The 63699-nt window shown below is 42.4% G+C and overlaps 3 protein-coding genes across 7 annotated transcripts; 2 read left to right on the top strand and 1 right to left on the bottom strand.

The window, feature by feature from the left end:
* The first annotated feature begins 3212 nt into the window (after nucleotides 1-3212).
* Nucleotides 3213-6708, top strand: LOC311030775 (uncharacterized protein). The gene is made up of 10 exons (XM_084036754.1): nucleotides 3213-3455; nucleotides 3560-3724; nucleotides 3950-4012; nucleotides 4135-4268; nucleotides 4491-4539; nucleotides 4692-4901; nucleotides 5091-5176; nucleotides 5355-5400; nucleotides 5628-5721; nucleotides 5809-6708. The coding sequence occupies exons 2-10, from the start codon at nucleotides 3568-3570 to the stop codon at nucleotides 5978-5980; spliced, it is 1011 nt and encodes a 336-aa protein (XP_083892880.1). The 5' UTR covers nucleotides 3213-3455; nucleotides 3560-3567; the 3' UTR covers nucleotides 5981-6708.
* A 1731-nt stretch (nucleotides 6709-8439) lies between these two features.
* ccdc97 (coiled-coil domain containing 97) lies at nucleotides 8440-10794 on the bottom strand. Its single transcript, XM_084036195.1, has 7 exons — nucleotides 10440-10794; nucleotides 10163-10339; nucleotides 9816-9975; nucleotides 9388-9476; nucleotides 9101-9281; nucleotides 8879-9002; nucleotides 8440-8657 (listed from the first exon to the last, which is right to left on the bottom strand). The coding sequence occupies exons 1-7, from the start codon at nucleotides 10587-10589 to the stop codon at nucleotides 8510-8512; spliced, it is 1029 nt and encodes a 342-aa protein (XP_083892321.1). The 5' UTR covers nucleotides 10590-10794; the 3' UTR covers nucleotides 8440-8509.
* Nucleotides 10795-10929: 135 nt separating this feature from the next.
* Nucleotides 10930-41084, top strand: LOC311030440 (myocardin-related transcription factor A-like). Of its 5 annotated transcripts, XM_084036190.1 has the most exons (22): nucleotides 10930-11597; nucleotides 12148-12610; nucleotides 14147-14320; nucleotides 24041-24106; nucleotides 27926-27973; nucleotides 28686-28741; nucleotides 29209-29284; nucleotides 29376-29537; nucleotides 32243-32409; nucleotides 32717-32827; nucleotides 33132-33191; nucleotides 33356-33540; nucleotides 33663-33843; nucleotides 34170-34428; nucleotides 34583-34686; nucleotides 35004-36044; nucleotides 36263-36460; nucleotides 36586-36702; nucleotides 37237-37386; nucleotides 37520-37603; nucleotides 37869-37917; nucleotides 38317-41084. In XM_084036190.1, exons 3-22 carry the CDS (start codon nucleotides 14182-14184, stop codon nucleotides 38871-38873), a joined length of 3810 nt encoding a protein of 1269 aa, XP_083892316.1. In that variant the 5' UTR covers nucleotides 10930-11597; nucleotides 12148-12610; nucleotides 14147-14181; the 3' UTR covers nucleotides 38874-41084. The 5 variants fall into 5 exon arrangements, with proteins under 5 accessions (XP_083892316.1, XP_083892318.1, XP_083892317.1 ...); XM_084036192.1 differs by lacking the exon at nucleotides 27926-27973; XM_084036191.1 differs by lacking the exons at nucleotides 10930-11597; nucleotides 12148-12610; nucleotides 14147-14320 and adding an exon at nucleotides 19908-20188.
* The last annotated feature ends 22615 nt before the right edge of the window (nucleotides 41085-63699 follow it).

Here is a 63699-nt window from a genome sequence, read left to right as displayed (position 1 = left end):
TTCCCTTTCCCCTTTTTCTCCTTTTTTCCTCTCTTTTTTTCTCCCTTTTCTTCTTCCCCCCTTCTTCCCCCCTTCTTCCCCTTTTTCCTCCTTCTTCCCCCCCCTTAAAAGACTATTGTTCCCCAGCTTTGGCGCAGTAGGCAGCGCGTCAGTCTCATAATCTGAAGGTCGTGAGTTCGAGCCTCACACGGGGCAGAGTGCTTTTTTTCCCGTCGCTGCCTGAATTATCTGCATTCACACACACAACTGTTTGGTTGTCTGCTGAATGCAACCTGAGGTCCGACTCCGCCCTCATCAATTAAGCAGTGCACCAGGTATAAGGCCTTTGTCCACCTGCTCTTCCCCTTTTCTTCCCTCCTGTCCTGACATTTAACATGTGCTCAAGTCTTTTCTTTCAATCGTCATTCCATCAAAATACGTCTACTCCGTCGTTGTCCCAGTGTTGCCCTTGTTGGAGATGAGACGATCCACCACAAGGCAATCTTGGCAATCCACACGATCGTCTTGTAATAAATACCTGGAGAGACACATCAGATGATGATGGAGGTACATCTGACACCCGAGCAGATGCGAGGCTCACTGCATTTCCTGGGTAAGTGAACAGCATGTAAATGGCTGAGCTTGAAGAACCAGCTGTTCTCGTTGTGATGTGGTATAGTGGTTGTTAAGTTAAGGCTGTCATGTGAGCAGTGTTGGTTTGCACATGGTTCTGGTGCTGGAGACAAGGGTCCGACTCCCTTCCAATGCAACACCCCTCTGTAACAATCATTCCATCCAAGCCTGTATTGTTGTTCGGAATCAGCAAAACTTGAGTATATTTGTGTGAATGCCAACTCAGTTTTGACATAGTGAGGCATTTAAAAAAAAAATAACCATTCATAATTAGAAAAAAAAAACATATTTGGGGATTTTATAACGGATTATTAATGACTCATACGATAGATTATGTTTTGAATATCAGTCAGTGTTTTACCATTAGTCAATGTTAAATATATAAATACTGGTGTATTCAAGTAGTTATGCTGTGGATATCGTGGTTATATTGTTGTGTGCATTGTAAATGTGATGTGATGCCCTCTGGCGGTGGCTGTAACACAGCACCACTGCTTGGTCACCGACGATCAAATTATGTTTCTGTTTCACATTTTTTTTTTGCCGCGTTTTCTTTTGCGGGGAATCAGACATTTTAATCACATGGCTCGACGTTGCATCGAAACAAGTTTCCTCCCGACACTATTTTGCTGCCGCACCACGGCGGCTTCCGAAGCTTAGCACCGCCCACGACCATTGTGATTGGTTGAAAGAAATACAAACGAGCCGCAGAGTTTTCTATGGAAAGGTCTGTCAAAGAATGCTGTCAAGTGAGCCGTCATTCTTTTTTCGAAGTCAAGCCAGCCGCCCGTATATATGTAGTGCGCCCGTATTGTGATAATTACGGTCAATTCACTGAAACTGCTCAGAGGCAGGCATTTTCAGAATAAAGTGTTGCACAACCAGGCTCATATACAGGATAAATACGGAAATAAGATTAATTGCATAATATTCACGTAACTTTTCACTGTGGAATATCAGAATAAATGCCTTAACACATGCCTTTCCTGTGCAGTAAATTATTACATTATCTTAAAAAAATTATTAAAATTAAACTGTCTTTTTCCAATGACTAATTTCACTACAGGTGCATTCTAGATGACCCCAGGTATCTTCTCCAAATATTACAGAATTTTTCACTGTGGAATATTTGAATAAAAAGCCCTTGGATATTTCTTATACAGGAAAATATGACATCAAGTTAAAAAAATCATTAAAATTAAAATGCCTGTTTCCAATGACTAATTCCACTCCAGATACATTCTAGATGACCCCAGGTATCTTCTCACAAACGTACAGAACTTTTCACTGTGGAATTTCCGAATAAAACGTCTTTTCTTATACAATAAAATATGACATCAAGTTAAAAATTAATTAAAATTAAACCGTCTGTTTCCAATGACGAATTCCACTTCAGGTACATTCTAGATGACCGCAGGTCTCTTCTCACAAACTTACACATTTTTAACTTGATGTCATATTTTACTGTATAAGAAATATCGAAGGGCTTTTTATTCAAATATTCCACAGTGAAACATTCTGTAAATTTGTGAGAGGATACCTGAGGTCATCTAGAATGCATCTGAAGTGAAATTAGTCATTGGAAACAGACGGTCTAATTTTAATTACTTTTTAACTTGATGTCATATTTTATTGTATAAGAATTATCCAAAGACGTTTTATTCGGAAATTCCACAGTGAAAAGTTCTGTAAGTTTGTGAGAAGATACCTGGGGTCATCTAGAATGCATCTGAAGCGGAAACAGGCGGTTTAATTTTAATTCTTTTTTTCAGATAATGTAATTTTTTACTGCACAGGAAATATGCAAAGGCATTCCTTCTGATATTCCAGAGTGAAAAGTTATGTGAATATTATGCAATTAATCTTATTTCCGTATGTATCCTGTATATGAGTCTGGTTGTGCAACACTTGATTCAGAAAACTTCCTTCATGTCAGCTCTTCTGAGCAGTTTTATTTATTTATTTATTTTTTATTTCGAACATGTGAAAGAAATAACAACATAAATAGAAATAATGTAAAGAAAAACAACAACAAAAAAACAAAAACAAACAAACAACAAACAAGAATAATAACAAAATCAGAGTAACATTTTTTTTTTTTTTTTTTTACCAGTAATAAAACACAAAATATTTAAACATTTTACCATGTCCGAAAAGGAGTAGTAAGAAGAATAACTTATTTAATACTACCCCTTCTCCATTTTCAAACTTTATCACATTGATTTTCAATGAATTTACCGTAATTATCACAATACGGGCGCACTACAAATATACGGGTGGCTGGTTTGACTTCGGAAAAACGAATGACGGCTCAATTGACAGCAGTTGGCACAGCGTAACTGGCGCTCAACGTTTCAGTTTCATTTCCTCGGTTGAGCGACGTAGGTAAGACACTGTTTTCTGATGTTATCAATTATTATTTTTAGTCATTATTCTGGTGTCATTCACTGCAGTATTGTGAACACAGCAATCTTAAGCGAAACGTTACAATATATTCGTTTATGAGATACAATTAGGAGGCTCCAGTTAGAGTCACATAAAGGCTAATGCAGAACAACAAACAAAGCATGTAATATGAGCATTGCACAGAGATGAGCACACTGTTACATACATTTACATTGATGTGGTGTTTGTGTGTGACCTGTCCATGAGTTGCAGTTGATCTACGTGGACTTCAATTCCCCCCAAATACATCCTTCTCCATTTTTTCTCCCCCGTCCAATTTGTAATGTCCATAGGAGGTCCAAGCAGTTTGTCACTGCCAGCCTTGGTCTTGAACGTAGACTAGTGTTCCTCATCTTCACTTAAATAACGTTTCTCCAGGTAAAAAGGTATTTCAACAGGTATGCACAGAAAAAAGTATGAATGAAACAACTTAACTAAAGGTGGCAGCGGTCTTAGAATTCAACTGGGGTTATTTTGTGTGTTTTTTTTTTTATCTGGAAAGAAGGCAGAATGGAGCGTAAATTAACTAGATCAAGGTCACGTTTTGAAGAAGAAGAATCAGAAGAAGACATGGACAGGAGAAGTAGCACAAGGATTAATAAGGGAGACAATGAGCAGCCAGGAACATCCACCCCGAACAGCCACAACCAGAGAGCACAAGAACAAAGTGAGTAAAGCTGTGTGATTGAGCATCCATTTATTATTATTTCGGTTGACAACATATTCATCAATGAAGGTTGAAAATGCCTTACCATCGTAAGGCCTTATTTCAAAGTTCACTGAATTCTTTACACAATGTCATGTAGAAATACACATTTGCTTGTCCTGCGACTGAATATGCTGAATGTCGAATGTGTTTGCATCACATTTATGTCTCCTTATGCAAATCTAGGATGCTGGCATGTATCCTGTGGAAACAAAAAGGGCATCCTGCATATTAAAAAGTTGATAAGGGGTGAGCTGAAACAAATACAATTGTCCGTTTATGGCACAATTGATAAAGTAGTAGTAATAAAGCAGTTCTTATTTCCTAAATGTGTCCTTTTCCCTTTTTGCCTTATGGGCTGCTATGTTTAGGTAAGGCATGCATCAACAGCGAGGACCGCTGGTTTGAACCCCGCAACTTTGAGGTCTTCGGGGGTAAAGCCTCCAACAAAAAATGGAAATACAGTATTTGCCGTAAAAAAAAGCCTCTGCAGTTTTGGTTAGAGGTAAGATTCTTGTTGTTCTTAAATGCAGAGTACAGTTTTCTTTATTCAAGGAAATCAGGACAAACACTAAATTACTTCTCACTACAGCAAGCTTCCATTACCATCAAGGTTAAAGGGAGAAGGACTGGGACCATGAAGGTAATTTAACATCAGATACAATGGGGTACAAATTCATGTTGACAATGATGCAGAGTCTTGTATTGTTTGTCTTTATTCCCTCAGCAAAAGAAAATCCTGTCACCTTATGACATATCAGAGAGCTTGTCTGAAGGTTTGTACTGTAACTTAACCAAGAGATTGTAATAAAACAACAATAAGCGGCGTGCATGACAAATTAATATGGATTATTATATATATTCAGTGTTTAGACATACCAAGTAATTGATAATGACTTAAAGTGAACGTATCATATCAAATGTTCAGAAATACAGTCAGCAGAAGAAACTGAGAAAGAAGAGGATAAGGATGAAGACTGGCTTCCAGGCAGTGAAGAATTTGCACCGGAAACGGAGGAAGAGGAGGAAACAACGGGCGCTAGAAATGGAGAAGAGGTTGACGATTCAGGAGTTGACGAGAGTAAAGAGGGGGAAGATGAAATGGAAGAGGAGGATATGTCTGCTGCTGATGACGAAGGTGAGGTGTCAGAGGAGGATATGTCTGCTGCTGATGACGAAGGTGAGGTGTCAGAGGAGGATATGTCTGCTGCTGATGACGAAGGTGAGGTGTCCTACAGGAATCATCATCTATAGACATGATTGAAATGAATGTTAGCATGTAAGGCTAAGTGTTTACCTGTGTATAAATGAACCCTTCTTCTTTCAGAAAGGGAGACAGAAGTGATAATTTCAAGATCTGCGAATGGTGCATTGCAGAAGAAATTAAAAGTTGCCATCGAAAGGCTCCCAGAGGTAAGATGGAGACGAGCTGTGGAGTTCTTCCTTTGCATCATCGTCTGTCATTCTGAAAACACGTCAGAAGGTTTTACACAGAGGAACTGTAATACTCTTCAGTCTGACCTCTGCTGGTGATGATGCACTTTGTACCACTGAATATGCTCTGAAGATGTTGTATGTCCACTCATTTCAGGCCACAAGAGATTGTCAGACTAACAGCATGGAGCATCAACTAGAAGGTTTGAAAGTATTCATTTGATAATTGTCCTACAGAAGAAAACATATTGGATCAGGAAGACATTGGATCCACCAGCGATTTAAAAAAAAAAAAAAAAAAAAAATACCAGCAAAGAAGAAAGCATAACGAAACCCGATTTGAATGAATTGACGTTGATGTTTTGGTTTAAAACTACAAGTACAAAATGTAAATCCTGTTTTCTACTGACAGTCCACTCTCCCACTGAAGCCCAGAGTGTGGTTGACTGTAAATATGCGAACAACGATGCTGCCGTCTCTGACCATGATGCAGCACAATTACAAGCGATGATGTTGGAGACAAGGTAAGGTCTAGCAAGCATGGTGTTTGGATAAACAAAGCTGCTTCATTTATATGCAAGGACATAAAAGCATTTTTCTTTCTTCCACAGGGCGACCCAGACATGTCGACCCTCAGAGAGCCCTCAGCCCTCCAACAAGGTGGAGGATCTGGATACTATGGACCTTGACATGCTCAAGAGAGAGAAAATAAAAATGAAACTAAAAGTCTTAAAGTTGAAAGACCAATACTACACTCTGAAAATAAAGGAAATTCAAAAATGAAATTATTACAGCAGACTTGCATGCTAAGTCTCGATCCACATATAAAGGTTGGGAAATAGGAAGGCAATCACTCAGGTATGTGTTTCTGTGTTTTGGTACCTCGTGTCTTTTCCACTGTGTCTGAGTATTTTATATTTTGTATTTGTCCAACATCTAATGTCAAGTGTACCCAAAAAAGGCTAAAGTCGTATGAATTATTGTTGTTATTATTAACATGTGAAGCTTATTGACACTCTACAGGAACTTGGTGTTAGAACATCACTCTGTTAATGGATTTTCAACTTTCTATATAATAGGAAGCAGGTGGGTAAAATGGGTGACCATGTCTCACAGCCTAAGTTTCTGAACACTGGCGCCCCTCAGGGCTGCGTCCTCTCCCCACTTCTGTACTCTTTACACACAATTCTGTCAATCACACACTAGTTCAGTCTTGCTGTTTAAGTTTGCAGACGATACCTCTGTTGTTGGTCTCATTACTAACGGAGATGAGTCAGGGAAGTGGAGGGGCTGGTGAAATGGTGAAAGCTTTAATTTAAATACTCAACATCTCAAAAACCAAAGAACTGGTAGTGGATTTTAGAAGGTCCCCCAGTCCCCTCTCTATGCTCTCCATTAATGGGGAGGAGGTGAAGAGGGTCACTTCCTTCCAGTTCCTTGGGACCACAATCCATGAATCTCTATCATGGGAGCTCAACACTAATATTAAGATCAGTAAAGCCCACCAGCGACTCCACTTTCTGCGGCAGCTCAAAAAGTTTAGAGTCAGCCGAGTTGCCCTGACCCACTTTTATAGGTCTACTATTGAAAGCGTGCTCACTTTTTCCATGCTTGTCTGGTTCGGTCACACAACCTCTCAGGACAAAACTAGGCTGGAAAGAGTACACAGAGCATCAAAAATCATAGGCTGTAGTCTCCCTTCACTTTCCTCACTCTTCTCCACCAGAATAATTAGGAAGATCACTCTCACCCTGCTCACCACCTCTTTAACCTTCTCCCATCAGGAAGAAGATACAGGGGCATTAAGACCTCCACATCACGGTTCAGAGACAGCACTTACCCTCTGGCTATCAGAAATCTGAACTTGCACTGAAAGATATGTTAATAGCACTTTAACAACTGTATGCACTGTGCACTTTCTCCGTCTACTGTTTTACTATTGGGTATAGTCTATTGTTCTACTGTCTGCTTGGTATTGTTTATTGTCTGTTGTTTGTTGTACATTGTCTGTTCTCATAAGCTGTTCTCTGTACTTATGAGTCGTACCAAGACAAATTCCTATCAACTTGTTGACATGGCAATAAATGTATTGAATTGAATTGAAAGTTTGTAAAATATGGGTCAACTGCATCATGTCTTACTGCTATACACTTAGAACAACCACTTGGGAACTGAAATCATGGTGGCAAGTTTTGAAGGACTTGGACGGTGACATCGTGCTTTTTTGAAAATTTGAAAACTAAAAAAACTAATAAAAAAACACCCAGGCAAGTGGTGCGTCTCTTAGCAACTATGTTAAGGCGCTATTGGCCGGGTCAGGTCGGTCATGCAGAGAGATTTGCAAATAAAGGTTAGATAAAACTATCAGGTTACGTCTCCTGTTCTCCCAAAATACAGCTGGATGTCGTAATTTACCTCATTCGATGAAAAAATGCCTTTTCTCCTTTTGTTAAAAGTGAGTCCATCTCAGGATTCTGGGCCAGTTTAATTCTCACGATGAATATGGACCCAGATGGTCACTGGAAACTTAACCTCTGGATGTGAATATGGTACATGATCAAAGAAGTACACTTCAGGCTATTTCCTCCTTTTATTAATTGTAAAGCTGTATGTTTTGCAGTCAAATACATATTGATGCCTTTTATTTGTGTATTGTACTCATGGTCCATATCTTGGTGGCTGTGGAAGAACACATGTTGTCCTAGTAGTAGTTTGTATTAGTAAGGCCTATAATAATTATAATAATACTTATTTTGTCTGTAGAAGAGACATCCTAAAAATGAGATGAAGTCAAATGACTGATGATTTATTAGACTGTTATCAGTTTCCATTTGAACACTCTTCTGCATGCATTCACTTCAAGAAACATGGAAATGTGGTGACATGTCTGATACTTTTGTAATTGATGGCTGTGGCACTTTCCTGGTTGTACGTCTATTTGTGTGGACGTCTTGTGTTCAGCTTTTGGAGAGGAAATGTATCTCACACACACTAAAGATAAATGCAGTGAATTTATGACGTCTATTATTTTAATGATTATATGTGTCTGTGCCAAAACTTATTTGTAGTTTGATAAATACATTCTAGTCGTGCAGATTATAAATAGGGTGACTGGATAACTAAAGGGCACAAATGTAGATCCCTGTGGTTTGAAGGGCTCCAAAACCAATATTTATTCCCAGCTAGTTTTGCTAGTTTGTTAGTTGAACGTATATCATTAAATAGTAAGAATACACAACCTTATTTTTGTTGCAATTTTTTTATATTTACATATCAATGAAAGCAGTGAGAGTTAAACAGTTTTTACAGACATTATTCTGTCATATTTTCCTCCTCTTCATCATTTTCTTCCTCCTCCTCCTCCTCCTCTTCATCATCATCATCTTCATCAAAGTATTTTTCCTCCGCATCTCTGTTGACTATGTCCAAGTTGTCGTAGTCTGGGTTCTCGTCCACCTCGCTGTAATGGACAGACACACACACACACAAGACAAAAAACGTCAGGGCATCTGGAGAGAACTTTAACATTGTCATGAATTCACAAATTTTTATTTATTATTTTTTAAAGCCCCAAATATCTTGATCAGGACTCGGTAGATATTTGTATTGATACACATGTCTGTGTAGCACAAACGCAGCCCTCCATGGAGTTAATGGCCGTTACGTGGTGCTGTGACTGACCTGTAGTTGAAATCCTTGTCTTTGCCATCTAGGAATCGCTGGTGCATCTGACTGATGAACTCCTCCCTGAGCAGAGCCTTCTCCTCCAGCGTGGGCTGCCCTTCGTTCTGCTGGACACTTTCATCTACAGGAGGAAACCAGAGAGAGACACATGCTGACTGACAACACAGAGGGGAGCAGCCAAGTAAGATGAGGGGGGGTCACTGTCTCAGCCTCTCTCACCATCATCTTCGTCCTCCTCACGTGCACCGTCCTCTCTATCCTGCTCCTCCTGCAGGCGGTTCTGGATGAGACGCTCCTGGTAGGAGTCGAGGAGGAGGTGGGCGAGCCCCCCTGTGGCTGCTGCCGGTGCTCCTGGTCCCCCCTGTGTTTCCAGCATGGCCTCCTGGGAGCGCTCCAGCACCTTAAACATTAGTCATCCAGATATTACTAAAAACACAAATGGTGTTTTAAGAAACTGTTGAGTAGGAAATAAAACGATGACAGCCCCGGCACAGCATCACTCTCACCTCGTCATCTGTCAGGTACTGGCCGATATATTGCTCGTACAGCAGCGGCTCCCTCAACCGCATCTGCTCCTCACTGAAATACTCGCCCTCTAGAAGAGGAGGCAGGGCAGAGGAAGAGTGGGATGTTACACAGGGTATTTTACAGAAAGAACAGCGGATTGTTTTTCTTTATAAAAAGGTACGTTTGATTTGTTGTGCATATATTGTTAAATAGCTGCAGATTATGACCAGGGATGTGATGTAAAAGGGTTTTAAAAAGGCATCTTTTAGTTTGTCTCCATGTTGACAATGATTTAGGGTCATTTTAACATGATTTCACAAAGCAGAGCCAGTCTTATTGAGAGAGTCTTGACAGTTCTTGTACTAAAGAAGTCTAACTGGTTTTAATCAATATATGCTTTGTTTTAGTTGACAAAAAAAGCCCCTACCGCTCTGCAGGGCCCTGAGGGCAGCATAGCGCTTGTTCCGAACCCTCGTCCTGTTGGTGAATGCTGCAGCTCGTCTCTGGATCACATTGCTGTAGTGGAGAAGCCGTGGATCTGAGCTGATGTGGGCAAACGCTGACAGGTTCTGGGGCTTGAGGCAGGCCTGATGGGGGGAGGTTAGCACACAAAACATGTGTCTCAGTGTGCTAAATACCTTTTGCCAAATGGTGACTGTCCAAATTGTGATTCATTAAATGTACTTGACTTGTATTTATATCATACTATATCAATGAACACATGAAAGACTGATAATATCCTCTAAAAACACACAGAGAGCTGTGAACACGTACATGGTACCTCTCCAGGAACACCAGTGGTCTGCTCCTATACTGACGCAGCAGCTCCTCTCTGCGCTGCTCCAGGGTCAGTTCAGCGTCTCCTTTCTGCTGGCTCTTCACGGAGCTTGCACTCATGGCGATGGCGTCCACCATGTCATTTACACAAACGGTCTCTGCCTTGCTCAACAGCTGCGGGATAAGCAGACACACGGTCAGCGGAGCGCCACGGCGAGGTGGCGTGCAGATGTTCGCCCTGTACACAACACTGATGTGGTTGCTAGGTGCTCACCGGTGGGTCTGCGGGTTCCTGGGGGTCGCTGCGCGGCTGGAAGTCGCATATCCGGGGCCATGTCACCGGTTCTTCTGGTAGCTCGCTCTCGTCTTCTCTCTCAATAAAACTCGGTTGTGTTTTAACTGGAGGATCGATTTCGCCCCACATAATTAACCCTTGCTAAGGTTTTACGAGTGGATCTAAATGGAAAGAAAAGTCAACTCGCGACAAACTAGCTTACGTTTATGTGCGTTGTCAGATTTCCTTGACCTTAACGTAACTAAATATGTTATAATAGACACCTTAGCGGGCTGGTGCACATAGAAACAAAGTTACATGGAAACAAACGCATTACAGGTTAATTACACGATCGTACATCCTGAGCTGTGTTTTGGTCGCCATGTTGGTCCGTCACAATTATAAACCTCCTTTTCTGCGACCGAAAGAAAGGTTCCGCCCGCCGCCGACTGGCTTGTTGACTTTGTCGCTCTCTGGTGGTAGCTTTGTGAGCAAAGAACGGGAGTACTATTTAAATAAATAAATACATAAAAAACACACATAGCTACGTGTTTTAATCCAAATGTGCAACAGATCATGCTCTAGTTACCCGCCAAATACCTACCAATATTTTATGATTAATTCTTAAAAAAAAATAAAAATAGTAGTAGTGCTAAATATATATGTATAAATAAATGTTGCAAAGGTGCTTCCTCTGTTCTCAGGACAGGTGAGTGTCACGTGAACGTTTCACTGTCGAGCCGAGAAGCGCGCGGCAGCGAAGAGGTGCCACTCCTACAAAAATAACAGGGACTAAAACTTTATACGTACGCGGGCGCAGACAGACAAACTAACGACAAGTGAGACTTTGGGGGTTTCGTCACGGTTCCGCGTGCCGGAGGAAGTCTTTCAAGATGCGGCGAGAAAATACCGGAGGTTAAGAAGCGCTCCTTTCAAAACAATTGTCAGCTTTATCTTAAAGTTTTCCTTCCTCATTCGCTAAACAATAAGAGTTGTATTTTGAAAGTTTGAACAGGAAATAATATTTTTCCCATCCTGGATGACTTCACGATTTGTGTCGCACACACACTTGTCAGCCTCTCCAGGGACGGGCCAGAAACTCTGCTAGTCGTTTGTTTGTAACACGGACACTTTTACCGGAACAAACATGGTACCGAGGTACGTATCTAAACGCGTGCTGCGTCACGGCCTCCTTGTCCACAGTCTGCGGTGACACCAGAGCACCGACGCATGCTCGTGTTGTGTGCGGACTGTCAAGCCCACACTGACAGCTACTGCTCAGTTACTCGTTTAAAACATGCCGTTTTTCTCTCCAAGGCTCAGTAAGACTATCAGTCAACAAAAACTACATATTGCTTTATCAACTACTTTGAACATCTCGTCTTTTTTAAACGTACACAGTGCTGTATTGGCCAAATATTGTAATACATAACTGAGCATAGTGTTGGTTGTAACAACTCGACTGTACATCTACTTCTGAAAACTGTACAGAGAAAAGTTTTATTTTGAAATGTTTAATGGTTATAGCAGGGGGGGGGGGTTAAAGTGTCCAACTCACCTGAGCTTCCTCTCTCTGGTGTGTGGGAGGAAACTGAAGCATTTAGAGGAAGCAGGCAGACGGATGGATCCCCCACTCCCTTTTCCTCCTCAAACTGAGGAAGTGGCGTGGTTTCTGAGCTCCTCCTTGTTTGTTTTCCTCCTCCTTTAGAAGGAGTAGGAGGCTCTTCTCCTCCTGGTCTGTCAGCTCTTCCTTCAGCTTGGCAGTTTCAGCCTGGAGGACCTGACTCACCTCTTCCTCAGCCTGGAGCTTGGTGGCGAGCTACCTTCGGGTCCTCCAAGTGCTGCTCCATCATCTGACGGAGGGCCTCCTACTCGGCCTGGAGTCTTCATCTCTGTCTCCGGTTGTTGCTGATGGCCGGCTCTCTCTTCCTTTGTATGATCGCTGAGCGTCAGCTTCTCTGCCCTCCACATACTTAAATACTACTCCAGATCAGCATTGTCAACTGACATAATGGATGTTTTGTTAATGCTGCGTTGTATGCATAACAAGACAACTGTATCTATTTCTCTAGTTTTGTGTTTATTTATTTTCTCCCTCTTTGTTTCTAGTGTGAGTGGACCCAGTGAGATGGAAACGCCCGGTTGCTTGTTTGACAGGAAATAAAGAGCAGGTATGTACATCTCAGCTTTCTGATAGTCTGTCTTCACATCTACTTCATTAATCCCACATGTGTTTCCACTTCACTCTTAGTAGGAGACACAATGGAGGCAACATTGGCTTCTGAATGCAGCTCCAGATTATCCTGGTGTGATTGTGTTGGAATGTAAACAATTTATTGGGTGTAGATTATTCAAACAGGTAACTCACCTGAAAGATGGTTTTCTACAGCGTCGTCAGTGGCAACGCAAACACCTCACATGTTCCCCGCATCTTTAAATTACTTTAAAGAGGTCATCATCTGCCATGAAATGAGACACGTGGCTGTCACGAAAATAACGGCGGCACCGTTTTAATGAGGCTGTGTTTTTTCACGTGCTAGATTTTGAAGAAATGTTGTAGGCAGACAATAATTCCCTGGCCTAATGAGCCGAGACAAGCCTTTAAATCCAAACTTTAATTGCAAGTCAGAAAATGTAAAAAAAGTAACTCTAAAATGAGCATAACTCCAGACAGTCTTTGTGTTTATGATCATTGAGTGCAATATCTTCTTTTTTTATGGACCGTTTGGGATAACTAGTGTCACGTTTGTGAGTGATGTAACAGACTCATTCACCGCTCGTTTCACGGTAAAGTTGAGTTAAAGTTGTCATTTAATCAACAATATCCACGTTTACGAGCTAAGAATGAGAGGCCTTTGATTTGAAAATGTGAAACAAGAAAAAAGGCTCATCTGCAGTTAAGGGCCAATGTGTATGATTTATACTGCTTATGATGATATCGAGCAAGAACTCAAGTTGCTATTCCATGTTTTACATTCGTGGTATATTGAGGGTTTTCATGAGATATAGTGATGTTGGAGTGTTCTGTTTTAGTTAGCTTATTGTTGCACTGAGCAGAACAAATTTGTCATTTATGTCATTTATTTGACAAAAGAAGTGTGATTGTTTTAAACTTTCCCTAAATAAATGGAGTCGTTGGCGTGTTTGTGAATCCTAGTGGGATGTAGACGTACATTAACTCGGATACTGGTGCAGTGCTCGGTCTGGAGCCCGATTTTGAAGGTTATTCAATTTAATACCAAACAAAGTAAATTAGTGACGTGGGTGATGTTGTCCAATACACTCGGTTAGTATTTAGACATAGAAGAGTGTGGTCATCAAGGGTTATCGTTCCTCCCAGAGGGGCCAGATGCTGATTATGTAACACGTTGCCATGGAGAGTTTTTTACTCAGCAACTCATGGGCCCCTCCGTTCCAGCAACTCTCCCAGTTTATGGGGAGTTGCCATAACCACAGAGTGGCCGTCCCGTCGTCAACGCAGGGTGTGTGTTACCTCTGTTCTGTCCTCACTGTAAACTACAGGCTCGTATAACTAGAAATGAGTCATCGAGGCAGAGAGTGAGAGAGTTGGAGGGAAAAGATGAAGTTGATCAGGAGAGTACTGGATACAGAGACGGAGCGAATGCATTAAGAGAAGCTCGGTTATTTATGGGTGTTTTTGGTACCCGTGGCTCTGAAACTCATTCATGTGTTTCTCCACTTCCAAGGTCTTTGTACAAGCCTCTCTCAATCCCTGGTAACCATGGAGACGAAGTTGGGAAAGAGACCAAATGCAGGTGTGTTCATCCCCATCCCTCAGAGTGAAGCTGTGGCCAATGAGCTGCAGGAGTTGTCCCTGCAGCCCGCCCCCAATGTGCTGCCAGCCAGAGAGAAGAAGGACGGTAAGTTTTTACACTCCAAATGAAACGGCTTCTACTTGTGCAAAGACATGTTTGGTAAAAGTTTTCATCATGTGGCTTTAAGGGGCTGATGACATGACTGAAGCAGAGAAGCAGGAAGACTCGATGCATGGTCTCATTTGATGGCATTTAAACAGATAGTTTCTTTGTGTTCAACTGTTTAAAAAGCAAATGTTCCTGGAGGGAGAGGGTGTTTGGGTGCCGTGTTTCTTTTTTTTCCCAGCATCTGTGGAGCTGCTAGCTGCTGCTAGAGTTTACATTTCAGACATACTAGGTCTCCCTTCCCATTACCTCATTGTAAACAGCAAGTGCTGTCTTCCAAGTGTGCTCACTCTCAAGGGTGAGCCTGCTTATACACACACACACACACACACACACACACACACACACACACACACACTCACACAGACTAAAAAAAACGAATGTTTACATAATGTGTTTCAGTGAAGTGCACTTCTTGAAATGAGCGTTAAACAACAAAGTTGATCTTGAACTTGACTCAAACACAAAGTATACAGGAACAACACCACTTATTAGGTGAGGTTCTTAAAGGTACATCTCATGTGATGATACTCAGCTCCGGCTGTGTCTTCAAGGCAGACGGCAGAGAACCTCGTTGAATTTGAATGCTGGTCCGGATGTTAGGACTAGCCCATTTCAACCCGGTGTTGAAGGTAACGTGGAGTTATGCTGCTAGTAACGCTTTGGAGAAATGTGGTTAGTGCATGATTCCAATTGTTCAGTGGATTTTTTCGTTGCGATTGTAGTCACACTGTTCAGATTGCATTCACACCCGGCTGAGATCCAATCATGATGTGGAACCTCCAAATGTGGTGGGATCGCATCTTCATTAGTACTGAGTGCAAAGCATAAACATACGTTTTTCCTTACAGTTATACAGATAGAGATTGCATTAATGCCGGGTGTAAATGTATGTTGCTCTTTCTATGTTGATGATTTAGAAAATTACGTCTAAAGGACCTCCGTTTTCTTGTTTCTGACTGAACGGCCATGCAGAAAAACACTGTTTGGTAGTTTTATATTGCAATGGCACATGTGTGTACAGTATTTGCATACTTGGCTGACTGTAAGTCAACATGTCAGTATCCTGACATCATAGCTATGATTACTGTGTGTGTTTTTCCACTCTTGACATGTAGACCTCTCTAGCTGGAGGCATTCAGCTGTCTCGTTGAGCTGAGGTATGAAGAGAACATGGGTGCCATGAAAACATATTGTCAATATTTGAATATTGACAATATTACAGCAAGGAGCAATTCATATTCATCCAGCATTGACATTTATTGTGGCAGTTTCCATTATTTGAAGTGTATTTGTATATATATATTTTATTATTATTATTATTATTATTATTATTATTATTATTATTATAACAATGGAGCAGAAATATACATAAAAAAACCTTCATCTTTCTCTCCTTTTCTTTTGCTCAGAAGGACACAGGACAGGGATCTCATGTTTTGTTTTTGTGTTTTAGACGTGAGTAAGAGTATATCTGCTACAGTAAGTAGATGACAGGAATGCTCTATTTTAAAATGTGTGCATGTCCCCACCTAATGGCCTACACTGGTACTACAGCCAACATTTCTTTTTGCAAGACAAACAAATGTGAATCCATGGATCATGTACAGAATGTAGTGTGTGTGTGTGTGTGTGTGTGTGTGTGTGTGTGTGCGTGTGCGTGCGCGTTGAATGCAACCCTAGCCCCAGTGTAAAGAGGTTCTGGATATAGCGGTGGGGCCAGCTGGCCCTGCTATTTAAACCCGTTGGAGAGAGTACAGAGGTTAAGAGCAAAGAGAGATGTAATATCAGAGGAGCGATGGTCGAAGTGAAGAAGTGGTATTGGGGAAGCCGGGATCCCGCGGGGACAGGAGCACTCAGGAGGAACAAAATGGGATATGAGGTCAAAGGAAGAGTTTAAGAAGACTCGTGTGCCCCCAACACACAAGAATACCATACAGACATGTGTTGTCTTGTGGAGCTGAGGGGTTCCTTTATTAGAATAGCTTGCAGGAAAAGTGAGATCTTTGGTTTTGACTTCAGTTTGACTGACACGTGGATCAATAGTTAATAACTGCTTTTTCATTTTGACCGACTCGTGGGAAGTGTGAATGGAGCAGGGTGGAGAATGGTGAATGGACCTGCATTCATACAGCACTCTTCTAGTCTTTTTCGACCACTCAAAGCACTTTAGATTACATGTCAACATTCACACGTGTATACACTCATGGCGGAGGCTATCATGCAAGATGCCACCTGGGCGGGGCTTCATTTGACACTTGTTTACAGCTTTGTCTTGTTTTAGATGAGGAAACCTGAGATGAGGCTGATACGTAGCAATAAATAACAGTGGAAATACATTTAAAGTCATAGTAAAGTTAAATAAAATGTAACTGCTAATTTAAATTAAACTTATTTTATTCGTTATGCATTTAAAGTTATAGGGGACAGTCTATAATTCATAATGGAGCTTTTTATCCCCCAAGTTTGTATGAAAATGAATGAATGAATCTTCAAAAACGGCTTCTCAGCACCAACCAAATATTAGCTCCATGGTCCTAATAGAATAGAAAGCATCCAGCTTAGTGTCTTGAAGCCGGATGAAACAATCCCTCCGTGTATTGTAGCCTCAGAGCCTTGCTTTAATTTTGTGCATTGCAGAGCAGGGGGCCGTTGGATCTCCACATTATTGAGTCAGGTTTTTAATGAACACACATGCTGAGACATCGGCGTACAGCAGCTACTTTTGGCAATGACTTTTGACCTCTCGTCTCATTATTTCCTCTCAGTGACACAACAGAGAGTCCTTTAATAGATCCTCTCCAGAGATGTCAGTGAGACACTGTTGTACAAAGCCAGAATGTCTGTGGGTTAAAGAGGTCAAACACGAGGGTCAAGCAGAAAATACGTCTGCGTCTGGCTGTGGAATTGCACTGACATCAGAGGCTTTAAAGGCCTCTTAAACAGCATTTTTAGAGATTGTAGTGTCAGTTGGTTGATCAGTCAGTCCAACACTTTGGTCCGGACTAAAATATGTTTCCCTCCAGCCACCATGAGGTTCTCATTTGCGGTGTAGAGTGAGATGTCTTAAGAACTGTTGGACGGCGTCCGTACTATTCTTGTGAACGTGATATCTCGGGAACGCCTCGAGGGAATTTCTTCAAATTTGGCGCAAACAATGCCATGTTTTTTTCCTTTTTTTCCAATGCTAATATAACTATAAACAAGTGCCAAAACAAAAACACGGACAATCCCAGATTTAACAACATCGTGGTAGCAACCTGTCAATCACAAGGTATTCGACCCTGGTTCATAATTTGCTAAATGGACATCATGCTGCATTGAAGAAGACTTGAAACTAGAGATTGAGACTATAAACTCATGTTACCTGAGGTAATAAATCAAGTGAGAAGTAGGCTCATTTTCAAATAGACCAACCAAAGGAGTGGCCCCCTGCTGGCTACTAGAAATAATGCAGGTTTAAGGTGCTTCTGCATAGGCTTTACTTTTCAGACCTGCAGGTTGCCGATTCTTCCTCTCCAAACCGCTACTTTGAGATCCTTCTTCCGTTTATAAATAAACAGCGATTAACATCTCATTCCACTGACATAGCAGTATCCCGCTGTGTGAGGGAGAGAGAGATGGAGAGAGAGATGGAGAGTTACAGTCCATTTGGAGCCCTGAGCTATTAGTTGGCTTTTATCTCAGCATTGATGACTGATGCAAGCACGCCGTCTATAGGACTTAACGGATACAAAGAGAAATCTTTTTAAATAGTGTGACATAAATCATACAGATATGTTAGTCACACATGCATGTAGATCCACTCTTGCTGAGAATAAACACACACACACACATGGACACAAACACACCCAGCAAAGTGGGATTATACCTGTCAGCGTTTTGGTTTGGGCCTTATCTGAAGTAATGGTGTATCGGAGACCTGATTCGTTTTTCCCTCTCTTACTGAGGAGCTCTTTGCCTCGGGACGCCACGTCTTGCATATTAACACCTTCTGATGTAAAAATGCAGTGGCAGACGCATCACCCTGCATATTAAAAGTGTTCACACTTATACCCGGACGGCCCTTGATGCCTGCAATCACGTCTTTGTTTCTGAAGCACTGCCTCTTCCACCTAATTTGTTTCATCAACTTACCGTCGACATGACAAGCACCGTTGGTTCATTGTAATGCTAACCGACGGATGAGAAGGGAGCGCTTCAGGTTTTTTTTTTTTCACCTTGAAAGGGCTCTCTCACCTTTTTAATGTCATGCCATGTTATCTGATGTCACCCGGGGACAGAGCCTTAATAATGGAGATGAATGAAAGTATCAATGGACGGGGACAGGCGTTTCATCCTGACGAGCAGGCAGAGAGGAAGCTGAAAGAGAGGGATGAAGGCACGTTATTGACCTGCTGAACAGATCAGCAGCAGTAGTTGGAGTATGGCTGCAGAAATATCTTTTGTGTTGTTTTTCTCTCAAATCAAAAAACACAAATAAACAGTGCAGAAGTGAATTGTCTTCGAATGTCAGATGCTAGATGCTTCAAAGAAAAGGCAAACAGATAAGACTCGATTCATTTCTCCTTATGCGTGTCCTCCATTGAATATCTTTGTACTGTGAAAAGGTTTATTTTATGTTCCTGGGGGGCTTGTTTGAGTCACATATTCCGAGGTCGACCTTTAACCACAAAGTCCGCATGTCGTTGAGTGAGACACTGAACACCAAGTTGCACCCCGGGCGTTTTACTGCTCCTAAATACTCAGGTCAAATATCATGTATGCACCTGTACGTATATGAAAGAAAGTTTCAGTTATGGGTGATAGGGATTGGGGATTTGAGATTGATCATTTTCAAATGTATGATTCATTAAATGAAAGCAGGAGAAAAAACAAAGTGGAAAGCAGACGGAGAAGATTGGTGTAGAGTGGAAGCAGGTGTTGTGGTGTTTTGTGCGAGTGTAATGATTTTACACGCGTGACGGCAGAGAGGTGCTCACACAGGTGCATAACACTGACACCGCGCTGAGCTCAGATCAGAAGTGCTAAGTGAGAGGAATTTGACGAGGAGGTAAGGGGCTGCTTTCAAAACGTGTGTGTGTGTGTGTGTGTGTGTGTGTGTGTGTGTGTGTGTGTGTGTGTGTGTGTGTGTGTGTGTGTGTGTGTGTGTGTGTGTGTGTGTGTGTGTGTGTGTGTGTGTGTGTGTGTGTGTGTGTGTGTGTGTGTGTGTGTGTGTGTGTGTGTGTGTGTTGCTGTGCGCCTGTCTGTGTCTGTCAGCAGCAGAATGACCGAGTACAGCAACAGCTGACATCTGACACACACACGTCCTGCTCAGCAAACACAGCAGAAGCTCTTCGGAAGCCGTTCAGTAGCTCTGATACAGTAGCTTTGTATTTCTACACGCTGCTTTTTCTCTCTTTTCTTTTTTTAAACAAAACATTTAAGAAGGACTTGAATCTAATCGAGGAGTTTTGTTTTTTTAAATCAATTTGACGAGGAGGTGAAATCTCTTTAGTCTTTCATTTCAGAAACTTTGCACAACCCGTTTGAAGAAAACAAATGTATCCAGCACCCTGACAATCATCACCGAGGATTACGCCGTTCTAGTTCGGATGTACAGACCTGACGCCCACTTCAGGCTTCTGGTGTCCATTGCTCCTGGGTCTCATTCAAAGTAATTTCCTGGTTTAATCGCCATGCTGAAACACTCGCCTTGTGTCCGCATTGACCCCGCCCCTCTCAGGCCTCCGCCAATCAGCAGGAACATGGATGAGAGAGCCCTGCGGTTTGAGTTAGAGCGCCAGGCCTGTCAGAGTCTCAGACAAGGTGGGATTCCTGCTTCCTGTAGGCAAACTTGCAACACATGCGATGCTTTGAAAATGAATGTGGCTTGTTGGGTGAATGCTTTGACATCAGTGGCACTTCAGTGCAGTATTTGGGTGTTATCTGCAGGTTATTGTCAGTTTCAATCAGTGTGGAGGCCTTCCCCAGTGTGTCATCCAGGTTTATTTTCTGGGCTAAGGTGTTAAGTGGATCAAATACTCTACAAGTGGCTGGGTTACAGTTGGGGCAGCCAGCCCGGGCCCAGCACACGTTGCCTTTAACACGTGAACTCAGCAACTTGACTGTTGACAGTTGACTGTAGCGGCATGGCCTCGGACCAAGGCAGCTGGACTGAGAGCCGTTTGGACGGATTTAGGAAAGGACAAACTCTGCGAACTCTTTCACAGATGTCCAAAGTGTAATGGCGTGATATGAGCCAGCCGCTCAAAATATGATTTCTTCTTCTAGAGGTCAGGCAATCTAATGAAGAGATTTTGGAGCTAGAAAAGCAGATTGTGTTGCATTATACATTATATACTGGAAATGGGTCAGCTTGTAGCTAGCTGTAAAATCAGCTTTTCCCAGGACTGCACATTCTTAGCCCACATTTTCTGAGCTTTTTGCCAGAATGATGCGTTAAATATTTTGTATGAAGTGGATGGAGGATACATTTCTACAAAAAATATCTCAAATGATAAATAAATAATAAATACCTACAACATGATGTGAAGTCTATGAATGGCTAGAGTGCAGTGAGTGTTAGTTATCTAGATAATTATAAGGAGTTAATCACACGCAGGCAGATATTTACCACAGGTTAGAGAGAAAAACAGGGTACAAAGTTTCGGTGCTACTCAAGTGTGAAAAAGAGAAACACAAACAAACTTTGCAGTTCAGAGGAAGTACATTTTACTACACTTGATGTACATTTTACTACACTTGATGATTAAATAATGAGGTAATGGGCAAATTAAACTAACAGACAATACATCCACACAGGTCAGAAGAGATTTAACAAACTCCAGTCAATAGAAATGTGTGTTTAAAATCCATTTGAAGCAGTGTTTTGAAAAACGACACTGCCAGTTTCTGCAATATTATACAGTTGTCAACTGAAATATGTTTGAATATTTTTTATTTTATTTCAAGGAAAGCACCTGTGAGAGATGGCCCTCTGCACAAGGCCCTGGTGTATGATTATTAGAACCGCTCTTGTCCCCCTTAAACTGCTGTTGAGTGAAGGTACACTTGTTGTGGCATTTGAGCAATGAGCGCACTTTCCCGGAATAGATTCCGTATCAGCACATTGCATCACTTGCCTGTCACCTCTTGGCACAAATCATCTGCCTCCGATACAACCGTTTTGTGTGTGTGTGTATGTTTATTCACACTATGCAGCGGGTAAGCCGAGGTATTAAAATGTGGGTTTATATCTGCATGTTTAATGTGTGCTGCCGTGTATGCTTGTGAATGTTTTGCAAGCTTGTAATGAGTGTCAGTGTTTGTTTACTGAGGCTGGGCTTGTTTGCCTCCCGGACCTGTTTAAATCTTTCCAAGGGGAGGAACTACACCATCCATCAGCCATGTCCTTGTCACAGGAATCAAAGGAAGATTGAGTTTTTTTTTTGTTTTTTTAGGACACAATTCTATCTGCAATCGGCCACATGTCAGGGCCTGCTGTCATTAATACAACCACTGCTTTTCTACTGTGTAGAAACAAGAATGTAGAACGTACAGCTTCGTAGTCCTGAGGTAACTGGGGTACAAGCGGGCCAGATGACATTTGAGTATGTGAGATGTAATTCACGGAAATGCATGAATGAGGAGGCTAGCTCTATTTAGTTGATCTGACAGAAACCAACAGAATAGAAGTGTTTTGGTGTACGAGGTCATTGTTTCTTAGAGGGAAAGAGGAACGGGAATGTGAAAAGAGACGTTCAAGAAAATGAGTTTTGGATTCAGCTCCAGGCAGATTCTGGGCAAAACAATACAACAAGCAATGCATTCATAATATATAACTCATTATTCAACTCTTTGACTCACACACAGTCTGCCTTTATCGGCCATTGATATTCCCACAGATTGATATCTCAGCTCTCGGCTCTACATCACTTTAAATTGCCTTTCAGCTCATTGTTTTCTCCAATAAGCAACTTTACGGTTCGGTTCACTCAACTGCTTTCATTATGGTTTTTGGTAGCTGATAAACTGATAAACCTACCGTCCGCTTCCAGCACCGCAGTAACTAACACTGAACATAGTGCAGCGTTTGGCAGGCGAGGGCTTTTCGGTAGAGACCAAAACGGAGCTAAAAGGGGAGCAGCAGGTGTCCAGAAACATGACTCCAAATGAATACTAATGTTCCCAAGCTGGCCAAAAAGATTTATTACTGCACAAAATATCACAACATAGCACTGTTTAAAAAGATTAGAATGTATTAATTGTGCTGTTTATTTGTTGTCTTATAAATGTCAAATCCATTTGTCCTCCAGTTGTGTTGGTATCAATTTCTTGAGCTCATTTATGAAATTATTACAGCGTTTTTGGTGAATTAGGTGCTTTATGTGCCAAGGCCCCTTTCTGGCTTTTTGGATGCACTTCCTGTACAAATCATCTGAAATATGAGTTTGTTGGTTTTATGAACCTAACCTGGCTGCTGATCAAGTCACCCCGTGTCTGAGGTCTGAGCCCATGTTGTAGGAACGCTGCGCCGAGGAAAGCTGAGCTACAGTTTGAATGTCATCGGGGTGATTGGCTTCCGCCCAGAAGTGGCAGCGGTAAATTTCCACTTTATGAATTTGTCCTTTCACATCAGCTGCGTTCAGACAGAATGACACAGCTATGGGGGTTCGTGTTCACACTACATGAGACTTACTGTAAGGCTCTTGAGGAGGCAGAATTACACACTAAAGTGTGCATGTTAAGGATATTAGGAACTGGCATGTAATTGAATATTAACAGCATACAGTTTACACTGAAGCAAGGTCATGTGTTCTACATTCTAATCTTCTTACTTGTAGTTGCCACATATAACTCTTTGCAACGCCTCGGCCACAGCTCTGCAGTGCAAAGGTGTGAGCTAATGTTGTAACTGCGGGTGGACAGGGTGTGGTGTAAAAGAGGCCTCTACCAAATATGTTTCCATTTTGTTACACTTTAATGCTGATTTCATGACCCACATACACAGCATCATTTCCTGACAATTTGTGTTTTCATTTTGCAAGTCCTCAAATGTTTTGCTGATATGATTTTTGCCTGAGAACATGTGAGGTTTCCTCAGAACGTGGTGAGTCAGAACTTGTTGTTCTGATGAAGCCATGACCCCAAAATGCAAATACAGGTTAGCTTTAGGAGCTTTAATGATGTCGGCGTCTGAACCTCTGTACACTTGAATGTAAAGATGGAATCACACATTTTTAAGGGAAATAATTGAAAATGATAAAAGCCAGGATGACATTAAAAACACACATTTAGATCTCTTTCCTTTATCTCTCGGTGTCACACATTCTGTCTTCTGTGACGATGAGATGTGATACCAATGAAGTGTGTTCACTGCTTTGTGATCCAATACTTGAAACAGGAAACTGTTGTTGCATTTGCGCATTGCTTTCTGTCGGTGTTCATGTTTCTGTGTTTCTCTGTATTGTGTAAAAATAACCTTTATTTATTCATAGAAAACTAACTTTGATCATCATCAGTGAACTCAATGGTTTATATGGCACCATAATTGTGTTGAGTTGTGAGTAATGTCACTACGTTTGTGGTTTCCTGTGCCTGGGAAGTCAGGTAGACATGCTGTGTGGTCGGCGTGAGGATCCTCTGTATTCACTCATTCGTCTTTGTCTTGGTGTTCAGTTCTGCAGCTGAAGCTGCAACAGAGACGGTCCAGAGAAGAGTTGGTCAACCAGGGGATCATGCCACGTAAGTAAAGCAATGTATGTGAGAGGAGAATGTTGGTTCATGTGCTGATAAAAGGCATCGTTTCAGACTCTAAATCCTTTAGTGTTGGCCTCATATGGCATTGCTGATGCAACCTTTTACATTTTTGATTTTTTTTTAATTAGTAAGCACCAACCATTCATTCATGGATCAGTGTAAAATATTCTATATCAGTGTGATAGTGGGCAGAACATATGGTGCCAGCCTCTCATTGAACATTTCATAACTAAGTTTATGGTTAAAGTGGTTTCCTGCATGTATGGCAATTTATTTGCATATTATCGTTCAGCACATTCATTTCAAAGGACTTTCTAAAAACAGCTTTGTCGGCAACTTACGATGGCATGTTCAATCATTAAAAACGGTCTTCTATATATATTGGTTTGTTTTTCTCATTATAATGCAATAAAAATCCCAAATGACGCTGAAGTGGAAACAACCCTCCTATTTCAACAAAAACTGCTGATGCACTCCCCCTGAACAACCGAGAGTCTAACTGTTTCATGAAACTGACTCTTGTTTCATGTTGAGGTTTTTCATTGAGTGTAAGAGTCTGCCGAGTCGTCGTTACTTACTGTGTTTCGGACGGTGCCATCGTCTGCCAACAGACGTCGGTTTCATTTCTCAAAGGAAGGTGAATCATACTTCAAGGTCATACTTCAATCGCCACCGCAAACATCCGTTCGTCGTTCTCTCTCCATTTGATTGAGAGATTTCCCTCTCCACCTTCACACGCGAGCTGTTCAGAGGCGTTTGATTGCAGCCTGATAGTGCTGCTCATATGCTTGCGCAGCTTCTTTCAAAACCATTCCTGTGGCACACAAACTAGCGCAACTTAACAAATATAATCGCAGGTTGTCACACAGGAAATGTGTTGTGCTCTGCGTCTTATCTGCTAGTAATTCTATTTTTTTTTTATTTTGCAAAATCACATATACACATACTACTTACCCTTTAGTTTAGCTGACAATACAAACAGTAGCTCTTATCCTTGTGGACAGACGGTTTTAATAATGAGCAGGACTCTGACCTCTTCTGGTGTTCACCTCCTTTAAAATGGAAAGGTGAAAGTTGAAATTGACCATTGTTGTGGAGTTTCTTATTGTCTGTGTAGTAAGCATAAACTGTGCATGTGGATGTAAGAGAGAGAGAGAGATGGAGCGAGGGAGGGACAGTCTAGCTGTGACCGGAGGAGTTGGTGTTATCACAGATCTGTCTATGTGTTCCTTCGTACGCTGATGAAAATGTTTAGTCGGCATGTTCTCATCCCGTTAGCCTCTCTGCGCTCCTTAACCACGGGCTTGTTGCTTGATTAGGTGTTTTGTCCCTGTGGTTTGTCTCCTGCCATGTTCAGGGGAATTACAGTAAGCCCCAACAAGACCTGCTGCTAGCATTTGTAATGTGAACGGAAGACAGTTGAAAGAGAGAGAACACATCACAACATCTCTACAACTTCCACCTCTGTCTCGCTGGCCCCGCCACTCCTGTTTGTCTTCCTTTCTCCTCCAATCTCTCTTTAAATAAGAGAAAAATAATTTTTCACATGTATTTGTGCTCCTTTGAGTGCCTCATAGTCCCATTATATTCAAAGGAACACTAGACAACTCACCAAAACAATCTAGATTGATAAATAGCACGACAGGGAAAAGGAAATATCTGTATTTTGACATTGCATGTTGATATTGCCACATCGTCTCTCTTAGTCGTGGACAAAGAGGTGGTTGAGGAATATATTTCGTGATAACTTGTGTTAATGACGCCGCCTCAGAGGAAGCCTTCCTCTCTCGTTCAGGGTCGATTAACAGCCACTTGACCGCTTTGAGCAGTGGAGGTGGTTCCCTCTCTCTCTCTCTGGCCTCATCATCTGTCCCCCATGTCTCTTTATCTCTCCCTGTCTCTCCATTCTCCCTCCCACAGTCCCATCCATTCATTCAGTTTGAGAGAAAACTCTCCACAAAACTTTTCTCCCATTCGCCACGGTGTGTTCATTTGAATCTATGCTGTGTTAGAATAATTATAATAATGCTGTGCTGTGCTATAATAAGCGCACAGTGTGATACCCTGCCAAGCACGTTATTCTCAGATGTGAAACATGTTCCTCAGCTAAACCTTAATGCTCTGCTGAAGCTATTTTTTCAAATATCTGATAGCTTCAGCGATAAAAAAGAGCAGACTAGTAGATTTACATAAACAAAGTTCCCTACATCTGTGGTCTGTGTGTGTATTGACAAACTTGACGTGTTTGTTGGAGACAGCAGTGATATCTAATCATTCTGTGGCTATCTCATGTGGTTAATAGATATGTCACACAGTTAAAACAGAGGAACAAGCCAGTCGGTTTACACACAAGAGAAATACACACACTGGTTGTCAGCGGACTGATCATCAAAACAAAAACCGTCAGAGGAAGTGATGCTGCTCCATGTTCTCAGTTTAAAGACCGGCAACGCTGGTTAGCTTTAGCCGGGTGGCAAGAAGCCATGATGCAGCCACTCATGCACAAAATAGGGACTTTTCTCTCTGACCTCACCCCACCACTCTATTTCCTCCTCTTCATTTCCCCTTCAGTCTGTTGCTTAATTTCCCTTCCAGCTGCCTCTCCCCATTTGTTATCTTCCCCACATTCGTTTTTCTGATTCTCCGTCTTCTTCCTGTCCATTTCCATCCCTCTCACTCTTCCGAAAACCTCATTTTGTGCTCATCCATCCGTCCTCCCCTCCATCCCACCACTCATTCCACCATGTAGCTGACTGACAGGCAGGTTCAATGCCTCTTGTGGATGGGCGAGAGGTCTGAGAGGGTTGATGTCCCCGGGGAGGGCAAGAGCCAGTGTGTACCAGCAGTGTGACAATGCTCAGCGACGTGAACTCAGGCTTGAGCAGGTACCAGCAGTCCTGCCAGGGTCGCTAATTTAGTCACACCACTCATGTGTGTGTGTGCCTGTCTGTCTGTCTATGTGTGTGTGTGTGCAGTGAGAAATCAGAAAGCCGTATCTCCCCTGGTCAGTTGTGTACTGCAGCCATCGCTGAATGACTTATAGTCACAAATAATACCCAACTGTTTTGGCCATTAAAATGCCTTTGTTGACAAACAAGGCACCACAAGTTGTATAACTCCTATAGAAAGAGCTATGAATCATAAACTGGCCACCCAATATGGATGGGGACGCTCTCATTAACCTCTCAGCCGTTGGTTCATTTCGATTCCAGCGCGCTGACGGAGAGTCGCTGTGAGCCCATCCTGCAAATGTACTTGTGTCGCACTCTGAGAAAATCAGAAATTGGCAATAAAAGGGACAATCGACAACTGTTTTTCCCTACGCCGATATTAAAGGGACAGTTCCCCCCAAAAATCAATCACCTGTAGTGCTATTTATCAATCTAGATTGTTTTGGTGTGAAGATATCTGCCTTCTTAACGAGGTCAGTTTCAGCAAGCAGAATGCCTTATAGGCGCTTTATATTCAAGAGAAGGCAGACATCTCTACGCCTGATATCTCTAAAACTAGGCAATTCGCACCAAAACAATCTAGATTGAGCCCATATTCTTAGTTGCAAACCACTTTGCTGCCATAGATTCAACTCCCCCATATCCGTTCTCCACATGTCTGACGATCACATTGCCTATCGGCGATCTCGAGTAACCATGATAGGACCTGGACTGACCCAAATGTCTACATTTCTATGTTGGAGGCGTGCCTTGCACCCCCTTGCCTCAGCATCTAACCACAAAGCGCGGTTAATGTCCAAATCTGTGTTCAGTACCTGATTCCGCATTGTCTGTTATCTGCTTTACCTTACAGCCTCTTGCTCATTCAGAGGGGCCTGGCCAGCAAATAAACATGTGCCAGGTACAAACGGTTTGATCTACACAATCAAGTTGTGTACATTGCTACTCAATAACCCGCCTGCGTGTGTATTCTTACAAGCAATATACAATGATTTCATAGTTTGCGGTTTACATTCTTGTTGAAGTGAAATCATAATGCACGTCCTGATATGCTGCATTTAACTCAGCATTTTGGTGTCATCACAACCCTTTAGGCTTTTAGGTGTCTAGCACCACTAATCCCTGGGTTTTTGCATAATCACAGGCCTACAGCAAGTCTTGCTTGAGTCATTTGTGAATGCTGAAAAGATTCCATAAATTCCGCTGCCGTAAAGAGGCGCATTGGACTGGAACGCTGCCAGTCCATCCCATTACATGTCTCCCTCTATACCTGTTAATGGGACCACAGCCCAGGCCATTATGCATTTTGTTCTGTCATGGAATATAAATATGCTGATACGGCACTCAAAGTGTGTGAAAGGAGAAGCTGTGGCAATAATCCTCACCATCTCACCATCAGTTAACCTATTCAAACCGAGCTGGAGCTGAACTGTAGGAGCAAAGAGTCATTCAAAGCCACTCTGCTCTCCATTTACCCTCATTGGCTTGAATGTACACACTGCCATGTTAATGCTCTCTCTCTCTCTCTCTCTCTCTCTCTCTCTCTCTCTCTCTCTCTCTCTCTCTCTCTCTCTCTCTCTCTCTCTCTCTGCTCTCCCTTTTTATTCTTCAAGCCCTGAAAAGTTCGTCCGCCTTCCACGAACAGAGACGGAGCTTGGAACGAGCACGTGTGAGTATGCCACCCTCCCATCATCACTGGAGCCCAAACTGTCCTGTGTCGAGCAGACATTCAACCTCTCCGCTTTGTAGTCTCTGACATCATCGCAGCAGCTCTCGAATAATACATTAATGAGATAATGGCAATCCGCACAGAAAACGATAAAGAGAGAAAATGAATTAGCAAGAGAGCAGAAAAGTCTCATTAGTTAGGATTTGTGCTTTAAAAAGTAATTCATAAATTGGAAATAATAGTTTGCTAAAAGTGACATAACAATAATGATAAATGGAGATGAGCTGAAGAATAATGAATACATGGTCATTATAAACATTTAATACAAGCTAAAATGAATGGAGTATACCATAAACCATTGAAAGTTGACTGAAAGAAATATATAAATTGAAATAAATGTGGATGATGGGGTTCATATGAATTAATTGAATCAAATTAAAATTAGATTGTCTTATTTTTTTCTCCAGACTGAGGACTATCTCAAGAGGAAGATCAGAGCTCGACCGGAGCGATCTGAACTCATTCGGATGCACATCCTGGAGGGTGAGTGCCGCATAGAGCCTCCTATATAATAACATAAGGATCCCAACACACTGGCAACAAAATCCATTGTTTTGTTTCTGCGCGCTACCAGAGACGTTGGCCGAGCCGTCACTTCAGGCCAAGCAGCTGCAGCTGAAGAGAGCTCGTCTTGCCGATGATTTGAACGATAAGATCTCCCACCGGCCGGGGCCCATGGAGCTGATCCACAAAAACATCCTGCCTGTTCACTCCAGCATTAAACAGGCCATCATAGGTAAGCAAGGCCAGGTGTCCGATGGATTCTCTTCGTCCTTTACACTCCCACTGCGTGTCGAGGTGTGCCGCTGTTACACTTGTCTCATCAAAGCCACTTTAGTCATCCAATCATGCCAGGACGCATTAACCGGCATGTCTACACTGCGATGAGCCAGACGAGGTGGCCTGGCTCGCTTTGTTCATATCTTAGTGAGGAGTGGACTGCATGCAGTCACAATCTGGACAATTTATCAAACATCTCCATCTTCCCCCCACACGGGATTGTCCTCTCTGAGAAGAGCAAAGGGAAGTGAGATGGAAAAGCGTGGGCTGAAGCTGGAGATCTGCAGTCTGAGTACCAAAATAATGGGACTTTTATTGTGAAGAATCTATCGGAAAATATGTTTATCACTGAATTAGCGGAGCTTTTTTGGGGGCAACTCTTCAATAAAACAGATCTACCAATACAGCATTACTGTATTGTGAAGAATTTCTAGCAAAGCAAGCAATGTGGCAGGAACAAGTTCCAGCTGTAAGAGTTGGATGTACTGTAGTAATGGAGGCTGGATTCAGGCTGGGTGTGAAACTAAGCAACAGTTTCCTGACATGTTAGCAATCACAGCTTAATGAGCCTCAATGCCACTGTGGCTCTGCATCGCTCGCCTTGTTTTGTTGTTTTTGCTGCCCCCTTGTGGCCACAAACTAGTGACAACACCTATTAAATGTAATATGCCCTGCATATATGTGGAGGAGGGAGGTGTAATATAAATGTAAAATTATAATCTATCACAACACACCCACAGTTGAAGGCTCCTGACAGCAGGTCCCTCCTGGCCCCCCTCCTCCAGCTATCATGAATGTACTGATGCTCCCTCCCAGATGCCTCAGCCACACACACACAAACACACGCACACACACACACACACACACACGCACACTCGGATGCCTGGCGAAACACACTTCAAACAAACACAAAAATTCCCAGCCAAACTCTCCTTCCTCACTATTCATGCTTCAAACAAATGTTAAATTAAAATCAAGTAAATGATGTATGCCCTCGCATCCCTGCTTGACAGACAGGAAGTGAAGACTCTCCACTCTCTGCTGTCAGCTTAAAATGGCCACAGTCTCTGTTAATAAAACCCATTATCTTTTTATTTGGGAAATGACGTACTAATTGAAGAGTTAAATGAACGAATGTGATTTAATCAGTCGCAATTTAGGCATAGCGACAGATTTAATGACCCCAATTTCACCCTTTTCCGTTGGATCTGCAACAATAAAAGAAACAAAGGAGCTGCACTGTCTGACTCTGGTTGTATATCTCCAGTCCAGCGCTGTCAGACATTAGATAATGAGATCAGAGATGGTGGGTCCTGCTGCTTGATTGATGCGTGGAGGAAAAGGCTCGGAGATTCACTAACCTATACTGTCAGTGGAATATCCATCGCTCTCGCCACCGCACAATAACCACAATTGCATTAGCGGCGTTTATTGCAGGAGCGCTGGGAACACAAGAGTTACACAGGGTTGACATGCGAAGACACAAACATACAAAGACACACGGACACACACGGGCACAGCGCGGCGTTAAGGAAGTCATCACATTATTGGAAGACGAGGTATTAAATCAGCCCCATGTTGTCTCTTCATCATCGCCTGCTGATGTTAGATTAATGACCAGCGGTGTGTTTTACAGCGCTGTCTGCTGCAGCCCACAGCAGCTCCTGTAATTAAATAACACACATCCACCAGCCAAAGAAAAGTCTCTGTCCTCGGCCAGATGATCTTCGCAGCTACATTTATACCTTAAACCCCTGATAAGGCTCAAAAGTCTGCATAATAATGACATGATTATGTGATATGCCTGAGGGAAATATTATCAGGAGAACCATGACTGTTCTGTAAGGGTCGTTTCAACCCGATGCTGACGCTGGTTGACATGGAAACAAATGTGCTTCGGTTAATATGCTCTTAAACAGGTGTTTAAATACTAACCTCATTTACATGTTTCGTATTTTTCCACAACATTAATCTGTAGCCTGGAAAAACTTTTTTGTAAAGAGAATATCATTAGTAGCACAGAAAGCTGGTATAAACAAGAGGAGACCTCACATAAAGAGTTAATGCATTCATAGCATGAATTACGCAACTGATCCCCCAGAATTCTCAGCATAACATCATTCCTTAGAGAGATGCCATCTGTCACATGAAAACCAGCATGATTAAGATGGCCAACCTTACTTTGCTGCACTGACGGTGAATGAAAACTATGAAGAATATATTTTTTTACAAGGAAGATGCTATCTGGAAAACAATTTTGTTTATCTTTTACGGGCACGATGTGCATTTAGGATATCCTCTGCAGCAGCCATCACTGGGTGACAGTTCTGGAGCACACATCAGAGAAGCAGCTCCTTGTGTGTATTTCTTTTTTTTTTTTTTTTTTGATTTTCAGAGGCCCTGACACGTGATTGGTGAAACTTGAATGTGCACGTTCAGTGGCACAGTGCAGTTAGTTTGGATCATAGGGAGGAATCCACTGGCTCAACACCTGTAAACGCAGGTAATGAAAGCCTGCCATCATTGTAGAGACAGGAACGCACACTCAGGCACGGCGGTGGATGCGGTAGCTATTTCTTTGTCCCAGGGGAAGAGACAGGTTGCATTTTAATAAGCCTAGATGTCAACCCTCCTCTCTCTTCCCTCTCCTCTCCCTCTCAGAGACACAGTTTCCAAAGGCTTCAGGTGATAACTCGTCATGTGATGAGGACAGCAATTACAGCCTGTCTCCAGACCAGCTGGTGAGCCAGGAGTCTCCTCTGGGCCTCATACCTCTGCCCTCTCCGCCAGAGACGCCGGCTGGGGGCAGCATCCCATCTCCGACACAGGTAGGATCACTCTGGGCGGAGGGAGGGTGACGCAGTGCGACTAACATGTTGTGTGTCAGAGATTAAAGATTGTAAAATCTGTTCCAATCGCATACTCTTGCATGAAGCTTCACTGTGTCATCTTACAGCTGGGGTCCATTAACTGTCTGTTATTTGTTTCCCTTAAAGCGATACACACATTTTTGATATATCTTCAAAGGACTATATATTAGGGCTGGCTGATTTATTGGTCGGGCTCTCCTTAAGGCCGTAGTGGCCATCAGGGAATGCTGTTGCTCAACAAAAGTATGTTTTTAATCTCAATTAGGTCTCTCCTGCTCCTGCTCTCCCACCGATCTCTCGATCCTCCCCCTCATTCAAGCTGACCAATGGGACGGCAGTGTCTGCACAGAGGACAGCGGCGACTTCACAGGTCAAGGTAAGTGACATCTGTCAACAAAGCCGGCCAAACAATAAAGGCTTAAACATCAACCTGATTTCAAGCTGCTCTCATGAATACTTATTAACACTTGTAGTGATGAAGAGAACATCAAACATGTGCATTCAATACAGAACATGAGCAGAAGATTGTCTCTGGTCTCTGTAGTTCCCATCAGCTCTATAATGAGCGTCTTTCAGCTTATTGTTTTGGATTTAGGGCCAACCAGTTTCCAGCAGCAGCCTGATTGATTGATATTGTTGTATAAAAGTTTACAGTACGCATTTCCCTTCTCTTATTTCAGTCCCAGCCTAAACCAAACTCCGCACAGAGACACAAGAAACCGAAGGACAACAAGCCAAAGGTATGATTTTCTTTCTGTTTTATACATGCAGGCAATACTGCTGCTAAGGTTCAAACAGGTAGTAAAAGCTGATTTTAGCACATTGAAACCAGAGGAAAACAAATGAGTCATAGAAGCAGCAATAACATGACTATATGCTATGCTGTTAATGTGTTTCCTTCTAGATTAAAAAGTTAAAGTACCATCAGTACATCCCTCCAGACCAGAAGGGAGATAAAGAGCCTCCTCCCCATCTGGACTCATCGTATGCCAAAATCCTCCAACAGCAGCAGCTCTTCTTGCAGCTCCAGATCCTCAGTCAGCAGCAGCAGCACTATAACTACCACGCCATCCTTCCTGCACCGCCCAAGTACGTTTTCATGTGGTTCCGATGGTCAGGCTTTCAGTGTGCAGCAACACCTGAAACCAAGGTGGTGTAAAGGCATTTCATTGTCTCACTGTAGAGATTTATCGTTCTCCCCTCTCCAACAGACCTCAGACAGATCAGCAGCCATCTTCCTGTTCCTCCTCTATTTCCAACTCCTCCCCACCTCGACATGTCGCTGCCCCTTCAACAGCTCCCTCTAACCAAGGCGGTCAGGTCCGTCAGAGCCCTGCTCCGTTACGAGGGTCAAAACCAGTGTCTCTACCTCCAAACCTGGATGAAATGAAGGTTAGCTGCACAATAATCCAAAAGAACGTGGCATGATGGTTTATGTGTCTCATTCTCTCAGTACAGAGAAGAGAAACAGCTCTCTCTGCTGTCTACAAGCTACGAGTCAATGGAGTCGACGTGTCTTAAAAGATTCTCTGTTAACAACATTTTGTCCCAGAATCGTGGCCTGCCAACTCAGAGCTGACGAAGAAAGGGCCATTGATTATTCTGTCTTTTAGTTTTCTCTCTTCTTTTCCCCTTTAATCTGTTTCAATTTTCCTCTGATATTTATCCTCGCTCTTGTCCGTCAATTTGAATTTCTCCGTTAATCCGTCTCCCGTCAGGTCGCCGAGCTGAAGTCCGAGTTGAAGCTGCGGAGCTTGACGGTCTCTGGCACCAAAAACAACCTCATTGAGAGGCTGAGGAGCTACCAGGACCTGAAAGGAGGCAGCGAGACCACATCGTCTCCGACAGCAGGGGGTACCACAGGGCCGGGGGCTGAAGGAGCAGAAAGATCCTTCAAAACGGCAGCTGCAAGCACCAACAACAGCAGGTCACAGCAACAGCAACAGTTTCCGTGCCATCAAACATCTTCTCTGACTGGTTAGTCAAACCTTTATTTATGTATTACTGTATCTATTTAAATGTATGTATTACTATAATGTATACGTCACATTATGTGTTAATTATCTGTGTATTTAATTGTCTTTGTACCTTCTGTCTGATGTCATATCGCCTCTTCTTAACCTCTGTATAGCTGAAGCAGGTAGCGGTGAAGCCTCGCTCACCCCCCCTGACCTCTCGCCGGGCACCATGAGCCCAGAAGATACCAGCTTTAACAGCACCCCCTTGGGGGAAATGGTCTTTGGACTTTTTTGTTGTTGTCTTAATTTTAGAGAACCTCAGAAATGTATTGAAACTTGCCATCTTACACATTGTAGTATGGTTAGTGACTTCCTGCCTTTATCAGAGCTAAGAACGATCATCATGAGAACACATGACGCTGATTTTAATATACTTTAAACACGTACCATTGCCAAACTGAAATAGTAAATGTAGAACATGTTAGCATGTTTTAGTCACATTTAGCTCTAGCCTGTATAGTTTTACTTGTACTATTTACGTTTTAAGCTTTCCGACTGTACATTTACCTGTTTTTATTCCCTCTTTCTGTCTAGATGAGTTCACCTCTCAACCAGCTGACCCTCCAGCCGTGTCCAGCCGCTCAGCTTCCAGCCAACATTAAAGAGGAGCCGAAGTGCTCCACCCCGGCACCTTGTCAATTCTCTTTAAAGTCATCCTGTCTGCAGAAACATTGCCTGCTCTCGTCAGCCGCCCTCGCCACCACAGCCAGAGCTCCGGTAGCGACTGTGGACAAAGACAGGATGCTGCAGGAGAAAGACAAGCAGATCCAGGAGTTGACCAGGATGCTGAGGCAGAAACAGAGGCTGGTGGATGTGCTGAAGATGCAGCTGGAACATGGGACCAGAGGAGGGCCGGAGCCGCTGGTTCTTTTAAGAGTCAAACAAGAACCCCCTGATAAGCCCAGCGTTCCTCTCTCATTCGGCCGTCCGCCATCATCCGCTTCATGTGCGATGGATGTTATCAAGGTAACTGTCAAGCAGGAAGCCGTCGAGGCAGAGGACGTTTCGTGTGAGTCAACTATGCAATTACCACAAACTCATGGATTACAGTCTTCAGGCCGAACTCAGCAGGCGCACGAGCCAATTCAGCTCCAAATCAAGCCAGAGCAGATGAGCGCGCAGACAAAACAACAACAACAACAACAACAACATGTATGCCTGCAGCAAACCACTCTGCAGCTGGCCCAGCAACAGGCCATACAGAAACTGCTGTTACAGCAACAGCACAACATTCAGAAGCAGCAGCAGATCATTCAGAACCGGAGTCAGACGCCGGAGAGCCTGCAGAAACTTTCTCAGCAGCGAAAGAAGAAATCTCACAAGCAGCAGCTCAAACAGCTACAGCAGAAGCAGCTGTTGCAGTCGCAGCAACATCAGCCGCAGTCAAAGCAACATCACCAGCAGACGCAGCTGAAGCAACAGATTCTACTGAAGCAGCAAAAGTCGTTTTTACAGCAGCAGCAGCAGCAGCAGACGACACAACTGCAACAAATCCAAATAGAGACCAAGATCCATCTAAAGCAACAACAGGTGCATTTACAGCAGAAACAACAGGCACAACAGCAGCCACCACAGGTCAGCACGAGTGGGTTTTACACAATGATTCACACTAAATACACTCAGCTGGAGTCAGATTTCTTCATTATGCCAGTAAAGTACAAGCACAGCTGGCCAGCATTGAATTTGCTGAATCATCAGATGAGCTGATTTTTGGCGCGCCAATATGAAATATGAGGCAAAAATGTAAATAAATGAAGGTTCCTCCTCTAAAAGGTGTTGTGGGTTTTGTACAGGTGTCTCAAGCATCCTTCCACCAGCAGTCGGGCTCAGTCGCTTCTTTCCCACTGGATCTCCTCAAGAGCGACTCCACTCCGACTCTGGTCAAAGACAGCAATGGCAACCACTTCCTGATTGCACTGACCAATCACGTCACTGAGAACCAAAGAACTGACGCACCTGGGAGCAAAGCAACCAATCAAATCACACTGCAGGTAAATGACTCACTGTCAGCAGATATGCCTTTTTATGACAAAAAAGCTGATATTTTTCTATTTTATTATCATAACCAGCACTTATCAATACTAATACTAATTTTAATGCTGTCATTTTCCTCTAGCGACTCCAATCTGCTCCAGCCAAGCTCCCCGACCACAACCCTATCCAGCTGCCTGACTCTGAGGATCAAACCAAACGGGGCATGCACGTGGGATTTTTGAAACAACCAGAGACAAAGGTGAGGTTTACTGCAGCACATTGATGACACACACACACACAAACATGCATGCACACTTCCAATGAGTGGAGCCTCTCTCTCTCTCTCTCTCTCTCTCTCTCTCCGATGACTGCGGCTCTCTCGTGCCGAGGGTTTGTTTGACTGATTCCAGTGGAAGTTAATGATGTATGCCGTTGGAGACGGTGACAGCAGTCTTTGATAGGAGCGTCATGACACTACCTGATGCTGGTTTTATTGCTTGGCTAATTACTCTAATGACATCATCCATAACCATGATCTATGTTGTTAATGGAGAAGGAACAAAAGCTCCATCACATCTCGGCTAATTGAGACGTACAGTAGCTCAGCAAGCGCAGGTGTGCTGGAAAGAGTCGAGATTTAGTGGATCACTGTGTGCTGATTTCACATATTGCTGTAATCAGCAGTCTTCGCCGATCTTTGACCCCCTCTCATCACAATGTCAATAAAAATAATTGATTAGGGATTTCAGATGTTGCTGTATAACTAATACTCTTCCTCTGGTATGATTGGAAGCCACAGAATGGGGGCCTTCAGGAGTCCGTGGACCAGCCTCAACGGGACGGCGCTCTGTGTTTGTCAGCACCCCCCAGTCTGCAGCCTTTCTTCGAGGACCAGGAGACTGCCCCCGCAGGGGAAAACACCTTATCACCCTCCTCTCCAACTGTAAGTAATCTCCACATGACATGGATAATCTTTTCAAGGTGACTTGTGTCATCCAGTGCCATTGTGAATGATTTCATGGTCACTTTGGATGTGCAAGAATCTAACTTTTTCCCATGTCTGGCTTTCACTTCAGGAGTTGTGTCCTAGTCTGGATGTCTTGTTTAGTCCTCTGTCTCCAGCTTCCATTACGACGGCTGTCTCATCGCCTGATAACAAAGTATGACGCGCCGCATGTCTGATGGTGTCATTCTGCAAAAAATGAATGAAATGATGTGTGATTTTTTTTCTCCTGCCCTTTCTTTCTGAGATGTTGCTAACCTACATTACGCTTAACCATGTCACATCCCGTTTGATGTGTTTGTGTTCTGCATCGCATCGTTTCACATTTCACATCAAGCGCCGGTGACACACAGACACACACGCTATGTGAACTTTACACCCAGTTTTGAAGGGTAATGCGTTGTTCCTCTGTGTGTCTGCAGGATACAGAGCAAGAGGATGATTTTATTGACATCATTTTGCAGACAGGAGGTAAGATGCAATAAAATTGCCTGATCTCTTGTGTAATAACTTTTCTCATTTACTCAGCAGTTTGATGATTATTGTAGTGGGAGTGAGCACCCAACCAAACGTTTAGGTTTTATACCTCCGTGCCGGTAACACCCGAGGCCGGAGGCAGCATGTTTTCTGGTTGTCTGTCCGTCTGACACTTTGTCTCAGGGAAGAACTGATTTGATGGTCATAGGTCACTGATGTTTTTTGGCCATGACTCAAGGATTCAAATGCTAACTATGACAATTTCACACAAACGTCTAGTAGGAACAAATGATTACGTGATGACATTTTGGACAGACAAACTGCAACTTGACTGGAGGGCGATGGCAAACGAGCGTGAATCATTCCACTTTAATTCCGTGTCTTTTCCTTCAGAAATGTCGACCACCTTCAAACCAGCACCAGACCCTTCCATGGACCTTCTAAATCCACACTCGTCTGCCTCTTCTCCTCATCCCTCCCCACTCCAGCTGTTGCTCCCCTCCCCCGTTCCGCCGAGCTGTGGCAGCCCACAGTCGGCCTCCTCGGTGCGGTCTGAGCTCCAGAGTCTGGCCGACACCTTAGAAGAGAAACGACACCTCGGTAGCGTCGGGACTGGGCGCCTGGAGGACTTTCTTGAAAGCACTACTGGTAAGCCTCTCCTGGGGGTGGAGCCTGGAGGCCTGCTGACTTTGATTGATGACCTCCATAGCCAAATGCTGTGCACCCCCAGCATCCTGGACCATCCCTTATCTCCCATGGATACCTTCGACATGGCAGCGGAGGGGGAGCAAGGATTGGATTGTATGGATTGGTTGGACCTCACCATGGGAGGAGAGAGAGAAGAAACCCCCACGCTGGCCCCACTGTGTCCCCAAACACCCCCGAGTGTCTTTTCCACGGACTTCCTGGACAGCTCTGACCTGCCGATACACTGGGACTCCTGCTTATAGCCCGTAGCAGCCGCAAAAACAACTGTGGGGCTCAGTTGTACTCATTTACACAGGTAAACGCGTGCACAGAAACATGCAATTGATTGCTGAGGCTTCAGTATCTGATTAGTGCACTCCGTCTGCATCTTCTCACACACTGCTGTATTGGATCTTCAAGCACTTTGACCTTTATTTATTATATTTACACTGGTGTATCGATCTGTGTGCAGACACTTACTAGGCAGGTCCTATATCTGTTGTTGCTTTCGCAACAGTTTTGTCAACTCATTAGAGGGACTGCGGTGTATTCTGGTGAGACACTTTTACTGAGCCACGGACCTGTCGCTTACAAATGAAGTAATCTCATGTTTCCTTGACACCACGTTACTGACGGTGAAGTACTTGAGTATTTGAAGTGAGTGCATCCGTTTATTTGACCTTTTGTCTAATTAGGAGTGCAAATCCTTCGTTGCCTTTCGTAAACGTAATCAATCGTTCACCCCCACAGCTAGTCAATAACCAAAGTTAAGGTGAAAGACAATGATTTTCCAGCAGTTTGTAGGATGGAGTAGAGCTGTTTGCAGACGCGCTGCACTCTGATGCCAATATCTGGAAAGGCGTTGTAATTAAGTTTTTCCCATCAGTTTTTGAAGCGCTGTGACATTTACAGTGTCCCATGTTTTAGACACGATGTCTGAAGGTGTTACTATAATTATTTAGCATTAATGAATATGACATTACATACATACAGCAGGGCCCTGCTCTGGAACTTTTCATTCATTCACATTTTCTCCAGTGATGGTTAACGCACAACTGGTCTTCGACAAATATGTCACATGTGAAGCTGAGAATCTGTTTTATCTGACGTAATGCAACTAAATAGATTTCTGAATGTCTTTGCTTTGGAGTCTTCTGAATGTAAACATATGGGAGTAATGTCACAGCAGCTTCATGAACTACACAGCCTTCATGTCACATACAGTATGTACAATAACACCTTTTTGTGGTAACTTTGGGCACTTCTTGAATACTGCCATCGTGTCATTTCACCTTCTCTCTGTTGGCACTTGTTTTAATGAATATTAACACACACATTATAAAAGGGAAAGGGAAACTCCTGCAGCTTTATAGGTCCTCACAAACACCTTCTTTATAAGGTTGATTGTAATTATTTGGTCATTGCTCTCTGGTGATATCTGGCTGTCCTGTACTGTATCAGTACTTCTGCCAAAGGGGATGTCTGTATGTCCTTTTCTCTTTGAGATTTTACTATGCTGTAATATACCAGTTTAGACACTGAAAATGTATTATAAGATGCATTTAATTGTATATTTATACCTGTGGAACACTCTGGTTATACAGGTTTGTGTGTACTGTGACTAATTCTGACAAAATGTCTGTATTGTGAATCTGAAACCTCTCTCCATAAGACCTTGGAGACTTGCTGCAAACATAAGTTCATTTTTGATGCAATCTTTTGAATTTATCACTTTAAACTTTGATGCATTCGTCACCACAGACATACTACGCCATACTCCAGTTTTTATTGTGTATCCAGTGTCACCGCCTTGATGTGTTGACTTTGCTCTTACAGTTACAGCTGCTTAGAGGATAAGTTCACACATTTTCAAGTCCGTCTTAAAACCATATTAACATTGAAACAAGGTTCTTCTTGTTGCAATAAGTCCTTCCTGTTGATACTGTCCATTCAGAGAACCCCTACTAATGTACTTCAATGGAAGTGATGCTCTGAACCTAAGCTATAAGATTTGATACTATTATGCAACAAAACTCTTTATGCGGTAACAATTGGAACTCTAAACTGTTTTGATTTTAATAAAACAAATAATATTTGTGGGGAGTATCCAGTAAATAGTCAGGTATTGTAGCCAGACCTCAGCGAAATACTTAAAACTTGATTATTTTAAATATTCAAGCTTATGGGGGTTTTTGTTGAACTTTTTTAAGGATATTAAGTGCCTGACAGGATGTGTCAAACACACTTCAACTCAGCCAAACATGTGGAAGAAAGTCATTTGTCTGCTGTAATGTTCTTGTAAGTGTTGAGCCGCCTCGTGTAAATGATTGTGAAAGCATTAGGAAAAAGTTATTGGACATTTTTCGGGCAAATAGTTTAAGCATTTTGTGTACTGTGAGTATTCTTTTTCTTTTTTTTAAAAACAAAAGTGGATTTGTTAATAAATGAAAAGAGAATTAAGTTTGATGTGCAATTAATAATGAGATAAACATGAAGCTACAGCCAGTTTATAGGCCAGCCAATAGTCTTCTATTAATACACACTAAGTTTGTATTGGTGAGCTGCAGAGATGAATACCGTACAGTTTTCCCTCGTTGGATAAATGTTACATCTTGGAACTGTCAGACTTCATTTAAAACCACTGGAACAATATCATTTGTGAGGCCGTTTTGTGTTTGTTTGATGACCCGTGGCATTCTGTAATATTAGAAAAGCTAATGACGTTGAACTAGCTGAACATAATTAAATGCTTATATGTGAGCATTCATATTTATCTCTGAGGACACATGGAGACAAACGAGCTCACACCACTGTGAGACATACAGACACAAACACATACTGGGGTAGTTCAAATATGCTATCAGAGAGTGTTATTATGATAACTCTATTCCACAGTGGACATCCCACGTGTGTGTGTTTATAAACAGCTCCTAAATCTACATTTTCACAATCACTGATGTATGGTTATTCTTCACCTCCATTGCTTCTTCTCTCCATAACTCCCTTTCATCCGCCCTCAAGCTTCTCCTACAGAAACTAACACTGAACCGCTAGACTGTTAATGAGACGTGTGAAAAACAACAACCACTCAGGCCCTCATACATTGCAACCTTCTTTCTGCTATGTCCTGTTTACCCACTTTCTCTTACATGCATAGCTTGCCATGAGCCAGAAGTGTGGTGCGGTCCACGCACACACACTAGTCATGAACACACACACACACACACACCCCTAAATCCAACGTTATTATGTTGGACCGGGATTAGAGAAAGTTTTGCCAAAGGGCAGCTTGATGTAACTCTGCAGATGCTTTGATGCATCTCAGCACAGCAGTGGGGGGTCGGCTTGGGATGTGGAAGTATGTATTCACAAACGCACTCACAGTCACAGAGAAACGTGCACGCGTGCACCAATATAGACAGGAAGTAAACAGGGATTTATTCTTTAACACAGGAGTGCACCGATACATATGGATTTAGGAGATCACTGCAGGGGAAAGGAGTGATCATTTCACATATTTCTGTGAGATCATGTTGTCCAGCAATCATTATCTTTTAAAAGGGAGAATCATTCTGAAACGTAGTAATGTACATTGTCATTATTTTTACTGTCCTGCAGTACTCTTGGTGCAGGTTCTTAGTTTTTAGGATTGTACGCTACATGTTCAAATTTCTGTTTCTCCAGAGCAATATAAACCATCCATGTTGGTGTGTGTATTGATAGGATCAAAATTATTAATTGGACCTAATGATGACATCAACAAGTCCTCAAAATGAAACGGAAAAATTCATTGTCAGTCTCAACGACAATTGAGTTATATAGGATGATGTTTTCCTTTAAAATTGTATATTTAAATGTAACCATTTTCTGATTGGTCTAAAATAATGTCTTGGTTAAGGTTACAGCACCGCTGCACAGCAGCCTCCTTCCTCCTTCTCCCTCAGTGGACAAGCCATAATTCCTACGGCTGCAAGAGGGCTTGAACGTTTCATATGGTGTTTTTCATGTCTCAGTGAGATTGTTTCCAATGTGTTGTTGACCAAAATGACCAAGTCCACCTGAAAACTACATTTTCCATGTTTACTGATGACTAAGCCAGCCAAACTACTGATTTGAACCACCCATCCCCCCCCCCCCCCCCACTGTCACAAAACCAAAAGCAATGAGAGAGGGTGTGGAGCTGCTGTTGTTCCTGATTAGATGTGACACTTCTTTGAAAGCTTGAGTTATTCCAGACCAATCTCCACGCTGCACGAGAGAGGGAAATTAATTGGTCGGCTAACAAGAGAGGCGTTGAGTTTCTGCCTGCTGTAGCAGCATATATTCTTAGTAGGACGCTCAAGGTCAAAGCAGTCTCGACTCCAGATGACAGATAATCCTGACCGCTCTAATGGAAACACAGAACAGCTTATTATGGCAGGTTGGCCGTGACGTCACCTTCAGGATAGATGGATGCAAAAACAATAAAAACCTTTAGTATAACCTCTACCTCTGCAACACGGAGGAACTGACTGAGGAACGTAACGAAGCTGGAGGAAACGCTGACATCACCTCAGTTCAACACACAAAGGGAACAAAGAAAATGCGATTTAGAAAAAAGGAAAGCGTGAGAGATAAGTAAGAAGAGGTGAGGGGTGAATAACTAGGAGAGGGGGAGGGTGTGTGATGTGCATGTGTGTGGGAACATATCAGTTCTACCTCGACCAAAGTTTGGTATTTTGTTGATGAGGAGAGAGAGAACAGAAATAGAAAGGAGAACAGAAATAACTGTTGCCCATTATTATCACCTCTACCTGTCTGGCTGTCGCACCTCTAATTACTGCTGCCATCGCTCCAAATGCAACACAATGAGATATGTGTATGCGTATGTGTCTGCCCTTATGTAGATGTTTTTCAGCACAGTATATATACACATATATATATTCATGTACATGATATGTTTTTCTCAATTCTTGCACCTTTACAAGACAGTCTCTGCATGTTGAGATGCTGTTTCAGTGTCTGTAAATCTCTTTGTGCTCTTGTCACCGCGGGTGTGTGTGTGTGCGTGTGTGTGTATGTGTGTGTATGTGTGTGTGTGTGGAGATTATACCTCTCCCGTTCACCACCTGGAGAGAGGCAGCCTGGTGAGAGAAGCTTAAAGAGAATATAATCCTTGCCTTAATGTGACAGCAGCATTTTCTGCGAAACTACCATCATTACTAAACTGTTGAGCCACGGTATGTGTGTGTGTTTGTGTTTAAACATTCCATACACACACACACACACACACACACACATGCACACACACACACACACACACACACACACACACACACACACACACACACACACAGACACACAGACACACACACACACACACACACACACACGCCCTTGATGGCAGACATTTTGCAGGAGGATACAGTAAGTGTGACTTCATGTGTCGTCTTAAAGCACACTGTGAGCAGCCGATGTAGGTCATGCGTATTGCAAACTGAGTCCCTGACTGTTCTCCGACTTATGCTTGAAACCAAATGCTACCAGGGGGATTATACAGAGACAGTGGCAGGCCACACACACACACACACACACACACACACACACACACACACACACACCATCACACGGACACATAAAGGGCCTTATGAATCTAGGTCAGCCAAACGGTGGAGACAGTAGTGACCTTAACAACACACATTGCCTGACTAAAGCTACAGGTATGCAGAAGAAACCCGTGAGGGTGGGAAACGCATCAACACGAAGAGTTTCACTTGAGTCTACCTTCTACCTCATATGTATGAGAGTCACTGTCCTCTGGGACGTCTCTAAGTCCTTGCCATCAATCTCTCTTTCTGTCTCCACGTGTAAACTGCAGAGGCAGCATCATATGGCCCCTGACAGCTTCCATACTTTCTCCCTCTGCTCAACAAAACTGCTGAACCCATGCCAGAGATGGAGAGAGAGGGAGAGAGACATAGATGCATCCCCGGTTTTTCTTGTCACGCTTTCTGTCAGGTTTCTATGTTTGATCTTATAAGTTGCTATGTTCATCTGCCCGTGTTTTTCATCAATTTGTTCTTTGGCTGTGGAATCTTGGCTGATATTGAAACCCACTGGTGTGTATAATTTACCTGTATGCACATGTGATGTATGACTATGTCTCCTGTTTATATTGTGTGGGTCCTTTCCACTTATATGCTGCAGTTCTCAGACAAATTGTCATCTGACATCTTTGTGTGCTAAAAACGTGTGCAACACAACTTACGGCCATTCTATCCTTGTCCCGTGAAATCAGACACACTTGGCCGATCAGATAAACCACATCTGAAGTATTATTGACCACCAGTGACGTTCAGGCAGGCTTTGGTTGAATGCAGGTAAACAGTCAGAGGGCAAAAGAAATGGAACAAATTGGGCTAAATGCAACCTCATAACCCAGCGGCCATGGTCTGATGATTTAGCTTTTTATCGTGTTAAAATGAATCCGTTGACACATCGCCTCTCAATTACAATCTCAAGTTGCAAATTAGACTGTAAACAGTGAGCAGTGCGGAGAAGGAAGTCCCGGTCCGGATATCCGCTGGCTACACCGGAACCCCGGAAACATAGCGCCTCGCCCTGAGAGGCTTATCCGTCGTCATAACGATAGCCGATGGATTCAGAGATTGCCGTGTGATAGATTGTAAAAAGGAAAAGCGGCACATAATCCTACAAATCAGCTAACTAGGCTGCAGGGTCACTGCAGAACGTAAGCAATCACAGTATTCATTTTCTCACCTGTTTTTATTATGGAATTAAGTGAACACTGCATAAATTACATCCTCAAGTGCTCCTGCCTTTTTTTTTTTTACCTCTATTTACTTCAAAATTTTAGCCACAAAACCTACAGGGAAAATCAGTGTAGTGCTCGAAGCTCTGACTCGCCCAGCTGACTGAGTGAGCGGAGCCGTTCTCTCCAGTGGAAGTAATGACCTTGCTCTGCACTCTGCGCTGTGAAGGAATATAGCAACTATTCAGCCAAAGTCACATATGATGTAAACCTGTTGGTGGCTGGTTGGACAGCAGGTTTTGGACTCAACGACTCTGATTCTTCCTGACGATCAAATGAAAATATGGCAATAGAATAATCCGGAGCAAAGCAGACGCACATCAGATCTGCAGTGCAACCATTTTTTTTTTTTTTTTTTTTTTTTTGAGAGAGAGAGAGAGCCCCACTTTGTGATTCACGTTGATAAGAAATGTGAATTTTTATGCAGAAATCTTGCCTAGAGCGGTTTCTAATTCAAAGGTTTTAATACATTTGCAGATGATGCAGATATGCAGTCCTCCTGCACCCTCTTTTCATTTTATCTTTGTTCCGGTATTCTCTCCTATCTGTCCTAAGATGTACCACTCTGATGCAGCCGTTGCCTGACCTGCCTTCTTTAAGTGGAACACGTGGCCCCAAAATGTAGAAGACGCAGGAGGACAGGGCAGAGGAACACACTACAATGGGAAGTGTTGAGCCTTAATGTGCCACCTTAACATCTTGCTGTCAACATTCCTCTCACGCACCGCAAACATCTTTACTGCATCCACAGAACACAGAGGCCAGACCACATTATGATAAGAGTCTCTGTTCTACCCTCAGTCTGCCCACACTCCCTGAAAACCCTCCGGCATAATCAATGAGTCAGTTATTTCCCCCTGTATTCTCGGTCGAGCATATTAAGAGGTATTTGTGATATTCCCAAGGAGTGAAGATCAAGGCTAAGAGCTTATCCACCTCCTGTTCGGCAACCACACATTTCCCATGACAGCCAGTGGAAGGTAGAGTTTAAATCGCATTATTCTCTCTCTGATCTCTTCTTTCTGCTACAGGCCGAAGTTTCATGTCCTACCTGCAGCACAGCCAGTTGTGTAACTACTATGCTTGTGGCTAGTGACGTTGTTCCTGCTCCTGTGTGGGTTTTTTCATGCCAACAGACACACATTTAAAAGTGTGTAAACTGGAGATATGGAGGGCTAGGTATCTCTACTTTTTTATTTATTATTTATCCCGTGGTCTGTCTCTATGTCTGTGATAGACTGACCTGTCCAGGGTGACCCCCACCCCGCGCAACCCTGAATACAGGATAAGTGGTCGACGATGATGGATGAATATTAATATTATATGTTTTGTTTTAAGCTTCATATTTTGTGTGTGTTGATTCATTATACATCCGTACTCCTCTCTGGGGAAGGGAGTTGCAAGGGAATGAGGTCAGCTTCACACACACATGCATGCACACATTCATTTCTTGTCTCTCTGCTCTCTAATTTCTACATCTAAACATGTCTCTCCTCTATGACGCCATTCTCTCTGTCTCAGCCTTCCTCTCGCCCCCTTAGTCATTCACATTTCAGACTTGCTCTCCATTTCCTCTGTCTCTCTCTTTCTCATCCTGACTCCTCATTTAAACCTGTTTCCACACATGGGCCACATAGGATTCTGTTGCAGGAAGTGCCGCTTGAAGATTAAAGGCTGTCGCCACACAATGCACACCTCACCACCGCTTCTTCTCAGTTCTCCACTTCCGTGCAAACTCTGCTTACTTTGCCGTGCAGCAAGAAGTATCGCACTATCTCCGTGATTTCATCGCCTGTTAAGAGTCTGCGACGTGTAGTGAAATGTGCAAAAGCAGTTTTACAGTGAAATGGATCCTTACAGATCTGTGATGAGTGGAGATTTGTATCAGTGTCCGTCTTGATCATGTTAAATCTTTCATGTTATCTGCAGGGGGACTTTCAAACAGCATTGCACCAATTTATCAATGCACGTCGTTTTTATACCACTCATTCTTCGTCCTTGTGGTGCCTACATTACCCACAGTGCAACGGGAATGCCAGCAGTTCAGTAGGACATCCTGGTGTGTTGTGCCAGTGGCAGCAAATGGAGCAGTGAGCCTCAAGCAGAGATGAAGAGCGGCTACAGAGCCCTGCTAAACTCCTTTCTAACTCCACACCCTCAGATTTTATTTGATTTTCAAACTCAACTCAAATTGCAACATGTCAGTTTAATAAAGCACATTTATTTATAGTATCACAAATAAAAGTCCTCAGAACTCAGAAAATGTCATCTGTTACTGTCATACTATTACATTTTTGAATTTACTGAAGTATTGACATTTAAGGAGAATATTACATGTTTAATGGAGCTAATTTAAACTGTTGGGATGTTTAACAACATTATATTTTATAAATCATTTAATATAAAATCTTTATCTGTCACAATGTCTGTGTCAGTTCTGTATTTTAGTCAGCCTCTGCCTCCAGCTACCTCTGCAGTGCCATTCCCCATCCATCCACTAGATGGCCTCAGACTTTTCCACCTGTCACATGACTCAAGTCTCATTCACCTGCTCACCTGTTTCCACTCCCTGGCCAGGTTATCAATAATGCTTCATACCTTTGTGTCCCAGTGATATGAAGCTGAACTCATTCTCTTTCTGCTTTTGTGTTTTTATCCACCTGTAAGCCTATTCCTGACCACTGATTTGCCACTTCCTTGTGCAGCCTCTATTTGTCTCAGTCCTCCTCCCATTGTTTCTAGACATGTCAACAGCTGTCAAATAAATGTGGAATAGAAAGTACAATATTTCTCCAAAAAGCTGCACCAATACACCACTATACCGCTGGATGATTAACGTACATTTCTGATTCATTCACCTTCACTATATCTCTATAGATCATTTACCGTCTCTCACTCTCTCTGCATCTTCTCTTCCTATTTATGTTTCTAAAAACTCACAACCACCTGCAGAGTCCACTTCTGCAATAACACATTTTATTAAGAGGTGAAATAATATGAAAAATAAAGAAATACCCGCTGCAATAATGAGGAGACGAGAAGAAGAAAGAAATGTGAAACGAGTGACTCTTCTACAGGCTACATCTTTCCCCCTTGTACAGGAAATGTTGAATCCTTATGCACATAAACACGGATCAAAGCTTCTCCCACACAAACCACAGGTGGTTTTTCTGCGAGACGAAACTTCATATTTTGTTGACAAATTCCCAAAGCCTCGTTCTTATTACACAGTATCTGGATGACAGCTTGGATAGTTTGGCAAGTCTTGTTTAACGTCTGAAACAACAAATTATCATTTTCTTTTCCACGGCTCCTTTATTTCCCTTCCTTTTTTGCACAATTGTGGATGATCACATCTGATGGTATCACATAGGGCGTTGTCAAAAGGCCCATTCAGTGTAGCCAATTTAAATCCTTTTGTTGGAGATAAGAGGAGAACAGTTGCCGGGAGCGTTAGCAGGGCCGGTGTCGTGGCATGTTCATGTCGGAGGAAATCACTTATCAGGAAATTGAGTTATTGTTGAGAGGGAATCATCTAATTAGAGTCTGGGAAAACGTGAGCTTCTTCTCTGCTTATAGTGACCTCTTTCACACACAGCAACTGACCTTTTTGTGCTTTGTCAGCTTTTGTTTAACATGATGCATGTCTGTGCTTAAGTCCTAATGATGAATGATCAGGTCAGTGATTGCTGCATGTATCATTCTCATGTAATTCTAGGACTCGAGTAGATAAATTGTAGTAATGCTCAGTGTGCACAGTGGCTATTCTGTGCTTTTTGTCCATGAGTTTAAATTCTCATCATCTGTCATCTGTCGTCTCTTCAATTCAATGACTGATTGATGATGATGACTGTTTTATTTACCCCAAATTAAAGATTTAAAATCAACAAATTATTCAACAAAGTTGGCCCATCAAAGAAACTAAACTAAACTAAACTAAACTTAAACAGACTAAACTGACCCTACAACCTGAAGAAAAAGGGGAACTAATGGCTGATCAAACCAGTTTTAAATAACATTTGGGTAGCAGAAAGACAAACCCAACCTGAACTACAAATAAAGAACATGACAATTAGTCTATCAGAACAAATATTTTGCTAATATTGTCTAAAGAAATAAACAAAACTTGAAACTCCCATTGCCTCCCCCATGATGGCAGGCACTTGGTACAATCTGATTGGCTACTTCCTGTATTTAAGAGCTTTAGGGCCACGTTGGCTCCAGGCTGGCACGGTGTCCTTCCAGCAGCAACAAGCAACAAGCAACAAGCAACAAGCAACATGCAATAAGCAATAAGCAATAAGCAACAAGCAGCAAGCAGCAAGCAGTAAGCAGCAAGCAGCAAGATGCAAGCAGCAAGATGCAAGATGCTAGCAACAAGCAACAAGCAGCAAGCAACATGCAATAAGCAATAAGCAATAAGCAACAAGCAGCAAGCAGCAAGATGCAAGCAGCAAGATGCAAGATGCTAGCAACAAGATGCAAGATGCTAGCAACAAGCAACAAGCAGCAAGCAGCAGCAACAACAAGCGACAAGCAGCAGTAGCAGTAGCAGCAGCAGCAGCAACAAGCAACAAGCAACAAGCAACTAGCAGCAGCAGCAGTAGCAGCAGCAGCAGCAGCAGCAACAACAAGCAACAAGCTGCAGCAACAACAAGCAACAAGCAGCAGCAGTAGCAGCAGCAGCAGCAGTAGCAGCAACAACAAGCAGCAGCAGTCCAGCAGCAACAACCAGCAGCAGCAGCAGCAACAACAAGCAACAAGCTGCAGCAACAACAAGCAACAAGCAGCAGCAGTAGCAGCAGCAGCAGCAGCAGTAGCAGCAACAACAAGCAACAAGCAGCAGCAGTCCAGCAGCAACAACCAGCAGCAGCAGCAGCAGCAACAACCAACAGCAGCCCTGGTAAGTGAGAAAAACTGAAATTAGAAAACGGTATTGATTTATCTTAAAGAGCAACTGAAATGTAAATGTAGAGTTGGCTAACGTACTGCCAACAATCCTAAAACTACTGAGAGTATGATGCAAATGAAAATGAACTATCAAGTGTAAACGACATAAAAGTAAGATGTATGCAGGAGGGAGGGTTGCTGACATTTAAAGCAGCTGTTTGGCAGCATGGACGTCTAGGCACTGGCAGCGCTTGCTTAGCCTCAGGGAAAGACTATGTTTGTTGTTTGAAGTCAAGCCGAGCTTTAAGAGTCGCTTCTGTATGATGACGTGTTTCCATGTGGGATAGACAGGCGGAGCGCAACGCGACATTCTCTAGCTCTGTGCTTAGCCAAAGTTGGAGATTGATTGATGGAAGTCCTGATGTTATTGGTTGAAATTGGTTGGAACTATAGCTGATGTAAGCATATGTCATATTTTATTTTCCAGGAATCATTTATTTTAAATTTGATTAAGTTTAGATATAAAAAATATTTTTGTTGGCATTTATTGTTAAATAGGTGAACAATATGACTGGGATGTGATCTAAAAGGGTTAAAAGGCACATTTCATTGCAGCTTGACAAAAAGTCGACAGTGACTTGAAGCATGAGGCATGTGTTTTATTTTTAATTAACACTTAACTGACACCACAATGCTTGCACCAGAGTGCTGTCTCGACTTCATTACAAAATCTCAAATATGAGGCTGCAGAATTGACCCTTAACTAGGCCCCTGCTTCAATAAGACATGCAGAATGAATCGTGTAGCTCTGCAACTACAGGGTCTATTGCAATCATCTCGGTATCATCATTAGGTAACATTGTGACATTTCTGCGGAGGTGTAAACATCAGTATGTATGCTGTACACTTGGAATGATGCAGCCCAACATCTGAACATTACTTGTCTGAAGACTGATGCTAGTAAAGAAGTGAAGCAGAGCAAAGTTGGAGAGGTTTTAGTCGAGGCATGTTGAGGCAAAATCTCAAATTCGGGTACATCTGTGAGATTTTACTGTAGAATTCACGTCACTATAGATATTAATTCCATCCAAATAACTGCTTTGGCTGATTTCAAAAATCTATTGCCATGCAAATAATAGAGATGTCTGGAATCAACTCAAAAATGTTCCAGAGACATCTAGCCACAGGCAGAGTTCATATCAGCGTTGCCAGATGTTTGATAATTATCATATTTACATGATTATTTTGCCCTCTGAGATGTACAATCCCACTTGTACTGTCCTGCAGTAAATACTCACTAGCGTGCCATATATACAAATACTATTGACTCCTGTTTGTGTAACATTTAAAGGAATTATTTAGCCTTTAATAAAGGAAACAACTTTGATTTATTTAGTAGATACCAATCGAAATAATAATAACAAAAAAAAAAAGAAAAGAATATAGATAGGCTGACTAACGTGGTGTTAGTTTTGGTGTGTCCATGAGATTTGTTGGTAACAACAACACTATGGAATATCTGCTAAATGTGCTGACCATGCCAACTTGCTGCTTCATTTGTTCTCTCAGTACAATGTCCATATGCTTTAGCCCCTAACTTGGCTCAAGCAAAGTGAAGAGGGAACAATTTACATTTTGTCTTCCGTATTCTGCCATTTTAGCATCATCTCCAGCCAAATTCTGTGCCACTGATAGGTTTGCCTGACCAAACTGGACAATTGGACTCTACTATAAGAGCAGTGTTTACTGCGTTGGCCCATAAGGTACAATAGGGACACCAGAAAGCCCCAGTGCTGTCTGTATGGTTTGCCTGCACAGAATTGATTTCTCCATGCGTCAGCAGAGAGGGGGATGTGTGCCAGGCAGCATATGTTTTAGCTAGCGAGCCCAGTGTCGGGCCTCGCTCAGATACCTAGCAGAGTGTGTGGATACAGAGCTGCCTGGCAGTAACGCTGCAAATTAGCACGCAACAGTGTTTTGTTTGTCCCATGTGACTGCATACAGTGTTGAATTTTGGGAATAATTCTGCATGATAATAGAAGATTATCTGTGGTCCATTCATCCCTGGATTGTCATCAGCTGTCAGGCTGTCAAACAAATGTTTCCTAAGGTGTTGTTTCCTGCTTCTAGCGTGTTTTGCCTTAACATAGTGCAAATACTGTCCTGAAACCTGCTGCTGTCATGCTATACATTAGGGAGGGAGGAGATGAAAGTGGTTAAATGAACTGCAAATACACAGCCAGCCAAAGTATTCCACACACTTCACCTCTTTTGCGATTAATTTAAAATACATGACAGATGGCCATGACAGCGTAACACAATATGTTTGCCCGCATTTAGACATTGTTGAGATATGTTGCGTTTACAGGGTGTTATTGACAGATGGCTAGATGTTCTCCCAATATCCTCACGTTCTGTGATGTCGGTGGCTTGAATCCTATGAAACGTCTCTTGACAGGAAAGCGAATGACCATCCTCTCTGCATGTTCCTAATATCACATTTTAATGGAGCCTGTCAAACAGAATGCTGTTTCTGCTTGTTTCATAGCTCGCGCTCCTCCACGACGTTTGCTCGGTCTTGTTATTAAGACGCCGTGTTGTTGAGGATGTTTACTGACATGTGGTAATTGGCTTGTAGACAGGGATGCTGTTATTCTAGAAGTGGCTACAGCAAACCTCTGTGTGTGATGACGTTGAAAACGTGGAGATGATGACGTTTCAGGCTACGCTACGCAGACTGTGACGGCTGTGTCATATTTTCTCTCCCTTCTTCTCCTGCAGCCTCACAAACTCATCTTCTCCTGTCACATAATCTTCTTCCACTCAACAGTTGTTGCCACGCTGAGTGACTCTTTAATGCAACAGTATGTTTTTCAGGGTTTAACTTTAAAGGGTCAGAAGTTCTTGTGGCTTCAGCTGTCATGTTTCATTATCTTCAGTTTTTCAGTAACATTCCCAGACATGTGATAGTATTATAATTCTTATTACACTCACGGGTTCTGATGAAGTTAACACTGCATCTGATACAGAGATCTCACAGGAAGACCAATGCGAGGTTTTGGTAATCAGGTTCACACTGCGTTTCAAGACGGCTGTGACTTTCATTATTGTTGTCTTCATGTCGGTTCAACATTCCTGCACTTTTCACAGACACTCAGTGAAAGGCGACCTCTGCTCCCCATCCTCTGTTCGAGTTTCAAGTTTTTTTTTATTTTTTAGTTTCTTTGACACGGTTTTTAAAGAATGATCACAGTCTTGGCTGAAAAAAGACATTCAATTGTATGCTTGTCAGTTAACATGTTCCAACTGGAACAAGGCAACATTTTTAACAGCGAGAAATTCAAGAAAAAGAAGAAGCTGTGGATCCATCCTATCAGCATATTCTGCTGCTCATACCAGTGATGAGAGGGCCTGTCCTACTTACAACTATTTTTAATTGGCTGCCTTTCATTTGTGCATTCGTCTCACGCCATGCAGCACTGAGACCAACGTTTACACACAACAGACGCCGGGCAAAATGCAAATGGCATGCGACTGAATCGATGCACATCGACAGACAGCCAAGCGGTAAAGTTGAACACGTGCGCACACACACACACATTTCTCCTGCATATGCCAATGCGGCATACAGGCTGACAAAAATGCTGACACAGCGTGTGGTAGAGGGGTGGGGGAGCGTGATAATGGGGCAGTGGGGCCGAGTGCGGAGTGTCGAGAACGAGAAAACACTCATCAAAGCTATTAGCATCGGCGTGACCTCATTGGCTGCTATGGCGACAAGCTGAGCTCGCACTGATTACGGCTGTGCAACAGCACAGGGAAGGGCAGGACAAAACAGCCGTTTACGCTTCCAACCAGAGGACGGAACACGCTAACATGCTCATGATATCAACGCGTTACCACGGCGCTTCTCAGCGTCTGCACATCAAGGCCAAGAAGTTCATGCTAAGTTACAGGAGTTAGGCTGTGGATGTGAGTTATCTGTTTAATGAATTAATAAAATATTTGTATAATGCCTTATTCCACTTTAACTTAAAGCAAACAATGACCAATTAACTTTGAGTCTGATAATGCATTATAATCTATTACAACAATAGGAATTATGATGAACCAAGAACTATGATGCTTATTTAGAATGTTTATAAGACATTATAGACATTGCAAGATCAAGCATCACTTTTGGGAATTCAGCACTTGTGAATGTTGGACATTTTTTATTGAAAAATGACAGCAATCGGCACATTAACAACAGGCATATTATGTATGGTTACTCGTAACAGATGAATTGATTATAAATGATTGTTCACGTTTAATATTCAGTGCTACTGTATCAGCACTCAGGCTGGCATTAGCGTTTGCTAAGTAGCAGTTTTCCAACTATCTTGTCCAAATTATACGGATGGATAAGTGAGAAGATAAGTCGGTGAGAAGTTGGGATTTATCCTCTGTGACCATAAAGCTCTGTGCCAGGTTTTATGTCAATGACTTAAGTGTTGCATCCACATTCTCCGTGATATCATCGTCCCATGAGCCACCAGATGAGAGGTTGCAGGGGAAAAGAGGAAGGATTGTGTAAGACGAGTGTGTTGGGTATTTTAGAGAGAGGTGGGACAGAGTGAGAAAGAAGAGTGAGGTAAAACCCAGACGTTCTATATTTAGCAGAGGAGCTATTGTTTTCTGACATGGGGAAATGGGAAAGGCGTATGGCTTGCCAAACTGAGCTTTCTCAGTAAACCTATCCATCGTGTGCAATTGACCCTTTGCTTAGCCCTTAAATCCAGAAAATCTGAAGCCTGAAAATGAAGTAAATCTACAGAGCAGAGCTGCATAGTCGTTGGACCGTCGTGAGAGCTGGTTGTCTGCACACAGCGAAGCATCAATTACTCAGCTGCACAAATGCAAATCCACATACACAAACAAACGTGTGTGTGTGTACATCTTATTATTCCACTGTACGTGTGTGTGCTCATCACAGCAGCATCATCATCATTATTATTATTCAGGAGCTGACCTTATCAGTCTGTGATTTACCGCTGACTCCAGTACAGCTTTATTATCATCTCCTCCAATCTCCCACATTTGGTGGTTTGGCACCTCTGTATCTTTTCAGCCTTTTTTAATGAGGACTCTGAGGTGGTGTATAAACACCATGATGGAGTTGTGTGTGTGTGTGTGTGTGTGTGTGTGTGTGTGTGTGTGTGTGTGTGTGTGTGTGTGTGTGTGTGTGTGTGTGTGTGTGTGTGTGTTGCCCTGTAGCATTTTTGTTGTTGTAAAAAAACCTCATCAGAATTATCCAAAGAACCTGTTAAAATTCTGCTGCAATGTGCTTTTTGTGGAAGTGTTTCGTTCTCATAGAAGGTGTACAGGTCAACACATCCTTCAAAATGAAGATAAAATAAGTAAATTGATTTGTATCTCCCTTCTAGACTGACAAATGTAAGTCACTCTTCATCAATCACAGGGAAAGATCTCACTATTCCATCCCGACAAACATGGGACTTTCCCCAAGGAGACTGATGTTCATGTCCCGTGTGAAACCAAGTCAAGGCACTATTATTGTGTTATAGTTTGCTATCCTGCATCCCGACTAGTGTTATTTAATATTTATTTCTTAGTCTGTGTGCTGTCTCAGAGCTTACATTACCGTAACTAAACACAGTTTAACAGCATCATCGGAACAGCAAACATATCTAAGATCGATCCCTCTGGAGTTTTCCCTCATGTGTCTTGGTGCTAAATGAGCAGAAAATGGAAATTAGGTAAACGTTGCAGCGACGTTGCCCATGCGGTGTCCGTAGCATTGATCAGGGACCGCTGTAGTCGATGGCTGGGTGGCACCACCCATGACTCCACACAGTCAGCTGGGAGAATGGATGGTCAGCCACAGCCAGGAAGTCCTCAGGGTTTCCACAGGAGGGTTTGTTGTTTCGGTGTCCTGACGTAGCACTCCTGGATGAGCTGATGAGGCCGTGAGTGACAGCCGATCCTCGTTAACTCTGCTATATTTGGATTTTTTGTTGGAAATATGAGAACCAAGGGGAGAGAGATGAGTTACGTGAATGTATGGGAGGAAGCCTGTTGAGCTTTTTTTTTGTTATTGACTGTGATCCAGAAGGGAAAAATAAACAAAAACTGTTTGCTTTTCACTTTCTCCAAAAGTCAGCAGAGAGTTGCAACATCGGGAATTAAAAGTTAGAATAGTGAAACTTTATGCCTCGAGGCAGGAAGCATATTGTTAGTCTTGACACTCCGTTCAGTTAGTTCACAACACTTGTCTCTCATCTTGATGAGCTGTCTACTTGGAAATGTAGCCCGAGGTATTCTGGGGGAGCTGAGAAAGATAGAAGCAGTAAAAGACATTAATGTGAAACTGACGTGCACAAGCCATCTGTTCAAATTGTAATTGTTTTTTTAAATGTATTCGGCTGCACGTTTAACACGAATGATAGACGAGAAAACAATCAAATAAAATGAAGATAAAATATAATAATTTGGTCACCACCAGATGACAATCGTTTCGTCACAGAAAGCCTCATTCTCTTCTTTTTATATCGTCTTGGTTTCCATGGAGACGAACCGTTACTTGAGGGCAACCAATCATGTCTCGGCATGAAGGGCAGAGGCTGCACCCTGCAGCTTCAGGTTGAGTCGGGGAGAGAAGAAGGGAACAGAACAGGTTCAGCTCTCTGACTTGGTTCAGCCAAGTAGGGCCAAAGAGAATTATAATAAAATAAATAATAAATATATATATATATATTATTATATTATTATTCTCCACATTCCCCCTATAAGAAGCCCCATGATGCTCCTTCACTGCACTGTTTTGAGTCACATAAATTGAAGCAATTGAATTGAGGCCTTTGCATCAATACCATCAGCAGCAGGATTCTTATTGTCTTCTTTTTTGTGAAAACCAAAGCGGGGACCATCTTTTAACAGTGCAATCTCCTGCACTGACGTATTCACACATGCCAAGCTGGTTATGTTGGCTGTAAAGCAGCCAGCAGGAAGTGCTGGGGTGAGAGCATGGGAAATAAGAAATCAATAAGAAAATCAAACAGTGCTCTGCTTCTCCCCTATTTTCAAATCTGCAGAAAGAAATACACAAAAAAACCAACATTTAAACTCCTAAACTGGAGCTAGCTCCTTTTTTATTGGTGGGGAAAACAAGACCCTAAGGGGAAATGGTTTGCAATGCTATGTGGATAAACGGAAACAGAATTAGTGAGTCGCACAAATGTGTGATACAGCTGCAAGTCACCAAGAGGACTTGAACTGTCACTCTCAGCAGGGGGGTAGCACTTCTGTCTCTTATAGGTGTGGTGGAGATACATTTGGTAGACAAAAAGAATGGAGGAAATAAAAACAGAGAGAGAGAGAGATTGATGGAAACTTGGATGCAAGAAGCATTTAATTGCTAATTAATAGGATAATGTTTGGGCTGCAACAAACTGTAAAGCCTTATGGGACCTCTACAGTGCTCCTTATGGCGCTGCCTTTAAACTGCCTTTGGAACACTAATTAATTCACATCCTGCTGATAATTAATTTGCCACCGCTAATTAAACTGAAAGGCACCTTCTTTTCACCCAGTCCTTTCTGTCCCTCAGCTCCTTCTCCATCTTTGTGCTTTCCGCCTCCCTTGATCCAACAGCTCATCCAACAAGCTGAACGCCCGCTCGCCCCACAGTGTCTTCACGGCTGACAGCTGATGCTATTGTTGTGTTATTTGCCCCCAGCTAAAAGTGAAACATCTTGCTATTTGTACCTACCTGAACTTTTTTTTTTTTTAAATGGTTTCACCAACATGGGGATTGTTAGCAGGATGTCAAATATAATCACTCTCTGAATCCCAACGCCACACTCAGCTGATTCCAACCTCCTGTCTCCCACACAGACGAGAAGCGGTCGGCGTCCGTGGCAAATGGCTCCCGGCATTACGCAACACTTCCCCGTAAAAAATGACACATCCTGCTAATCTCTTCCCTTAAAAACAAAGCTGTTCGAGAAGGAAACGTCTTCTGATGACTCACGGCTTTCGTCCATCCATTATGTTATTTACTCTCATGCCTGTAATCATTTTGTCGGGCATCGTCTCCGCGTATCTTGGTCTGAAATGCTGCTGAAACAGTGCATTGGGGTTGAGCTGTTGGACTGAGAACTGCACAACATCTGACACAATTTGTATACAGTGGTGGAATATACTTTTTGGGTACTTTTACTTGGCTTTATTCAATTGTATGTACTTTTATACTTCTTCTCAGTGTTTGAATAATGGGGTTACCAGAGAGTTTGGAGGAAAAAAGGAACAGTCAACCAAATCGTATAGCTTTTTGAATGCTACAGTTAATAATAGCCTTTTTGAAATATTTGAATCATATGAAATGTAAATGTCCCATTCTCTGAATATTTGACACTTAGAGTAACTTTATAGTGATGCATAATGAGTACTTTAATTTCTTTTTTTACATATGTAAATTCTCATACTTACGTTTTGAATGCAATACTTGTGTTGCTGCCTTTACTGTATTGATAATCATATAGGGGATATGATTGTGGGACCACCCTCACTTAACTACACATAACCTTTATTCGCTTATTTCAAGTGAAACTCTATCTGAGTGAATGCACCTTAAATCCATCATCAACACAGAGGAGAACTGAACTGTGTAGATACCGTTGACTAATATGCTAGTACGGCTTCTGCATCTAAATAATGGATCTTTGGAAAATGTGTAGGTCCAATAATAGATTTAAAATTCACCTTAGCTCACCAAAATGCACAAATTGATCTCATGAGACATTTCTCCCTGACATGGTCCTCTGTCATGTTTAACTTCCCGTTGACCCAAGGAACACAACACTGCCACTGTTTGTTTACCCTTCTACTTAGAAACTCTTTACAGCTCTTTACAACAGATCCTCAGTTTAGAGTTCCAACTAAATATCTCCCACTGCATCAGTGTAGTGCTTCCCTGTGCTTTAAATATCCATCCACTTACATCAATAACAATTATGACTATGCTTATGATGATAAAGGATTGCGCTGCAGGCTATGATGTGATTATATTACCTGCACCAAAGTAATGAAAGTCATACACTATTGATTATGGCTGAGATAAACCTTTACGGTAGTGGCCTGGGATTTACTCTTCAGGAGTGTGTGTGTGTGTGTGTGTGTGTGTGTGTGTGTGTGTGTGTGTGTGTGTGTGTGTGTGTGTGTGTTCACTCTGTCTGTATGTCAAGTATCATTACACACAGAACAATGACCTTGTAAGGGTCATTAATGACGGTGTGGCGCGAGGGGTTAACTGCATGCAAGTGTTTGTGAGTGTGTGGCTGCATCCTCTGTGTGCTTGTGTATAAAAGCGTCTACTATGTATAGAAGCAGTCACAGCATCAAAACACCTTCATGTGTGCCGTAGAGAAATGTCACATGGTGTGTGAAAAACTGAGGTACGTGTGATCACATAATAAGATCTGCTTTTTAAAGATGTGTCGGTACACCTTACAGCGTGTCCCATATATTGATTTCATTAATATCACCATTGGCTGCTGTTCTTTTTCTATTTCCAAATCTTCATTCAAGACCGTGGACTTTCAATTTGAAAGCACGACTCTTTGATTTCACGCTCAGATTTTGGACTGCTTCCCCTCCAAATCCCGCCCTGGTGCCTGCACTTAGATTTGCTCTGCTTCTGCTCAAACTGAATGCCCGCAGTCAGACATACTGTTGCTTGCACTGATTTCCTGCACTCCAACTTCAGCCCTTCTCTTCCCACTCAGGCCACTTCTCTGTACCCGTGAAATGTCTGCTCTCAGTTCTCTCCTCTGCCCTCAGATTTAAAAAATATAGTGGTGTATAATATATATTTTTTAAAACCCTGTTACTATTCCCCAACGATGAGAATTACATGTGTAGTGATGACTGATGAAATCCACTTCCGCCCACCAAGTGTTGTTACTACTGTCCTTTTTATCACTCACTCAAAGAAAATATACTCAGAAGTGAGACGCATGTATTACAGGTGAAACAATGCAATGGCGTTCATTGGCATATTTTTTCTTCTTCTGAGGTCCTTCACTGCAGTCTGCTCAAACACTTGTTTCTTCCATGTCATCTTGAATCCAATGCATTTCTAATAGACTCATTCCTGATATGGATTACATGCCAGTGTTTGCTCTTTCTGTGATGTGTGTGTGCGCTGAAATCCACTGGGAGATGTCTGGAAAGCGTCTGCCTGTGAAACCCCTACGAGTGACAGATGTGGCCTCTGGACTGTTGTTTCTCACTGTATTTATTTTTTTTAAAGAGCATGTAATCCTTAAAGTAGGCTTCAATATTAATTACACAAAATAGGTAAAAGAAGACCTGGAAGACACAAAAAAAGAAAAAAAAAAAAAAAAAAAAATAGCCTGGACACAGCTGTGACAGCAGGAGAGGTATAAAGACCGACTTAACTTGGGGGGGATCGAGGGAGCTCATTGTGGCCTTATGTCCCACAAGGCATGGGGAGGATTAAGTAAATTAGGAATTTTAATCTTCATATATACTTCTGCCATACAGGGTTACACCATCCATAAGGCAGCTACGTGTGTAAGCTCAGCAGGCTAACCAAAGCCGACGTGTGCATTATACAGAAAGGTGTCTCTGCTGATTAGCTTACCCTAGATATAAATGGGGTGGACTGTTTAATGGAAATGCTTGAACACATTCTTAATACAATTCAACATCACTACATTCTCCGAAATGACCAAACGATTTCAACATAAACTGAACATGAACACCTTCATGGATTTATTGCAGGACTGTTTTATTATTAGCTGTCTTATAAACTGGAAACTGAGTGTAGGTAAAGTACTTTTGTGTAGTATCTGGATGCTGAAGGGTTGGCTGTGTTTAATGTTGTGCAACGCTCGCTGTTATCATTGTAACACATGGTTTACGTGGAGGAATGGTGGCGGTCACATTAAGACAACAAAACCACTTGCAGTTAGGAAAGTAAGGCCGCTTGTAACATAAAGGAAGCTGACCTCACATGACTCTGTGGCCTCGCGTCACGTGACAGAACATTGTCGGTAAACATCGGGTTTAACACGGGACATGAACCCCGGCCCCCTGACTGTGTGTGTGTGTTTGTCACAGACCTTTATACAACGTCTGCTGCTCTGAGTGTCTGATCATGACTAATTACATTAGTTTAACCCTGGTGTGTCTCATGCAGACTCTAAAGGGAGCCTTGTGTGCTAGTATCAGCACAGCGAGGGTCACTGCCCATGCGTTGGTTTATGGAGTGAACCCAGGCTGCTGGTTTGTCTGGCTGTATCTACAGCGGGACCTGTGTTAACCCCCCTCCATCCACCATGAATCGATCTTTACCTCCTATAAATAAGCCTTAGGCCATGATTTGTTCCATTTTCATCCAACAGGAAGCACCGATTAATCCCTGCTTTTAAAACCAAGAAAATTGGAGGGATACCCTGCTATCAATTAGATAAATAACAAAACAATCTAGATTTTGGTTTGTTTTCAAATGTTGTCAGCTCTATAGCAGTGGTGGTCCGCCCCTTTGTCCACCTCTTTGGTCCGGACTGAGATATCTCAAGTATATTCTTTTCTTCCCTTTAGCTCTTACTTTATCAGCAATTAAATGTTGTGGTTTCTTTCTTTCGACAAATGTACTTATTGTAAGTCGCTTTGGACAAGAGCGTCTGCTAAATGCCTTCAGTGTAAATGTATAATTATGGATGGAAATTCTGTTCAAACACTCGACAACCCCAGAGGATTAATCCTACCAGCTTCTCCTTGAGCACCGTGAGTATTGGCAAGAACTAATACTTTGGTCACGATACGATACATATCACGATATCACGATATTGCGATATAAATAAAGATGAAAACACAAGTACCTGTATATGTACATCAGATGATATTGATCAAAACTATTTCATTCAAAACAGCCTCTCCATTTTATTAATTCCCATGAAATTCACTGGAATAAATATTGAAAATAAAAGGAAAAAGGAAAAAGTACTGCATTCACAACGCGTCTAAACATGAATCTTTTTTTTTTAAATCGATCTTTGAAGTTGAAAAATATTGTATTGTATTGGGTGGCAAAGTATCGCGATATATTGCTATATCGATATTTTTACCCACCCCTAACCTTTCCTTTCATTTCTGGGTTTTGACTATTGGTTACCATGGAATTTGCTACAGGTGTTCACAACCAGGATGAATTGTAGTAATTTTGGTGATCCTTTTATTTCTCCTTAAGTGCCATAAACGAGTCAAGATCTTAATTTGTCAAATACTTTGTTTTATGACCAAATACCTTTCAAAATCAATGATATTCCCGTCAGCCTCAGCTGTATTTTGTGTTCAGTACTAATAACAAATGTCAGCATGCTAACAGGGTAATTCATCTATCATGTGCCTATTCCTGTGACTGCTGGAATAATGGAAACTGATATGTTTTTGTCACAGTGCCGTGTAAAAGGAGCCACGCATGTAACCTTATAAAACCCTGGGTGTGAGGTCACTGAGGTCAGGTTGAAATGTCTTGCAGGTGTATTATAGAGCAGGTCAATTATGCAGATGCGATACAATGAGCAATGCCTCATACAGTTAGTCTTAAATGTCGCCCTTTAATTGTATATAAAAGTATCTAAGTGGGCCCTGTGATAGACTGGCGTCCTGTCCAGGGTGTACCCTGCCTTCGCCCAATGACAGCTGGGATCGGCTCCAGCCACCCCGCGACCCAGAATACAAGATAAGCGGTAGACAATGGATGGATGGATGGATGGATGGATGGATGGATGGGTATCTAAGTGAAAAAGCTCATGTTTGAGATGTAGTATGATAATTTTAATTGGTTTGCAATGGTGTAGTTTGAAGAAGTTACAAACATGACTCCCAGACAGATTTATTCACATGGATATTGTGGCGCCGAGTAATTGACTGTAAATCAAATCTAATAGTAGTGAACATCAATTTTCCTCTTCCAGGAACGTGGTTATTCTCTGTGGCTACGGAACCTCATTTTGATTTAGATCGTTTGTGATTGGTGGAGACAGATTTTGTGATGAACCCATTTCAGAAGAGCTTTGAAATTTTGAAAGGGATAATGAGGTCACTGCGGCGGGCTTTGATGATGGCGAAGGAAACATTTCTGTCGGTGTTCCTGGCTTCTATGCAAAGCGAGCTCTGAAGCTCCGACTCTTGACGGGTTTGGAATGTAAAAGAGAAAAAGGAGACTACACCCTGTAGGAGTTTAATTCAGTAAGATTAGGTTTTATTCTAACAAGTCTTCTCTTTTTAAAGATTACTTACTATATTTGGAAAAATAAGGGGGGAGGGGGGAGGGGGGCAGTTTGTTGTCAACATCA

This window comes from Eutrigla gurnardus, assembly GCF_963514095.1.
Source record: "Eutrigla gurnardus genome assembly, chromosome: 20".
Classification (NCBI taxonomy): Eukaryota; Metazoa; Chordata; class Actinopteri; order Perciformes; family Triglidae; genus Eutrigla; species Eutrigla gurnardus.
The sequence above is the reverse complement of the archived record's forward strand: the minus strand, read 5'-3'. Positions and strand labels throughout refer to the sequence as shown.

Coding starts and splice junctions, on each gene's coding strand:
- LOC311030775 (XM_084036754.1), top strand. CDS start 3,568: ATGGAGCGTAAATTAACTAGATCAAGGTCACGTTTTGAAGAAGAAGAA. Junction 4,013..4,134: donor TATTAAAAAGTTGATAAGGG/GTGAGCTGAAAC, acceptor TGCTATGTTTAG/GTAAGGCATGCATCAACAGC. Junction 4,902..5,090: donor GTCTGCTGCTGATGACGAAG/GTGAGGTGTCAG, acceptor TTCTTCTTTCAG/AAAGGGAGACAGAAGTGATA.
- ccdc97 (XM_084036195.1), bottom strand. CDS start 10,589: ATGTGGGGCGAAATCGATCCTCCAGTTAAAACACAACCGAGTTTTATT. Junction 9,003..9,100: donor TGAGGAGGACGAAGATGATG/GTGAGAGAGGCT, acceptor TTCCTCCTGTAG/ATGAAAGTGTCCAGCAGAAC. Junction 8,658..8,878: donor GACAAGGATTTCAACTACAG/GTCAGTCACAGC, acceptor TGTCCATTACAG/CGAGGTGGACGAGAACCCAG.
- LOC311030440 (XM_084036190.1), top strand. CDS start 14,182: ATGGAGACGAAGTTGGGAAAGAGACCAAATGCAGGTGTGTTCATCCCC. Junction 14,321..24,040: donor AGCCAGAGAGAAGAAGGACG/GTAAGTTTTTAC, acceptor CTTGGTGTTCAG/TTCTGCAGCTGAAGCTGCAA. Junction 27,974..28,685: donor AGCAAATAAACATGTGCCAG/GTACAAACGGTT, acceptor TTATTCTTCAAG/CCCTGAAAAGTTCGTCCGCC.